Genomic DNA, 72,089 nt, shown 5'->3' on the forward strand with positions numbered 1-72,089 from the left:
AGAATATGAAGAAACCCATAACATTTACTATATATCAGTAAAGACAACCGTATCGTCGCTATGCCAGCAAAACCTCGTGTCCCACAACACTCTTCCTATCCATTATTTCCCTTAAGACTGGTCACGCCTCCCAGCCACATATGGATGTACAGTCCATCAGAACAATTTTTGTTGTGTTTATTGTCGTATACTGATGGGTAAAGGAAAGTGAACCTTACTGTAGGAGGATATGTTTGCATGACGTATTTACGCACTCCTACTTCATAATGCATTTAAGGTTCATTTTCGTTTACCTGTCAGCATAGGAAAACAAACACAACGAAATAATATAATGGCACCGACTAAAATGGCTATGCCATTTGAGTCACGTAGCGGTCATCTTGAATTCGGTAGATAGTGGGTTCCAAATTCACAGTCGGCAGCCCTGAACTCGTCCGACTCGTTGGCTGAATGGTCAGCATACTGGCCTTCGGTTCAGAGGGTCCCGAGTTCGATTCCCCGGCCGGGTCGGTGATTTTAACTTTCATTGGTTAATTCAAATGGCCCAGGGGCTGGGTGTTTGTGCTGTCCCCAACATCCCTGCAACTCACACACCACACATTACACTATCCTCCACCAAAACCACAATAACACGCAGTTACCTACACATGGCAGATGCCGCTCACCCTCGTCGGAGGGTCTGCCTTACAAGGGCTGCACTCGGCTAGAAATAGCCACACACACAAAAAAGTCCTGAACACAATACGTATTTCCTCCGTGGTTCCCCATGTTTACACCACACAACTGCTGGGGCTGTATCTTAATTAAGGCCAGGGTCACTTTCTTTCCATCCCACTCGCAGCCCTTTCATATCTCATCGTCACCAGAACACCTGCCTGAATCGGTGAGACGTAAACAAATACAGCAGCGTTGTGTCTCAAATAACCGATGAAATATCCATATATTATTAGAGATATAGAAATCGTTCCGCTCCTAGTGTTACAAATATTCTGACTGTTTAGCCTAGAAACTGGTTGTGAAACTTCATCCAAAACACAGGAAGCTTAGCAATGGTTCTCAAGTTGCAGTCTTGTGGCTGTTTCTGATTGTACTGTGATGACACTTTCTCCATCTTCCCTGTCTACCAGAAAGTATCCTTGGGTTAAAATTACAAATATTTAATTATGCAACAAATGATGTGAAACAGTTATCGAAGCAAAATTGTTTTATTTATACCATTTACGTGCATTCTTCGCAGGTACATTATGTTAGTCCATTATAATACTTTTTTGCTAGTTGCTTTACGTCGCACCGACACAGATACTTCTTACGGTGACGATGGGATAGGAAAGGCCTAGGACTTAGAAGGAAGCGGGCGTGGTCTTAATTAAGGTTACAGCCCCAGCATTCGCCTGGTGTGAGAATTGAAACCACGAAAAACCATCCTCGAGGCTGCCGACGGTAGGATTCGAATCCACCATCTACCCAAAGCAAGCCTACAAATACATGAACCAAACCGCAAGGCCAATTCGCCCAATTATTATTATTATTATTATTATTATTATTATTATTATTATTATTGTTGTTGTTGTTGTTGTTGTCATTCGTCTCCTTGTTTGAGTATTCACCTAAGTGGTCTTTCGTTCGATTCCCGGCGGAAACAGGATTTCTAGCCACGTCGTCTAGTTAATTTCTCTGGTTCGCAACAAGACATTTATGTTTGCATACAAAACCGAACATTTACCAATAGCACCCTATGTTCACAACCAACACAGAAACTCGAAATAATGAAATACATCTATCTACATAGGGTTAGCTTCCACAAGAGTATCCAGTCATAAAACTGGGCCAGGTTCATATGTGTGACACAGTTTTATTTGAGAATCATAAAAATATCGATTACCAACACTTCTTCTTCTTCTTGTGCTTTTTGTGGGACTTGGTGTGGATTTGGGACCCTTTTACCCACTACTGAGTGTTACTGTTCTCGTTGGTAGTAGGGTGTGTTGAAATTAAACGTAGAGAAATGTATTAACACAAACACCCAATCTTCGAGCCGGAGAATTAATCATACATAGTTAATTTCCTCAGCCTCGCCGGGAATCGAACCGAGAACCTTCTGAGCTGAAGGCCCCGACGCTGACCATTCAACCAAGGAGCTGGACAACAATAATAACACCATTCAAAGTAAAATACTCCTGCTGATAGTTTATTTTACTACAGTGTATCTTCTGCTCGCAAGCTGGTGTGAGGAGCAATTTAAAAGAACACTCGTGAGATTGTAAAAGGTCGTCAAACGCTGGAGAATGTGCGATGGTATTATAAATTACGGGGCAGTTCTCTGATATAATTGAGAAAGCTCCAATTGATAAACTCAGTCGACGTTTCCTCCAGCATGTTGATAGTATCCTCATTAGCTGAACAGTAATGCATACCTTATAAGGAGCTGCTGCACTTTCACTGGCTCACTTGCTCCAGACAATGGATCATGCATGCAAAGATAACGTCTCTCATTATCAAATTTCAGTATCTTCTCAACAACTCTGGTTGAACAAGTACCGACAGGTAAAAAAAAAAAAAATGAAATGGCGTATGGCTTTTAGTGCCGGGAGTGTCCGAGGACATGTTCGGCTCGCCAGGTGCAGGTCTTTTGAATTGACTCCCGTAGGCAACCTGCGCGTCGTGATGAGGATGAAATGATGATGAAGACAACACATACACCCAGCCCCCTTGCCAGCGAAATTAACCAATGATGGTTAAAATTCCCGACCCTGCCGGGAATCGAACCCGGGACCCCTGTGGCCAAAGGCCAGCACGCTATCCATTTAGCCATGGAGCCGGACTACCGACAGGTAAAGGAGTACTACAATGTATGCCTTTTTAGCTCTACCACGGACATCATCAGCGGGGCTCAGACGATAAAGATCTTGGATTTCCTTCATTTTTGTAGTTTTTTGGGCAAAATGTTCTTGTTGTTGCTGTTGTTTTTCTGCCCCTTAGACCCAATTCTTGACATGGGATCGGATAAATTTCCTTTATCTTATCCAAGTTATTTCTGGGCTCACCGGAGACCATAGACGGTGTGGTGTGGTCATTATGGTATGGTATATTATCACTTCTCCTCCTTCTTATTCTTATTCTTATCCTTATTCTTATTCTTATTCTTATCCTTATTCTTATTCTTATCCTTATTCTTATTCTTATTCTTATTCTTATCCTTATTCTTATCCTTATTCTTATTCTTATTCTTATTCTTATTCTTATTCTTATTCTTATTCTTCTTCTTCTTCTTCTTCTTCTTCTTCTTCTTATTATTATTATTATTATTATTATTATAAATAACAGCGTGTATGTGTGTAATATTTATCTTACAAATCGTGCACATAGAATTTAAGTAGTCACTGTGTATCGCCCTACTTGTTTTATGCAGTATTATAGGCCTACTACGTATCCTTTATGGTGTATTGTTTCCCATAACTGCTTTAATATTTTTCTTTTTTGATGCGCGTTTCTAACTTATTATGTATTTTTCTATCTTATTATCTTGTTTACGTATCTAATTCAATGATGATATTTCTTTAATACATTGAGATTGTGTGGTTAAGTGTAAGAGAGGTCCACAAGCCCTAACTTCACCAGTGCTAAATAAACAAACAAACAAATAAATGAATGAATAAAAATAAATAAATAAATAAATAAATAAATAAATAAATAAATAAATAAATAAATAAATAAATAAATAAATCAACCCAGGCTCATTTTGGTTTTCGCTGGGGGTTTAAAGCCGGATGCCCTTCCTGACGCACCGTGATTTATGAGATGATAATATCAACCCAGTATTGACTGGGAATCGAACCTCCATCCTTCCGCGTGGGTAGCCAGCAACTAAGCTAACGAGCTAATCACGCCCCCGTTTTTTGCCAACAGATACATATATTTATTTGCCCAATAATTCTGCCCAAAATTCAGTGTAACTGAAATATCTCTGTTGTGTATCCGTCGTTAATAGGTTAGACTTTGTAAGTACAGCATTAACGCCATTTAGTAGAGATGGGTAGCAGCAGAAGCGACAAAACACACCTCAGGTATCAATACCCAATGTTATTGTTGATATGTTTCAGGGACTTACGAAATATAGGTCAACCGAGTGAGTGACTGTGCGGTTTGTGTCACGAACTGTAACTGTCAGTTTGCAGATCGTGGGTTCGAACCCCAAGGTTGGCAGTCCTGAAGACAGTTTTTCGTGGTTTCTCGTTCACACATCAGGGAAATGCTGGTTCTGTACCAAAGTTGCTCCGTTCCCGATCCTAGCCCTTTTAACGGCAGTACCTTCATATATTTTCACTTATAAATACTACTACAGTCAGTTCGTGGATTGGCGCCTACAGTTTAGGCAACACAGTGTATACCAGTGTACGTACTGCAGTCGGTATGTTCCTGGACTGGCGGTGAGAGTGCTAGGATCATATAGTCTTTGGACCTGTCTTTTCGTGTCTTTTTTCCGTCGTGGTGATCCGGGGGATTTCAAATTGATCATCTCAAACGTTTCACTAGCGGATTTGCCTAACGTTTACCCGTTGCTCAAACTAAGACATTCTCAAGATCCTCCGCTGACATTCAACTTCACTTAGCGACACTAGACGACCAGTCCACGAACTTAATGACTCCACTACTTATAATACCATATAGAGTACAATAATAACCATCCAGTGAATTTAGATATTTATTGACAAGTTCTGAAAATATATTTATTAAATTTGACTAATTTCCCACATTATAAAATATATTTCTGAACTCACTACGGGTTATTCTTCAAAGTACCAGAAGTATTACATTCACATATGCTTAGTGTTTTTTCCTGTAATTTAATAGAAGTCAATTTATTTGTTCGGTTTTCGAAACTCAAGCCTGTTTTTATACAACCCTGCACGACCTGTCATATCTGCAACACTTCAATTGAACACGCGCTGCATTGCTTCCAGCTACGTGCTCCTTCTGTGACCTCAACCTCACCTTAATAATTACTAATATTTGATTAATATATCATTCACGGCCTCCAAATAAATTTGACAACGTGGATTTATTCAACTGCATAAACTGAAAGAATTGATGCATCCAGACATTTATTAAAAATATTTTAATTTTCTCAATAATAAAACATGGCAGAAATATTTGGGAAATCGAAAATTACTCGTTCATCAGGGCTGTATGCAAAAAAGCCTGAAAAACTGAAATAAAAGCCTCCATGGAAACTAACAAAATGATTGATTCAAACCTAATTCAGTTTAGGTAAAGCGTGGCGCGAAGATTTAATCACCTCAAACCGTAACCAGTTGAGACTGGTAGCAGATCCTGTCATCCGCCCACATGGTTTCAGTCTACCTAGGAGAACCAGGACTTCCCTCAACCGAATACGGTAGGTCAAAGTTCTGACTTCATATGTGGAAAAAAGCTGAGCACCCTATTGTTAGTGTAGGAATCAAGTGGTAATGGAATGTCCGTTATGTACTGTAAGTTTAAGGGGACCTTAGACGAGACACAAAGAACGACTGGCGAAACTATCAACTGGATGTGCAGCTCGAAAATATGTTGACTGCAGTTTTTGTGTCTGATGTTTATTTGAAACACTTTGTTTAAGCAAGGCTTTAATTTATCCATGTAATCTTTTCTCTGCCATAAGAAATAATAATAATAATAATAATAATAATAATAATAATAATAATAATAATAATAATAATAATAATAATATCCCAAACAAGACACAATACTCATATATCATTGTAATGTGAATATTGTATTTGAGAAAACAAACCCTTACCCAATTTTCTGTAAATATGGGCCTCGAAAGTCAAGAAAAGGGGCTGCCTGGCCGAGGCGGTAAAGGCGTGCTCGGTACGCCCGGAAGAACGAGGGTTCGAATCCCCGTCAGGAAGACGTAAAATTGAAGAAACGAGATTTCCACTTCCGTAGGTGCATATGGCCCTGAGGTTCAATCAGCCTACACCGAAAATGAGTACCAGGTTAATTCCTGGGCACAAAGGCGGCCGGGCGTAGAGCTAACGATTCTACTCCATAAAGTGCCGAGGTTACGGTTACGAATAGTGGAAGCCTTTACCTTCCACCTCTCCAAGGGCCTTCATAGCCTGTACGGAGATGACTTTGCTTTGGAAGTCAAGAAAAATAACATTATGCAATAAATGTAACTACCTTTACTGTGAGTGATGTTATGTTTATGAAAATGTTACTTATATAATCTTGATTTAGGAACTATTATTACGTCTATCTTAAAATTTCCGTACTTGAAGAAAGTAAGTTTATTTTCTGTTGCTATTTCACTTTAAGTGGAATTTCCCGTGTTTATTTTACTTTACTTCTCATACAAAAACCCATTGCAAATTTACTTTGTTTTGAAGATGTGTGCATTAGTTTATAAGTAAAAAGTTCAACAATAAAATTTCAACCCCATACACTCCAGCTCATATTTTATTTCGGCACTGCCTATCACTCGGTGTGTATTCTTCGTCAGAACTTGGAGGCCACGGCTACTCTGATGGATTTTTTCCACGAGGATGATCCTTGACAAGTAAGTAAGTAAGTTAGTAAGAAATAAAATGTTTATAGCCATAGTCCTCCACTTTGACAGGGCATATGATTTTGTACTGTGCAATTATCCTTAAGGAAGACTTAAGAAATTAGCCGTAATGCTATGTCAAGTAAGGTTACGATATTGTGAAATAGCAGCATGCAAATTCAGGACAGGAGGTCAAATTGGTTTGAAAAAGGTGTAATCCAACAAGGAATCTACCTGTCACCACTTATCTTCATTTTAATGGAGGAGGTATTGCAAACAGTAAAATAATAAGACCAAATAATAAATGATTTAATTTTTAACGACGATATGATGATACTGAAAATGAAAGAAGCAAATAACAAAGAACAAACTAGACCCATAAAAGTTGGCTATGGGATGAATAGAAATTCTGGTGCAGTCTAACTGAGAGTTGGACATTAAAGAATAAGTAGTGTCAATAACACCGAGCAAGTGGCCTCGTGGTTTAGGTCACGAAGCTATTACCTTGCATTCGGGAGATAATGGGTTCGAACTCCACTGTCAGCAGCAATGAAGATGGTTTTCCGTGGATTCCCATGTTCATACCAGGCAGATGCCGTAGCTTAATTAAGGCCGCGGTCGTTTCCTTCCCACTCCTAGCTCGTTCCTATCCTATCGTCACCATAAGACCTATCTGTTTCAGTGCGGCGTAAAGCAAATTGTATAATAATTATAATAAATAATAATAATAATAAAATTAATAATAATAATAATAATAATAATAATAATAATAATAAAAATAACTTAATTTTTTTAGGTAGGTTCTGTTTTTCGGACATCGGCCTACAACAAGAAAACTGTCCTAGGAAATAAGCAGCTGCAAACTTCAACCACTTTGTTCATGAGATACTTCGAGGTAGAAATTTTGCTCAGCGTTCCAAAATCACTCTCCATAAATCATATTCTGCATGGATCTTAACCCGTAGTTTGCAAACCGTAATAGTGTCTGGGTGAACGAAAATTCATCTCCCGCCAACTGAAATGAAGACCTCCGTTCTTGCCAAGAAAAAACGAAGGATGTAGACCATCGGCTTGTTTCGTAAAGGAGCCAGATCGAATGGCAATGATATCGTAATAAGAAAAGTATGAATTTAAAGGGGACTGCAAAAAATAGTTTTGAACGAACTGTCAGGGGCAGAAAACCAATAGGGAGGCCTCAAGATATTTTCGAGAGAAAAAGTTATAATAATACAGAAGATAACCAGTTATCAACTTGCTACACTGAATTCCCACGAGCAAATTACACGCTGATCATGTCATTAGGAATTTGGAGGTTCAAATTTCCTACAGGAATGTTGGTGTTCGAACGATTCTCATCCAGTCTAGCAAATGATTAGATGCCTTGGAATGAAATAATCCTTAATCTATTCTCAAACTTTAAATCAGTGATATCTCAGTTTTGCTTCACAGCTTTGTGGGAAGCAAGGTTTATCTCCTGAGTCAGTTTGCCAACACCCCCACCGAGTCTGCTTTGTTAAGCAGAACTTAGCGGTTTTAGAAACTTTAGCAACTTCCCGACTGCCTCAACATTGGTCAACCCCTCTACATGTCTATAAGTAGCTCGTGAAAAACTCGCTCTAATTGGCTGTCAGCTACCGTGTTCTCTGCCCCAACTTGTCAACGTGACAGAATGATGAAGTCCTACCTACTTCCTGGAGGATCTCATCATCAACAAGTTTATGGTTATTACTTCGTGACCGGTCCAGCGAGATGTGTGATACGTGACTGATGTTCCTTGGGTAACTTTCATTGCCCACACACTTCAGTTTCAACATCTCGTGATATTCACACTCGTAATTACAGCAATATTGTTCTCCACGTTCCATGCAGGTGAACGAAAATCAGGACGAGCTCATGTTCTGGATGACAGCCAGTTGCTTTCCCTTGATATACTACCTAATTCAAATTAATAATAATAATATTATATTAGCAGTAGTATATTTAGTTATTCACAAATTAAAAAAAGAAACCAAACCCCATGGCGCAACAGGCCCGAAGGGCCATGGCCTACAAAGCGACCGCTGCTCATCCAGAAGGCTTACAGATTACGAGGTGTCGTGTGGTCGGTACGACGAGTCTTCTCGGCCGTTATTCTTGGCTTTTTAGATCAGGGCCGTTATCTTACCGTCAGATAGCTTCTGAATAGTAATCAAGTAGCCTGAGTGGACCTCGAATCAGTGCTCAGATCCAGACAAATGTCCATGACCTGAAAGGGACTCGAACCGGTAGCCTCCAGAAAATAAAAAGGCACAAGCTTCCGCTTCGAACACTAGCGCTGTGCTACGTCCGGGGAGTCATCTGGTAACGAATGAACGTACCGTTTCCACTTCTATTATAACTTCTTAATTTCAAAGAGTCGTTGTTTAAGAAGTCTTTCTCGTGGAAAGTCGAAATTTTCTTCTGATGACGCAGAGCACAGTTCTCTGCGAAACGTAAAGAATTTCACCTTATTTTCTTGATACGGCATAAGCCCAAAAGCATATACAGTATCCTGTCTACAACTACATACCGTTGATAAAAAATGTACCCTTTCAGTACGAGACTAAAGGACCCGTGCTGCTGCGTAGTATTCGTTATAAATAGGTCAGAGACTCGTCGTGATATGCCTGTTGTAGTCTTATTATATTCCTTGCCCTTTCCAATGGTTTTATGGACGTTCAATAAGAAGCGCGTTATGAAATTCGGCATTTCGTAGTCAGAATCCATCCATTCTGACATCATCTTGCCGTCTGTTTGGTAAAAATCTATCCATATATTCACTCTATTATTCTGAAGTTCTTGATGAAAAGCTTGGTATTTTGTCATAGGAAACAATGGTATGTTTAATCGCAGTTCTTTTACATAGAACGGTTGTCTTGTGAGCTCATAGCTTAGTGTCTAAGGAGCAGTTTTTCCCAGAGAGAGAACCTTTTTTAAGATACGTAGCCTTCACTCTTTCTAGTGTAGCAAGGTTATCCTCTGATAGGTGTTCCCAGATAATGTCTAAGGCGTATGTCATAATAGGGTCCGTTTGTACGTAGACTTTTTCCTCTTAGCAGCATGTAAGTTATTCGGAACGCTCTCTAATCCATCGAATACATTTGGAAGCTGGGAAAGATCAGAGAATCAAGTAGTATTTAGCAGGGAATAGTATTTGATAGTATACTTCCGTAATCAAAGGAAGTGTATATCTGTGGCTTTACATGTAGTAATCAAACATAGCTGCATGCAGTTACATTAGTGAGGATGACAATCACATATATCAGAATATTAATGAAAGTGTTAGTCGCTTAGCAACCTGCTAAGTAAATTCCGGGGAGAATAACAGAAAAATGAGGCAAATCAGTCGAATAGAACGAATGGACGAATTTTCCGAAAGCTAAATACAAGGAAAAAACTATAATTTTTCATCTATTTCATTCATCTTTGCCGAATGAGACATAATAACGAACATATTTACGATTATTGCATTTTTCATAAACTTCCAAATATCTCCGTAAATATTATATTATCTGAAAAGTGTATATTTGCATGAATAAAATCAGTCCTATGCCCGTAGATCGCAATCGTGTTTTTCCTTCCGCAACGTTTCCACATTTACCTAACAAACGCCCGACTCCACCAAGCCCTTACTTACTTCTCTCTACGACTAGCTTGATATATATCCGGAGAAACAAATATTAACTAATAAGTGATATTACATACGGTTCGACAATGAGGAATAGATCAGAAATAACCGTCCCTAATGAAATTTGCTCTCATAGTAGAAAATAAGGAGACGTAAGCTAACCCAGCGCAATGTGATTAAAGATTCGGCGTCATAGAGAGAGGTAGGCGACTTGTTACTAAAAGCATGCAGGAGAGGATGCTAGACAATTCTTCTTCTTCTCCTTCATCTGTTTACCCTCCAGGGTTGATTTTGCCCTCGGACTGAGCGAGGGATCCCTCCTCTACCGCCACAAGGGCAGTGTCCTGGAGCTTCAGACTCTGGGTCGGGGGATATAATTGGGGACGATGACCAGTACCTCGCCCAGGCGGCCTCACCTGCTATGCTGAACAGGGGCCTTATGGGGGGGGGGGAGTATGGAAGGGCTAGACAAGGAAGAGGGACGAAACCGGCCATGGCCTTAAGTTAGGTTCCATCCCGGCATTTGCCTGGAGAAGTGGGAGACCACGAAAAACCACTTCCACGATTCCTGAAGAGGGAATCGAACACCCCTCTACTCAGTTGACCTCCCGAGGCTGTGTGGACCCCGTTGCAGGCCTCGCACCACTTTTCAAATTTCGTGCCAGAGCCGGGAAATGAACCCGGGCCTCCGGGGGTGGCAGCTAATCACACTAACCACTACACCACAGAGATGGACGCTAGACTCTTCTTTACCAATATAAATTGTCACCCTCTAAGGCCCATTTTGTCCACATGCTTCAAATTTTGCCTTCTCAGTTTTTATCTCAAAATAAGTACCCAAAGAACGATAGTATGTCTGTTCAATATTTGATTGTTTGTTACGTGAATGTTGTACAATTCGGGCTGGGAAATGTTGGCAGTAAGTAGATCAGCTTCTCCAAAAAGCGGTATGTTCCGAGCTGTCGGTGCTTAGATGAAGTGGAATGACGAAAGCAGGAATGATGAAACTGGACATCTTGAGGACAAATTCGTTTATAGGAAGAGTAAATAGGAATTACTGAGATGTTACATAAATTTCCAAGTTAAAAATAATTTGAGAAAAGACTAGGTAAATAACCGATAGTGAAATCTTCCACCCGGGCGACAATCCTAAACGCAGATGAGTGATGATGATCGTGGGAAAACATCGAAACAGAATTTCTCCAAACTCGGTATTCAAGTTCCGGGGTAGCCGGGATATGCAATAGGATTTATTATTATTATTATTATTATTATTATTATTATTATTATTAATATTATTAATCCGTTTACCCTCCAAGGGTTGGTTTTCCCATTGGACTCAGTAACGGATTCCACCACCACCGCTTCAAGGGCGGTGACCTAGAGCATGAGACTTTGGGTCGGGAGATACAACTGGGAAAGAGGACCCGTACCTCGCCCAGATAGCCTCACCTGCTATGCTGAACAAGAACCTTGTGGTGCGGGGGTGGGGTTGGGAAGATTGGAAGGGACAGGTGGGAACTGAACAACCCTCTACTCAGTTTACCTCACGAGGCTGATTGGACCCCGCTCCAGCACCGAAACACTTTTCAGATTTCATGGCAGGGCCGATAATCGAACTCGGGCCTTCGGGGGTGGCAGCTAATCACATTAACCACTACTCCACAGAGGCGTATTATTATTTTTACTATTATTATTATTATACAATAAGGTCGCAATATTATGGGGGCAAATGTAGGGAAATATCAAATATCTCCCTTTACCAAATTGTCAGGAATTTTGTTCAGCGGAGTATTTCAACGTGCCGGAAGCAAGTGCCCCGCAGTTCTCACGCTTAAAAATTGGTACGGCCACGTCAGAAGACGTGATTGATGAACACCGTCTAGTACAGAAAGCTTTTGCCATCGAGAACTGAAGGCGCAGAGGGCACCCTAGAAACGTACAGCACCGAGTTCGATAGCTGCAGACACTTAAGTGCGGCCAGTATTCGGGAGATAGTGGGTTCGAACCCCACTGTCGGCAGCGCTGAAGATGGTTTTCCGTGGTTTCCCATTTTCACACCAGGCAAATGCTGGGACTGTATCTTAATTAAGGCCACGGCCGCTTCCTTCCCATTCTTGCCCTTTCCTGTCCCATCGTCGCCTTAAGACCTATCTGTGTCTGTGCGACGTAAAGCAACTTGCAAGAAAAAAAAAGTGAAATGGCGTTATAACTAGTGGAAGAATGTCGGACATTCTCTCTCCGAGGCAGTCGAGCCGGCCCTAAGTGAGCTCAAGAGTGCCCGTTTTACGGGAGCAAATGTTGTCTAGTAAATAATATCAGCAAATATAAGTACAAAGTTCTTTACAAAAGCAACGTAGTTTAAAAGGAAATTATAATTAACTATGCAAACTCTTTCAGAGCCATCACAATAAATTTCAACAGTATGTAATCTTCGGTACATTCTGTCCGCCTCCGTAACGTAACGGCTAGTGTTATTAGTTGCTGTCCTCGGGGGCCCGGGTTCGATTCTAGGTACTGCCATAAATTTAAGAATGGAAGGAGTGTTAGTATGCGGTTGAAATGGTACATGCAGCTCACCTCCTTAAGGTGTGCTTGAAAAGAGGTGCACCACCTCGGGATGAGGACACGAGTTTACTATTTTTTACATTATTTCATTTAAATAATTAATTATGCACCTAATCAGTCTATAAACCTCCGTGCCAGCATATATATATATAGGTTCGAGCCCCACTGTAGGTAACCTTGAAGATGGTTTTCCGTGGTTTCCCATTTTCACACCATACAAATGCTGGGGCTCTAACTAAGTTAAGGCTACGGTCGCTTCCTTCCCACTCCTATCCCTTTCCTATCCCGTCGTCCCCATAAGAGCTACCTGTGTCGGTGAGACGTAAAGCATTTTCTAAAAAATTTAGAACAAGAAAAAAGGGGAAGCAGAAAAATAAGTTGTGATTTGTCTCTTCTGCTGCAATTTATCTTCACTAGATCGCACAACTGCTGCATTTAAAAACTAACCCGTCAACGAGGGTGCAGGCCTTGTTTCGGATACAAGTGCTGGTGGAAATATCATTGTGTATCTGGCTGGAGGATGGATGACAGCACTCGGAAGACTGGGCGGCTCCCAGACATTACGCTTTGTTAACTTAATAATGACTCATTTAAATTCGAAATGCGCATCTCCTCCAGACTAATTATGTTCCATGTAGCCCCATTCATCTTAATCCTACACAGTAGTAAGTGATACCAGCCTTGTTGTTCTCATAACTTGCGTAATGTGCGGAGCTGCTCTACACGAGAGATAGTTCGCCCGCCACGTTGTGAATTGCTAATCAGAGATGATTCAAGCGAGAAATTCTTTTAACCGGGCACAGGCTAATGAAAGTAGTATAAATCCAAGGTACAGTGGCTTTATCCTGGGTGGTGATGATATTCTTTGGCATCTTGCCCTCCTTTGTTGTGTCCAGAAAATTATAATTTTGTCAATACACTTCAAATTTTTACCTCACAGTTCATTTCATTTTTTATTCTTCTTCAAGTGCCATATCCGGTCCCCCAGACGTTGGCAATCACCCTGGAGAAAGCACGCGTTTCTTTAGCTAAAGTGAAGAGTTGTTGATGCAAGTCCAGTCTTTGATCCTTTGGAGCCATGACACAGGTGGTCTATGAACTCATTGTTTGCTTTCTATCTTTCCTTGTAATGTGAGATGTAGAAGCCCGTACATTCTACCTTGTAGAACATGGCCTAAATACGCTGTTTTCCTGGCTTTGATGTATGCTCAAGCTCAGATCTAGCTCACCTTAACAGTTCGTTATTGGCTACAATATCTGTCTAGGGTGTTCTGAGCATTCTCCTACGTAAGCACATTTCAAATCTGTTCATGGAGGAAGCTTTGAGAGTCCAGTTGCCTGCTGTGTTTATAAAATATCGAAAGTAGGCTCAGTTTAATTTTTATCTCTTCGAGTTTGTTTGGACAGGTCTCTGCAGATTTTCTCAAAAATCAGGATTTGCGTCCAGGAATATAAGAGCCATGTATTGGTCTTTATATTATTTGATTACTATGCAGTGGGGCACCAATATTAAAGGAGGAAGTCAGAAAATATCAAATTTCTCCTTTAAATATATTCGTTAATCTATTAGCCCGGAGTCTCATTAGATCCGCAAATATCGCCAGCAAAGGTTATGCAGTTACAGGGAAAGCGAAAAAAAAACACAATTGCGGCGCCAAAATGAAGCGTACTAGGCAATACGAAGGGTAAGGTAGTTTGCTGTTGCTTTCCACACTGGACCAGCACCACTGTGGCACCATCCATAACACAGCAGCTTCCACATTGTCAGGGGCATGGGTGAGACCGAGATTTCACTGAGCAGGTGGCTGTGCGGTTTGGATCACGTAGCCATCAGCCAAGATAGTGGATTCGAACCCCACTGTCGGCAGCCCTGAAGATGGTTTCACGTGGTTTCCCATTTTCACATGAGACAAGTGCCGGCCTTGTACCTTAATTAAGACCACGGTCTCTTACTTCCTACTCCTAGCTCGTTCCTATCCCGTCGTCGCCATAACACCTTCCTGCGTCGGTGCGACGTTAAGTAGATTGTAGAAAAATGAAAAAAAAATGGGTCTGAGAATTTGTTGGAAACTGCATTTTGCTCTGGCCTGTACCAACAGAGAGGCGGAAAAGTGGTGCTTTCACCAAGAAATGACAAAAGGCGGAATTAATGCCAGCTCTTTTGAAAAGCAGTGAAAAGAAAAGCAAAGCAAAGTCATCTCCGTAGAGGCCATGAAGGCCCTTGGAGTGGTGGAAGGTAAAGGCTTCCACTATTCGTAACCTCGGCACTTGATGGGGTAGAGAGGTTACCTCTAGGCCCGGCCGCCTTTGCCCCCAGGAATTAACCCAGTACTCATGTTTGGTGTAGGCTGAGTGAACCTCAGGGCTATGTGCACCTCCTGAAGTGGAAATCTCGTTTCTTAAATTTTACAACTTCCTGAGGGGATTCGAACCCACGCCCTTCCGGGCGAACCGAGCACGCTTTTACCGCCTCGGCCAGGCAGCCCCTTTTGAAAAGCAGTACGTAACAAAATTTATCCAAAGTATAATTTTTCCATTGCATCTTGCATCTTTACCGCACGAGGAATAATTACAGAGATATTCACAATTGTTCCATTTTCACAAACTTCCAAATATCTCCATAAATATTAGATAATGTGAAAACTGTACACTTGCGTGCAGGAAATCTGTCCTATGCGCGTAGATCGCAATCGTGTTTTCCCTTCCGTAACATTTACACATTTACCTAACAAACGCTCGACTCCACCCAGCCCTAGTCTCCTATATGTTGACGCTGTCTCTCAGGCCAGAAGATTTGTATCGGAGAAGGAGATGTGCGGAAAAGGTGAGGGGGTTGGCGGCCGTGGTCTATACTAGGAACTGTCCCAGCATTCGCCTTAGTGCACCAGAATGAAAACCCACGAAAACGCATTCTCAGGACAGCTGATGGTGGAGACCAGCCCCTCTCCCGAATACAGAGGCATAGAGCCACGGTTGAGCCGTGGCCACCCCTCCTCTGCTCGGTTGGCCGGACGGAGTGCAGAACTGTCGAACCACGGACCAGCCGTGCCCAGTTGTGGGCCGAGACCCACTCTGCCTTCGCCTACCTTCTCTCTATCTCTAGCTTGAAGTACATCCACAGAAACAAATATTAACTAATAAGTGATGTTACATACGGTGTGCAAATGTTCAGTTCAGCCAGGTGTCCGGATACTTTCGATCACATAGTGTACGTTTGGTGACTTCCCCGTCGCGTTTCTATGGTAACGTAAAGAGCTATGCAATTTAATACAATCTTACAACGTGTAGACTACCTAACCTAGAATTCCGTATGAAATGTAGATTTCTTTTTTTTTGCTATTTGCTTTACGTCGCACCGACGCAGATAGGTCTTATTGCGACGATGGCATAGGAAAGGCCTAGGAAGTGGAAGGAAGCGGCCGTAGCCTTAATTAAGGTACAGCCCCGGCATTTGCCTGGTGTGAAAATGGGAAACCACGGAAAACCATCTTCAGGGCTGCCGACAGTGGGGCTCGAACCCACTATCTCCCGATTACTGGATACTGGCCGCACTTAAGCGACTGCAGCTATCGAGCTCGGTTGAAATGTAGAGTTCCGTAGCGAAGCACAGGTACATCAGCTAGTAGCCTATATTATTATGTTCTTCATTTGAAATTTAATTTTCAATCGTGTTTTTTCATTCTTATATTATTCTTATTAATTTTCTTTTGATATAGTTTAAATCTGATTTGTCAAGAAGGAACATAACTGGGCTTAGGCCTGTTTATCTACACATTGATTATTAAATGTAATCAATTCCCAAAACAGGATATTAAATTGGCTGGAGGAAAAAAGAGAAGACTTGAATGAATTGAACATCAGGGAAGACATCGTGAACAATCATGAAAAGTCCCCAGTACCTCTGTAAATAAACACAAATTTATAGTGAAAACTAGCAGCAGGACTGGTACAAAGTGGTCAGAAGAACGGAAGAGGCAACACAGTGAGTTCATGCAGAATTTTGGGAGATTAGGAAGGCGAAAATCTTTAAGCCAATGAATAAGTTTCCACGCGCTTTTTGATTTGGCATGATAGAAAAAGAAAAAGAATAAGAAAAATGATAAGAATAGGGATACAAATTTATGACATGCTAGCTAAGAAAACTTGGTTCCAAGTTTCTTTTTAGAACACTGAGCTTATGACCAACATTAAAGAGGTCCCTAAGCTGATGAATTTAGGGGACAATAAATAAGGAGAGTTAAGAGTTTTATGTATAGTTTGGGCAAAAACTGCAACAGAATGGGTCGGAAAAGAATGCCATTAAAGAGCGGACGAGAAAAATGAAAATGGCATTTCGACTAACGAGAAACATTTACAACAAAATGTTTCTATCGAATGGGGCTAAACTAAGTCATCTAGACACTGTTGTTAAACCTGAGGGCCTGTGTGAAGCAGAAATATTGGATATGATTGGGAAAGGTGAGGCTGAAGATACCCTTAATAGAGGATCAGGAAAACTGTAGGCCTAAATGTAAAAAGAAAATGGGGAGAGGAAACTCGAATCTATTCAAGAATTGTATCAAAGAACAGAACGAATGGTTCAATTGATAAGGAGAAGAATGGTGCAGTCCTATGGATACTCGTTGAGAATGGATGATAACCTGATGGTCATAATTTTTTACTTCTTCAGGAAGGGGAAGGTAGAGTTAAAATGGTTTCCAGAAATGGCGTTGGACTTGACTGAGATGGCGGTTGAGGAAGTCAATATAAAGGACAGAAATTGATTCAGATAACTGGTCAAAATTTTCCGCGGTTTCCAGGAGACTGGGGAGACACTAGTGAGAATACGAAAATCCTATACAGAACAAGGAAGTAGGTGAAAGGATGAAAAGCTGGCAGATAATGGAGAAGACAATAATAAAAATAATGCAGAAATTGTCAAACGTGGTCCGTAGATGGCCAAAACGAAAGTAAAATAAATAAATAAATAAATAAATAAATAAATAAATAAATAAATAAATAAATAAATAAATAAATAAATAAATAAATATGAGCATGCTGTTAACTATTGTGTTACATATGGCAGGGGTGAATGGCTCGGATGGTAGAGAGCTGGTTTTCTCAACCCAAGCTATCGGCTTTTATCCCAAATTAGTCCGGTGATCATTAGATAGAAACATATCATTTTGGTATATTTACCGGCACGTGAACGAATCCCGCACAACAAAATTCCTGTACCTCAGTGTCTCCAAAAGCCGCGAGAGATGTTAGAGTGACGTATAATTGCTAATATATGTGTAACATATTTATGCCAAAGTAAGGCGTTAGGGACAGCCTCAAGAGATTTTCGTAATTACAGTAATCTAGGTCGTACGAATCTATAATTAGTGGCAATTAACAAAGAGAACAAACATATTGAGAAAGATATGTTAATGTCTCACAGCTTGTTTAGCACGATCTTAATGTGTGTTATACACACTTACTTCTATGCATGGGAGCATGATAATTCGCTGATAAGTTCTTGCTTATGCAAGTAGGGCACTGCAGGTCTCACTTTCAGCACATTCCTGCAAGGCGCAACACATGAGGAAAATTGCAACTGATGGAGATTTTTATAATAGATAACGAGTTAATGACAATGTATTTCGAGCTAGGAATTTCTTTGATCTCCAGGCTGTGTTACTTAGTATGCAAACAAACAAACAAACAAACAAACATACACACAAACTAGGAACGGGAAACGATTACTGGAGAGCATGAACTCGTTGTTTGTAGCTGTGAATATAAATATTTGAAATCGTCTTTGATAATGGAGTCAGATGAGGTCAAGAAAGGAAGAAAACAGGGTTTTACTGACCAGACCTCCAGTTATACTTTGATTCCGAACAACAGGGACGTGTCATTACATTTCAAAAATCCTACATGTCTTGCTTGGATTTGAACCATGGTTGTCTATTTCGCTTCACTATCATTCTCCAGCACTTTCAGGTTTCGTCTCTAGGAGAAAACCTCAATTATTCCTCAATAAACAGACGAAAACATGAAACGATATGTTTCAAAATACAAGTTACGTTAATGACATTATATCGGACCATGATTGAATCAGGATACGTTATATATAATATTAGTCCCAGGTTATTTCCTTCTTTGCTGAAAGAGAGAAAAATCATATATTGTTAGCTTACATACCACTTTGGCTAAACTCTCTCTTTATGCAGTGTCCACATACAATTAAGTACTGTGGGCTCGCGGCTGCGAACTGTGTCGCACATGAGGACTTGTTTTATGGCCGGATGCCCTTCCTAACACTAACCTTATGCGGAGGCACGTAACCACTATTGCGTGTTTCTGTGGTGGATGGTAGTGAGGTGTGTTGTCTGAATATGAAGAGGAAAGGTTTGGTACAAACACAAACATCCATTTTCGGGCAAGAAGAATTATCAGTCGAGATTAAACTCCCCAACCCGTTCGATAATCGAACCAGCAACCCTCTCAACCGAAGGCCTCACCACTAACCATTCAGCCAAGGAGTTGGAGAAATACTGGTCTTAAAGCTCTAAGGCTATGCTAACAAATATGATATTAACATCACTAAAGATTTTAACTTCGAACATACACTGACTGACAGAGCAAATGCAACACCAAGGAGGAGTGGTTCGAAAGGGATGAAAGTTGGGGAAAAAACAGAGACGGCACGGACGAATAATTGATGTTTATTTCAAACCGATATGCAGGTTACACAATGCGCACGGCATCGACTCAGTAGGATGTAGGACCACCGCGAGCGGCGATGCACGCAGAAACACGTCGAGGTACAGAGTCAATAAGAGTGCGGATGGTGTCCTGAGGGATGGTTCTCCATTCTCTGTCAACCATTTGCCACAGTTGGTCGTCCGTACGAGGCTGGGGCAGAGTTTGCAAACGGCGTCCAATGAGATCCCACACGTGTTCGATTGGTAAGAGATCCGGAGAGTACGCTGGCCACGGAAGCATCTGTACACCTCGTAGAGCCTGTTGGGAGATGCGAGCAGTTTGTGGGTGGGCATTATCCTGCTGGAACGGAGCATTGGGCAGCCCCTGAAGGTACGGGAGTGCCACCGGCCGCAGCACATGCTGCACGTAGCGGTGGGCATTTAACGTGCCTTGAATACGCACTAGAGGTGACGTGGAATAATACGCAATAGCGCCCCAAACCATGATGCCGCGTTGTCTAGCGGTAGGGCGCTCCACAGTTACTGCCGGATTTGACCTTCCTCCACGCCCACGCCACACTCGTCTGCGGTGACTATCACTGACAGAACAGAAGCGTGACTCATCGGAGAACACGACGTTCCGCCATTCCCTCATCCAAGTCGCTCTAGCCCGTCACCATGCCAGGCGTGCACGTCTATGCTGTGGAGTCAATGGTAGTCTTCTGAGCGTACGCCGGGAGTGCAGGCCTCCTTCAACCAATCGACGGGAAATTGTTCTGGTCGATATTGAAACAGCCAGGGTGTCTTGCACATGCTGAAGAATGGCGGTTGACGTGGCGTGCGGGGCTGCCACCGCTTGGCGGCGGATGCGCCGATCCTCGCGTGCTGACGTCACTCGGGCTGCGCCTGGACCCCTCGCACGTGCCACATGTCCCTGCGCCAACCATCTTCGCCACAGGCGCTGCACCGTGGACACATCCCTATGGGTATCGGCTGCGATTTGACGAAGCGACCAACCTGCCCTTCTCAGCCCGATCACCATACCCCTCGTAAAGTCGTCTGTCTGCTGGAAATGCCTCCGTTGGCGGCGGCCTGGCATTCTTAGCTATACACGTGTCCTGCGGCACACGACAACACGTTCTACAATGACTGTCGGCTGAGAAATCACGGTACGAAGTGGGCCATTCGCCAACGCCGTGTCCCATTTATCGTTCGCTACGTGCGCAGCACAGCGGCGCATTTCACATCATGAGCATACCTCAGTGACGTCAGTCTACCCTGCAATTGGCATAAAGTTCTGACCACTCCTTCTTGGTGTTGCATTTGCTCTGTCAGTCAGTGTATTACAGTTATGTTTGTACAGATACCAACCCGAGCTAAATGTCGTTGCGCCTAAGAAAATCGCTATGTTATCATATTTCAGCTTCGAACTCTGACCACAAAGGTTTTGTCATCTAAGATTCAGTCTATCAACGAATTTTCGTTCGAAGTGATACATGTGCTGCGGGCCAGTATTGCTCCCCTCAACACTGTCGCATACTGTAGCGGTATTTCGAGACGCAACGGCGATATACAACATTGGCCGAGCTTGATGCTAAAGATTTAAAGACTTTGAAACACCATGCCAATTAAAACAAATATTTTAAGAAGTATTCGACTTTCTGATTGAGAAATACAAGTTTATACTTTCAGCCTTTGCGTACTCATCCGGGAAGAAAGACGTTTAGGAACGTTTACATTTGGCACAGATTGCGGTACTTATGGAACGGTGGTAATTAAAGACGTTAAAAATGCGTAATGCAGTGCAAACGAAGAGTTGTTCAATTTTAAGGTACGGTAGGTAGGCCCCGTTGTCAAGGGGTAGCGTGTCTTTCCGGGAGGATAGTGTTCGATTCTCGACTAGGTCAGGGATTTTTATTTGGATATAAGGGCTGGTTCAGGTTCACTCGTTCTACATGAGAACAATTCAGGTGCTATTTCACTGAGATATGGTGGCGTAGGTCTAGAAAGCCAAGATGATTCGTCGTGCTGACCACGCGAAACCTCGTAATCTGCAGGCCTTCGGGTTTAGCAACGGTCACTTGGTAGTCCAAGGTCTGTCTGGGCTGTAGCTTCATGGAGTTTGGTTTTCTTTCGCCATAGGTAGGGTCCCATATTCACAGACGCCCAGGCCATCTAAACGGCGCCAACTTGAAAGATCTGCACCAGGCCTCCTTGGAGGCAACACACCATTATTATTATTATTATTATTATTATTATTATTATTATTATTATTATTATTATTATTATTATTATTATTATTAATGACTGTAAATAACAGGCTGCCTTTTCATTTTACTTTAATGCAAGTTGTTTAATGTCGCACTAAGATATCGAGGGATGGGGAAAGGTTAGGACTGACAAGGCAGCAACAGAGCCCTTAATTTAGAGTTTCAACATTTCCCTGCTGTGAAAATGGAAAACTACGGTAAATCACTTTCAGGGTGAACGACAGTGGGATTCAAACCCATCACCTCCCGAATGCAAGCTCACAGCTATCTCCCCGGAACCGCGTAGCCAACTCTCTCCATATCTGGATTTTAACACGTAACGGTAGCTTTTCCCTCTTTTGCAGTTGGTGTGGTGTGTACATGAAATGTTGAGTTTCAGAATATGCATGAGTGACACAACTTTTCAGTTCTCATTTAACGCATGACCAGATCAGAATCAGACAGGTATACACACACACACACGCACACACGCACAGAGAGAGAGTCGGCATAGCTGCTTTTCGCATGGTTGGCCTGCTTTCCATTCCAAGTTTAAGACTGATTGGAAGTTATAATCTCTTGTGGAAGATAACCGAAATGAGAAGTGGAATGAAATCATGCCTTCACCTACCGTAAAGTTGAATTTCTAGGTTGCCCACTGCAACCCCAGGAGATTGCCGGAATGGTACCTCACGTAGAAATCATGGCCGCTTCTATTCCAATTGTAGTCCTGCAGTAAAAGGTCCATAACACCACAGGTATACAGAGAGAGCGCACACGCATTGCGTCTGTCGATCACGATGTAGAAGGGACAAAAGAATCAAGATAACACTCGGCAGCTATTACAGCCATCGAGGGTAATAATAGGTTACAACAAAGTACCTTTAAGTAGCGACGCAAGACCTGTGATGGTGCCCCAGATATAAACACAGAAGGCTATGTTACCCAAGTGAACAGGGGAGATGGCTCCACCCACGCGGTGAAGGGCCAGCCAGCCCTCTGTCCACACAGCTCGGCGGTACATTTGTCAATCTAATTACATATCTGGCTTCTAATAATTCTTAGCCCAGCATGAAACAGCTCGCTAGTCTTTCATTAGCCACACCTCAGATAGCATCGGACACTTTCAATTAGAGAACGGGGTGGGGAGCTAACCATGGCTTGAGGCGTGCACTTCGCCCCAGGAATGTGAGGTATGGAGCTCCTGAATTAATATTACAAGAAAGAGGAAATTAATACAAACAAATCGACAACACCATGGAATTTAACAAGGGAAGTTTATCCTCGTAGTTCGAATAGTGTTCTATTTTAATTTTCGAGAAGTCGGCAGCTCAGAAGAAGAGAAGCAGAAGTATAAGTAAGGTTCATTTAAAATATAATAAATTTGTAGACTGATAATCGTGAGTTCTGAGGTGTAAGTACCATATTCGGATTTTCTCTTCTTCAATATTAAACTTCTTCGTCTTCTTATTCTTCTTCCTTTCTCCCATATCTGTGGGGTCGCTTATGAGAATTGTGTCGCACCTGTAAATTTTGCCCCATTTTACGGCCTGGATGCCCTTTCTGATGCCAACCCTATATGGAGGGATGTAATCACTATTGCGTGTTTCTGTGGTGGTTGGTAGTGTAGTGTGTTGTCCGAATATGAAGAGGAAAGTGTTCGGACAAACACAAACACCCAGCATCAGAGCTAGAAGAATTAATCATACGCGATTAAAATCCCCAACCCGGCCGGGAATCGAACTCGGGACCCTCTGAACCGAAGGCCTCAACGTTGGTCATTCAGCCAGTGAGTCGAACGTTAATCATTCTTAATGCTTTATGAACATATCAAAGCAGCCTGTAGATTATTTATTCCAGAGAAATCAAACTAAGATTGTGAGTTACCGTATTCAAAAACCGAAGTCACGATCATCGATACGCACGAGCATTTCTTCGCACGATTGTAATATTTAAAAAAAAATAAACATTTCATTTCTACATCCGTACCCCGGAGGTAAAGGGCATTTTATCACAACTACCCAATTTTACATGAGATCTAAAAGAATGGTTTTCAGTGTTTATTTCACATGCTCGTTCTTTGAATTAAACTCTTGGTCAAATTCTTTTACGTAAGAATAAAATTATGTCTTTCGACTTTTAGCACACACTCCTCAAATTTTGACTAATTCTTCCATTTATTTTGAGAGTATACTGGACTTGATGCATTATACCTCAAACTGGCCAGCTGACTTATTGCTGTACATAGGAGATTTTTCACCCCGAGAAAGAGCGCAGAGAATACAAGAAACATGCCTATGTCAATACAGATGTTTGAGAACATCTTGGACACTCTTTGATATATTAAAAAAATTCGTACCACCAGTTTTCGTTTAGATATAAATGGGATAACGTGTTATAACAGATGGCCCCGGGATAGATTCCCTGTCGGGTCGGGGATTTAACATTATCTGGTTAATTCCTGTAGCTCGGCGGGTGGGCGTTTCTGCTCATCTTAATACAACGCACCGCCACAGAAACATGTAATAGTGAATATTTCCTTCCACGTGGGACTGACGTCAGAAAAGGAAACCAACCATAACACTAGGCGAAATCCATACACAGTGTCGACCTTAGGTAATTGGAAGAAGGCTACGGAAAAGATGAAATTTGTTTAAATTAAATTACATTAGGTTCGGTAATATTAAGTTGTATTTTAGACATAAATGTCTTACTTATTGCTTGTGGTTATCTGGAATTAGTGATACAAAATATGTGAGGCGATGTTACGTAGCAACCGTTGATGGATTGCCATAACTGAGAGATATGCAAGACATACTTTTGATCACTTGATTTTCCCAAAGGAAAATTTGACAACATTTTTAATTTGTAATTTTAGGGTGTCTTGAAACGAATTCTGATCTAATTAGGGTAAGAATCGAGAGCATGCAATAAATTAAATCACTGATCATCCTGTTCACACACACACACACACACACACACACACACACACACACACACACACACACACACACACACACACACACACACACACACACCCCTCCCCGTCATCAACTTCACTGTCAAAAGGGAGTCATAGGGAATATTAATTTCTTTTACAAAAACTATATAATTACTCTTGGTTAACATAATGGAAGTTCATAGATTTGGCGCAACTTAGGCGACTTGCACATCAGTCATACAGTTTTTCTGGTTATCCTATAAACTCTGGGGACAAAAACGTGTCTAACCAAAGCCGATGAAGAACTGTGGGTCTATCAAAGCTTCTTCTATCTGCCCAGAATGCCACGTGGTAATGCACTTCTACGATACCATGACCAGGTAAGTTTATATCTAGGTAAACATCGTATGCTATAAACATTAAGCTTGGCCATGGTCATTCTATCAGTTTCACTGTGAAATGAATAATAAATAATAAATAATGACAAAAATGGAGACGGAGAACTAAGGGATGAAGCTGTCAATTTTCTCCTTGAATTATAGAATCTCACAAAAGAAAAAGAACTGGAAAAATAATGTTCAGAGAATGAAGGATGAATAGATTGTTCTAAAATAATATTTTTTTCTAGAAGAGAAGGCATCGACAGGCCAAAATAATGTGGTCTGGAATCTGAGGTCGGAACGGCTTAATAGGCTGTCCATTAAGAGAAAGTAAGCAAGACTGGAAGATTAGGTTAAGTACAGCGGCCCACAAACTTGATATATCTGAACAAAGACCCACTACTCTCAGCATCTGATACCACTTGTATTGTTACTAGTGATCGGTGTACGTGGTCGGTAACCGTGCCACCTCGCCATATGGACAACTTAGCCATGACACAGATTCTGCTCTTGATACCGCTTTGCTCTTTACAATTTTGAAAACAGATATTCTATACTAATGTTATTGATCTGTCCATTAAAGATTGTGTAATGCTGACACATATAATATGTTTGTGTGGTATTGTGGTAAGGATAATAATATACGGAGAGAATGGCTGAAGTAAATGGAATTAGCAAAGTGTACTCTATTAAGACCAACTAACTGCGTAATTGTAGAGAACGCACATTCTGTGAGTTGCCCTAGTTGAAACAGCGTCACGCGAAGTGTCTGTCTACAGCTGTATGTTTCTCAGGATGGTGCCACTTATTGGCATGTCTCAGATGTTCACTAGATATTGCATATTATTGCAAAACGGAGACATCCCCAGGGGCAAAATTTCGTGAGGGACATTCGGAATTACAGCAATATTATCTCACATTACACAAAATGATCACGCTGCGAATTTCCTCTGTGAATTCAAAATAATATTTAAACTATTACAAGTATTAGATAGACCGGTCAGAGTGGCTCAGATGGTAAACACGCTGGCTTTCCGAGTTCAAGTTGTCAGGTTCGATCCTGGCTCGGTCCGGTGGTGTTTGAAGGTGCTCAAATACGTCAGCCTCGTATTGGTACTGTAGATTTACCGGCACGTAAAATAAATCATGTGGGGAAAAATTCCGGCACATTGGCGTCTCAGAAAACCATTAAAATCTTGTTAGTTGTACGTAAATCCTATAACATTATTATTATTATTATTATTATTATTATTATTATTATTATTATTATTATTATTATTATTATTATTATTATTATTATTATTATTATAGTAACAATTTGAAAATCCAAAGTATGTTTTATTTTCAAGTTTCATTACATACGTTTAGGGAACAAACTGGCGGAGTGTTCTATCCATTCGACCGTAAGTCCTAGTGTGTTGGGTCCGAATCCATGAGACTTTCTCTGAAGATAAGTGAGGATAAGACACGACCATGAATTCAAATCAGGCTAAGTACTGTTAATTTCTCTTCTGATGTTGAACGGAAAATAATTGCGATATTTTTTTAAATCCGGTAGGGAGTACTGGTTCCTTCACCCTCTAGTTGAATGAAACGAAACATCGAAATGGCACGCAGGTAAACTAAATAGCATCAAACCGAAATGCCTCCTCCTCCTCCTCACAAGAAGTGAAATAATGTTTAAGTGGCTGTTAACGTAGTCTATCACCCAGTGATTTAGAATCTAGGTCGTGTTATCTTTTGGTGATTATAAAGTAGCTGCAAAAGGAGAGAAGCTACATAACAGGCATGTCAAGGGTAGAGACGTTTATGTTGCAGGATATTTCATATTACGTATAAACATATAGTCATCAAGAAATAATTACAGGTTCTAATTATAAACCTACTATAACGATTTCAAGCTAATTAAGGCTTGTAATAAAAATGATTTACGCCACCTAAACCGTTTTGTATTAAAATGTAACCTTGGCAGGTAAAATGTCGACTTCCTGTAAATAAACTTGCACATCCTGCCCCGCACTTAAGACGAAATGCCAATCGTGCCAGCATACACATGAGCATTTCCTTCACGTGAGGAGATGCAGTGCTATGAGAATTAATATCGCGAGATACTCATAACTAACTAAATAAGAAGATAATCTTTTCTGTAACATGAATACAACACACCAGATTCTCTCTTTGCTTTATCTGGTTCAATTTCCGGCACCATCATGAAAAGTTAGTCTATCTAACAAGATAGAAACGGAATAATAATAATAATAATAATAATAATAATAATATAATAATGCGCGCGGCTGTGAGCTTGCATCCGGGAGATAGTAGGTTAGAATCCCACTATCGGCAGCCCTGAAAATGGTTTTCCGTGGTTTCCCATTTTCACACCAGGCAAATGCTGGGGCTGTACCTTAATTAAAGCCACGGCCGCTTCCTTCCAACTCCTAAGCCTTTCCTATCCCATCGTCGACATAAGACCTATCTGTGTCGGTGCGACGTAAAGCCCCTAGCAAAATAATAATAATAATAATAATAATAATAATAATAATAATAATAATAATAATAATTTTACTTTTCCAACACCAATGGGGTCAAGGGTGATAACTGTGTAACACTTCTTGATTTGGCCCTGTTTTATGGCGGTTTACCTTCCTAACGCAATCCATATGTGGAGGGGTGTGATCGCTATTGCGTGTTTTTGTGATGGTTGGTAGAGTGATGTGTTTTCTGGACGTGAATAGGAGAGTGTTGGGAAAAAACAATGTGTTTTCTGGACGTGAATAGGAGAGTGTTGGGAAAAAACAAACACACAGTCTCCGACAATATGACAGGATTTGAAGAATCGAACCCGGCACCCTCTGAACCGATGGCCTCTGCGATGTATTTCTTCCAAGGAGTTTGGCAATAATAATATAATAATAATACAATGATTTTGAATTATTCATTTTAAAAGTTATTTATATACTTCCGCATTGCATTATATAGGTGAAGTTTTGTAAAGAAAACAAGAAATTCGAAACTGTGTTACGTGCCATGGGACATTAGATGGAATGCTGTCGACCCACACGTAGATATTGAACCCATGACCTTTCCTCCCAAGGGTTCAATACACCATACTTCATTTAACGAAACCACATCAGTCCATAACTATCTTTTTCAGGAGATTGATATGATAGTTTATTATTATTATTATTATTATTATTATTATTATTATTATTATTATTATTATTATTATTATTATTATTATTATTATTATTATTATTCTTGGACATTCAAAATATCCTCAGACATAAGTTGCGTGTGTAACTGTAGGTAAAAGTATCGAGTTGTGGAAGAAGCATTTGATAATTTGGTCCCAGAATTGGAATTAACGTAAAGAGATTTGAAAATGGATAACTGCCTCCACATAACCTGAGTGAACGTGAAAACCCTGACATTTCTATAGACTACTGACTGTAAGTGGTGAGCATGTATCTCGACTCTGTTATCGGTTTAACTTCTATCTTACAAGATAGAAACGGAATAATAATAATAATAATAATAATAATAATAATAATAATAATAATAATAATAATAATAATGCGCGCGGCTGTGAGCTTGCATCCGGGAGATAGTAGGTTCGAATCCCACTATCGCCAGCCCTGAAAATGGTTTTCCGTGGTTTCCCATTTTCACACCAGGCAAATGCTGGGGCTGTACCTTAATTAAAGCCACGGCCGCTTCCTTCCAACTCCTAAGCCTTTCCTATCCCATCGTCGCCATAAGACCTATCTGTGTCGGTGCGACGTAAAGCCCCTAGCAAATAATAATAATAATAATAATAATAATAATAATAATAATAATAATAATAATAATAATAATAATAATAATAATTTTACTTTTCCCACACCAATGGGGTCAAGGGTGATAACTGTGTAACACTTCTTGATTTGGCCCTGTTTTTGTTGAATATGAATTAATATTTCTGCAGACTAATTATTAGTCTCTCTACGGAATATTATTGAAGCATTAATTTACAAACCTTTGAACTATATTGTTTCTGAAGAATCACATTTGCTGTATTAAGGACATAACTTCAAATCATTTATTACCTTTTTTCTTCACTTTAGCAAGTAGGAGAATAATAGCAACATTTGGTAATATTACTCCTATTTATTTCACCGTATGAGAAGAAGAATGAGTGTTTAAATGTAGCTGCGTCATTCTCTTCAACAGTTTATTGCAAGTGATCATATCGTCGTTAGGCTTCGTAATAATGCCATGTGATAATGTTGAGGGAAACAATACTGACCCGCAGCACATGTTTCACTTAGAACGAAAATTCCTTGATACAGTTCATGCAATACTGAACTTTAGATGGCAGAACCTTTCTGGTCAGTGTTCTAAGGTAATTTTATTAATACATTTTCTAGGCGTAATGGCGATATGTTCTAACATCAACACGCTGCAGTTTCGTTGTGAACGTTGTTATTGATGGAATCAACCACTCCTCAGATAGTCTTTGCTTCTTTAAATCCATTCACTCACAAGATTCCAAAAATACTTTGGTCAATTTTGTTTTACAAGAAGGACATCACAAAGAATATCATCTGAACGTGATTTTGGACTATGAATATATTTTTCTTCGGCTAATGATGGTTTTTAAAGAAAATCAGATTATCACAGTAATTATATTTAATTAAGAAACATACACACACTTTTGTTGATGTTACTATTAACCCTTTACATCTATAAAAGCTTGTTCATCCAGAAATGATACACTCACCCTTCAATCAGAACAATTTAAGGATTTAAGTTATCTCAAAATGAGCGAAATTCCCTATTATTTATACACAAATTAGAAGACAGCTTTAATGTGTAATTTGAATGATCTTGCGGGATAAAGAAAATGATTCAGGGATTTGAAAAGAGATTATTTTTAATAAATGTTAGTTGAGAAATTCTATTATCACCGAAAGGAAAGGGAAAATTTCCATTGTGGATTAAAGACAACAATAACTGCCGTCCGGAACCGAACATACAACATTACTTCCGAAGCAATCTCTTGGAAAGTGTGTCAGCTACAGCAGTTATGAGAATATGTAATTTTATTCGCATCTGCTCTGGAGTACATTATGCAATCTAAACCTTATACTTTAAGACATAACAGTAAGTTAGTACCCGGGTTAAGCAATTCTATTATGGTTCCAACAGAAGGAACAAATAATGAACAAGTTACTGAGTGATTTACAAGACCTCCATTAGCAAATTGCTGCCCTATGACGTGGATCCTCAGTTGCTACACAACCCATTCATCATCACCAATCAATCTATCAGGAAACCGGCCCTGGAGCAAGACCCACATCAATATGCGCTTCATTTGCATCCACGTGCGCCTCTCGACGTTCTTGTTATGATCATATCGATTATTTCTTGGGACAATGGGCTTCGGTGAAATATACGGTTGTACATCCATCAAAGTAGTCAGAGAAGTGTGTCTATATTATTGCTTCCAGTCCATTTTCTACGATGTCTCGATGCATGGACGTTCAAGTGAAGATGTGCTACGCAGTCGTTGCTGGAATGACACACTATACGAGAAAATTATTTCAAAATATAAAGTAAATTAATTGACAACAATCGGTGTGCAAAGATGAAATTATATGTAGGTTTAAGGGTTGGAAAAGTGAGTCCTGATATTGTAGAATGAATAAGTTCAGATGTTGATAAATGGAATTCCATCGAATGTACAGTAGACTTCTTATACCTCCAAATTAAGAAAATCTATCAGAAATGTGATTACACAGGGTGGTAGGAAACAACGTGAACTGGATATATGATCATTAGAGGGTTGGTCATACTGAAAAATGATTTGAAATAAATAAATCGAAACCTCGCACCGTTGTTATTTAATGAACTACTGAAGTTAGCCAATCAGATCGTTTCGCGGGCGAATTCAAATGGGCTTTGCGAAGCGGTGTAGCTAAATCTTCACGTGGATTAAGACCGGCATGACAGCAACGGTCGATAGATTAAACTTCGCCAGAGGAGGGGATTCAATACAGACCTCCGAGCTGACCATGGCAAGTAGGCAACAGTGACACTAGCTGCAAGCAACGGTGTGTTTGTTAGGAAAGGAATGGTTAGGAAGTACATTGTCAGTTACCCGGTTTTCACAATCGTTACCCATATAATGTGCGTTATCTGTCAACACTAGCTTCTTGTGTGCATCAGGGTAAGATGGCTACACGAATGCACTTGAAATGACCTCAGTCTGTTCTTTTACTGTGTCTAGAGGTGAACGAACTCCACACAGTTCTTAGGTAGAATAGTTATAGGGCACGTATTCTATAACAAAAATATTGGAAGAATTTGGTCACTCGAGCAACTAACCTTACATCCCGTGTTCTAGTGCTTATCAGTGGATTATTCAATGAACAAGTTCTAGATAGAGGGTGGTCGGAAACAACGTGAACCGGATACATGAGCGTTAGAGGGTTGGTCATACTGATAAATAATTTGAAAGAAACAAATCGATATCTCGCACCATTGTTATTTAATGAAGTGCTGAAGTTAGCCAATCAGATCGTTTCGCGGGCGAATTCAAATGAGCTATGCGAAACATTGTTGATAAATCTGCACGTGGCTTAAGGCCGACTTATCACAACAATTGTCCTTGTGTTCATATTCCTATTCCTATGTGTACAGGAAAATGAACTTTACGTGCATTATACTGTAGGAAGGAATCATGCATACATTTCTGCAGCAGGCCTATGCTACAAGGTGCGTAAGATTCTGGTGGACTGCATATCCGTACGTGGCTGAGAGGCGTGACCAGTCTTAAGGAAAATAATGGTTAGGAAATGCATTGTCATTTACTCGGTTTTCCACAATCGTTACAGAAGCGTTCATATTTACTTTACGTATTATATGCCTTTAGATTCCTAACTATTAGCAGCGCTCGTATTCCTTGGGATCATGTTAAGTCAGTTCTTTCACTCCGCTATTATTCAATTAACAATGTTTGTTTCATGTATGATTCAAAACAATTACCACACTAAATACTCCGAAATATGTGATACAGAACTGGATAAGCCCTTTCTACTTCAGGAAGTTACCTCGGTTTCCACAGATCAGTCGGCAGTTAGACAGCTGATAAGGAGAATAGTAGTTTAGCGGGATGCAGCGTTCGTAACAGAAGAGATAAGTAAGCACAGGAACAGTCATACCTAGAAAATGTATTATGAAATCGTCTCATTTCCTGCTAATCGAATGTAATATTTGTTACTCGATGTGCCTGGTGGACGCAGAAATTGTGTTCCGCACAATTAGTTTGTAAAGTATCATTAATGCACTGAGTATATTGAACTGAATATCAGGAGCGTTTTCCTGGATGGAACTAGACAATTGTATTTCTCACAATCTAAAATAAGACTTCATTATTTTTCGGCTATTTTTTCTACCATAACATCGCGTCCAAGCTTCCAGTTTACTGGAAAATATCGTGGAAATTAACAGCGCTGTGGTGGAATAGACAGCGATTTTCTAAATACACAGTATTTTAAAATGGAAATTCAACATTTTCTTTTGCTCCTCCTGAATGTCTGCTTGTAAGAGGTAGCGTAGTGTATTGCACCCATAAGCGAATAGGGCACAGTATGGGGATTTTTGTAGACCTACACTTTTAACTTAAGTTTGAAACATTAGGATACGCCCTGACCTTTATTCTATCGGCTGATCTGCGGTAGAGTGTCCTACGCATAAACCCAAGTTCACGGGTTCGATTCCGATTTATGTAATTGATTTTTGATGGTCGACTAAAAATCACGCCACTCCATGTTATTGTTGGCAAGTTAAAGATCTCTAATGGTGCACTCTGTGTAACCCAGAAAAAAATTAATGAACCCATCCATGCCATCCGTCCAGTGGAATTACGTTTCGGAATGTTGAAATTGGTAAGCAGGCAACCTAGATGGCACCACATCGGAAGATGATCTGCATGACGGTAGCTGAGGCCATACGATTATTATTATTATGATTATTATGATTATTATTATTATTATTATTATTATTATTATTATTATTATTATTATTATTATTATTATTATTATTATTATTATTATTATTCTCTACGGAAAGTATCTTCTCAATCCTGTTATTAGGTACTAAAAGACCAAAAGACAAGCCACATGACACATCAGTACATGGAGGCTGCCTTGCGGAGGCAGTAAAGGTGTGCTTAGTTCACCCGGAAGGATGCCCGTCAGGAAGTTTAATAACATAGGAAAGAGATTCTCACTTCTGGAGAGGCAGGTGACCCTGATGTTCACTCAGTCTGCACCAAACATCAGTGCCGATTTAATTCCTGGAGGTAAAGAGGGTGTATTCTGCCAGAAGGCAGGTCCGAACCTCCGCAGAGGTGCCTGAGCCGGAGTTTACGTACGGTAGGGTGGCCAGTTTCTTTCCGCTCCTCTATTCCCTTACCCCCCACCAACAGCACCACGCCCAATGTTGCTTAACTTCAGAGATCTCACGGGATCCGGTGTTTCAAAATGGCTACGGCCGTTGGCAATTACTGGAGGTAAACGCATCCAAATAGAGAAAAGACCCCTCTATCCCTCTTATTACCTCCAAGAACTTGGACGCCTTAACGGAGTTGGCTTTCCTCTTTATGATGCTTACTTCCTCCTATGGATAGGTCTATTGGCCTGCCAAGACAGTTACAGTTACTGCCAAGCCGAATGGTTTACTGATAACATCTTCAGCAGTATTGTTCGGTTTCCTCACTGTCTCCCTTACCATGCAGCTCCACAGTTCTTGTCACGATGCTGCGTGATATCCCATTTTCAGCCCTGAGTCCAGGGTCAAACTCCTTAGGGTAAGAACGTAGTGAGGAGAAAACGAGGAGGTAATATGACAACGAGATACTGAGGATGAAGCGGTAGTGAGACTCTACCCTGGTGGAGGCGTCGATACGCCAGGAACAAACACTCCATCCTTACATCACAGGTCTGGCCGATAAATGTCCAGTAAACTTGATGTGTTCATATATTTAACTCTTATGATGTGTTTTAATTGATCTGTTATAAGTTACATAAATTTTACATAACCGGACTTGTTAACCTGATATCTAAAGCATCAGACGTTGAAAGTTAAATCGCCAGTTTGGCGGAGCCTGCCAAAACAAGTTATGTCCTAGTAGAGTTTCTCTCTGTAATTAATGAAAGGACGCTGCCTTCGCCTGAGGTACAATGTACAGTGGGATGGGCTGCCCAGTCGAATGATTTATGATTGGGCATAGCCAACTAATGGCTAGTCCGTGTGGTAGTAAGGAACTAGAATGCAGGTTTAAAAAGAACGAACACCTATTTAATTATCCAGGTCTTGGAATGTAATAGGAATTTTATTTAATTCAGAGTGGATAAGGATATTGGGTTCGATTCCCGAACAGGTCAGAGATTTTCACCTGAACCTGAAGTTTGTTTCGAGGTCCACTCAGCGTAAGTGATTACAATTGAGGTGCTCTCTGATGGTGAGATGCTGACCGCGGTCTAGAAAACCAAGAATAACGGCCAGGAGGAATCGTCATGCTGACCATGCGTCACCCCGTAACCTGCAGGCCTTCGGACTGAACGGTGGCGGCTTGGAAGGTCAAAGCCGGTCAGATCTGTAGCACCTTAGGGTTTGTTTGGTATTTAGGTTATAATATAACAGTACAAAGGATCGAGATCTGTGTTGATTGATTGATTGATTGATTGATTGATTGATTGATTGATTGATTGATTGATTGATTGATTGATTGATTGATTGATTGATTGATTGATTGATTGATTGATTGATTGATTGATTGATTGATTGATTGATTGATTGATTGATTGATTGATCGATCGATCTTGACGTGACGTGCACGTACGAAAATTGGCGTTACGAAAAATCAGCCAATATAAATACCAAAAACACTTTCTGGCAAACTGTAAGCGATACGTTCGATATTTCGATAATGCTAGGCACCTCAAGGCTTCTAGTAAAAGATACAACACTAAATTCAGCGGGATGATGCAACCTCTTCCTGTGGGGGAGGCGGGGGTCTCGTGCTTTGAGTGCTCGATTACGCGTACTCAGTACACTTCGGTGTGCCAGAGCGAGCAACCGATTAAAAATATTCAGATCTCGTTTTCCTTATAACTATATCGATAGGCTAACAAATATCAGTGACGTAGCGAATAGAAGTACAGATTGTAAATACTGAAAATGTTCAATAATGTTTGCTTAGAAATATGCAATTTATGTCTAAACATCAGTTCCGATTCCTCATTACCATTAAAGGACTCTCTCGGAGACCGAGATGATGACAACACAGCGGCCTCCCTACGTCTCTCAGGGACGAAGTTATGTGGGGTCAAAAAACGCATGCACTTCTAAGTGGGGTGGTAGAATAACACCCACGGTATCCCCTGCCTGTCGTAAGAGGCTAATAAAAAGGGCCCCAGAGGCTCTTAACTTGGGGAGAGTCTTGGTGACCACGGGGTCCTTAGTTGAATCCTGCCACTGCTTCCACTTACTTGTACTACACTCCTTCCGTTCGTCTATCCTATCCGACCTCATTTGATCAACTTTTGTTCTTTTCCGATCCCGACGGTATTAAGTTTTCGAGGCCTAGGCTATCTTTCATTTTCACACCCTTCCTGGCCCTTGTCTTTCTTTTTTCGATACCTTCATTTTTCGAAGTATCGGACCTCCTCAATTTTCCTTCTGACAAGTAAGGATAAAGGATGCTTGTCCAGTTGTATTTCCTCTTAGCCTAAAACAATACTCAGCACTACCATCCAAAATATGAGAACTTCTTACTTTATGACGACTTCTGAATGTGAACTCCGACTACCTCATGGGGAAAACTGTAAGTACCTACGTGTTAATATACAGAATAATCTCCATTGGGGTAATCATATTAACGAGGGTGTTAAAAAAGGTTATGAGAGTATTTAAGGGTTTTAGTTAGGATGTAAAGGATAGAGCGCATAATTCTCTGGTAAAGCCGCATTTAGAGTATGGCTCCAGTATATGGGACCCTCACCAGGTCTACGTGTCCAAAATTACCCAGAAAAATCATGCTGCTTTTCTTTGGATCTTTTCCACCTCTTGAACCAAGTAATCATGGTGATGGTCACATACACTGGGCACATACTCTAATTGAGGTCTTACCAGAGACTGATATGCCCTTTCCTTTACATCCTTACTACAACCCCTAAATTCCCTCATAACATGTGAAGAGATCTGTATGCTTTGTTTACAATCCCATTTATGTGATTACTCCAATGAATAAATTACCTTATTTTAATATCTAGGCATTTTTAGCAGTTCCCATGATGTGCGCATATTTCTTAATATTCCTATCCTTTATCTCAATTTATTGAGGGTAGCATGCGTGTATATTTTGCCCAGTTTGATGACTGGATGTCCTTCCTGATGGGAAAAAATTTCGTTCATGATGATGATGATGATGACGATGATGATGATGATCTCGCTTTCAAATTTTCAACTGTCAGATTCATTTTTATATAAACTTTTTCGCATCACTGTAGACTCATTGTTCCTTTCGTATTTCGCGGATCGTTACTTACTGGTCCACCTACACTCGTAGTCGCGATCAATACTGTGTTCCAATTCTTCGACGCCAGAGTTTCCAGACTAGGGAACTGACAAGAACATGCTGATTGGTGACTTCATTACATCACTCAGAGTTACATTTCGACTAGAACTCTTCATTATCAAGTACGTGTCTTCCCTTCGTTGGTGGTGGTAGAATACAACCCGAGTATCCCCTGGCAGTAAAGGATGTCTAAAAGTGGGGACCCCAAGGAGCTCTTGGTTTGGGAGCATGGGTTGGTGATCACGGGGTCTCTAACTGAGCCTGGTACTGTTTCCTCTTGCAGTACTTGTGTTAGTCTCCTCATTATCACATTTACTATCCGGCCTTCCATGGTCAAATCCCGATGGTTTTCCGGGCCATGGGAGTATTTCATTTTCACACCCCTCGTGGTCCTTCGTTTTCTTTAGCCGATACCTTCATTATTCCTAGTTTTTCTTGTCCGTCATTTTCCCTCTGATTAGCGTTAAGTTAGGACGGTTAGCCAGTTGTACTTCTTCATGGTACAATAATCACCACCACCACCACCATGAAGTACGTGTCTGAATCTTTCATAAGTTCTGTAGCATTTGTGAAATTTGTAGCATACAGGCTATCATACACCCCTTGACATACTGCAGAGTATGTTCCAATATTTTCAATTCAGTGAGTTTTGCGATGAATAATGTGTATCAGAATTGATTGCACAAACTGAAACGGTAGGACGTACACGACAGGAGAAACAAAAACACCTCGGTGAACAAGGGGTTGTAGTAGAACCATCCGCGAAATAATTGTGGACGTATGTTGGCGTTCCAGCACTGACGTGATTCTTTGTGCACAAAGGCATGTCGTGTGTTCTAAGTCTTTGAACACCTGGTGCCGTCATCTTTGTTGGTGCGAAATAACAAAAACTCATCTTACACTTCATTAACAATAGGTTTTATTAAACATAGGCTCTGGTCTATAGTTTTGTAAGAAAGATGTTGTTACATGGTACAATGTGTTTATACTTCGAGCACCTCCTGTAACCGACACGAGTGTACTGTACTATGTAACATCATCCTTGTTCAAAGCTCATGACTAGACATAGTGCTCGATAACAGATATGGTAAAGGAAGTGTAAGGTTCGTTCCAGTTATTCGATGAGTGGGTTGATGGCGTTGGGCACACGTAAAGCACACATTTTGTCCAGGTGTACAAGCAATCACGTGAGTGGTAGAGCAGCATTTTCGCTTCTGCTTTGGTGTATGTTCCAACGTCTCCGCATGCTCCATTGCTTCTGATATACCCTTCACTAAGTAGACGGTAATTAATCTCGAATGTCTCCTGCCAGATGCACCTGTCACATTCCTAATGAACTAGGTATATTTCAGGTTTCATATTAGTATATGCCTAATAATCACCACTAGAAAATTTGTTGGTAAAGAAAATAAACTTTAGAAATTGTGCTCCAGAATCTTCTAAATAATGGAAAAAACATCCTGACATCAATCCTGGAATCCAATCACCCATTGTTAAAGTGAGGTTATTCATGGTACTTACAGCTATGGAGGACGCCAACTACTGGGAGAGTCTAAATATTCATATCTTACAGTACGTTATTCCCAAGGTCACTTCACGTACACCTGTAGTAATTTAAAGGATTTACCAGTAGGGTCAAGGAGTGAACATGGGTAGAAACTTTTATAGCATAGTAGAACCTTTTACACAATACCTCCTTCAGTGTAACCCCGTTGACCACTGGTACACTTCTGCCAGTGTCCGTACCACTTTTCGAAAGAGTCCTGCAGTCCGTCTTTGGCCAGTTACAACAGGGTTCTCATCGTATCCATCTTTTCCTCTTCGACCAACGTGGACCTCTGCCAGTTGAGAATGGTTTTAACATTCATAAACGGGTGGTAATCCGCTTGAACAAGGCGTGGAAATTACAGAGATTGAAGAAGGAGAGGCAGTATGTCATGGAGCGACCGTTACGTTAGCACGTCGTCGTGATGGAAAATCCAATTCTGCCGTAGCTACAAAGGAAGCCTTTTGTATCGCTCTACGGCACGAGGGCGCCGAATAATAGCAACAAAACGTCTCCTTGAAAAGTGAAATCGAAATGAACCAGTCCTGGAATCGTACAACGCTTCGAGCATAACATTTCCCTTGCGCCTGGCTATAAGGCTACACTCCACGCAGGAATAATAAAGAAGTTGCCTACTTCACAAGGCAGAGCCACCTAAAGTTCTGTTACTTTTTTGACTCTGCTTGTATAATACAACTAGCAAGATACCCGTGCTTCGCTACGGTATTTTACTGAAATTTATAATTGAATGCTTATTGTTTTAGATATATAATCCGCCGAAATTCGCGATCTGACTCGTTTTCAGCGAGAATCCACCAAAATTCCCGATCTGACTCGTTTTCTATTAGAATACGGCACGTTTCCTCCCATTTTTCAATCTTTCTTCCCAGCAATCGATTTCGTACTACCCGGACTACGCTCAGATATTCCTCCCGGTAAGCTGGGTCCGTAAATCTTTGCCATCTTTTCCTATAATCATTTTTAATATCGATAAAATCCTTCAGGAGATCCGGCGTGGTGTCATATTGGGTGCCTTGGCGGCACTGAACCCGCGGCCGGACTGCATTCTTAGTCATTACCCGTCCAGGAGCCGTTTCCAGCGCGGTCCGCACATTTGACGACGGTCCGGAACATTATTATTATTATTATTATTACTATTATGTGTTGCTGGAATGGCTGATGACAGGGAAAAGCGGAGTATCCGGAGAAAAACCTGTCCCGCCTCCGTTTTTTCCAGCACGAATGTCACATGGAGTGACCGGGATTTGAACCACAGAACCCAGCTGTGAGAGGCCGGCGCGCTGCCGCCTGAGCAACGGAGGATACTTATAAGTACATTAAGAACAGTAAAATCAATTGGTCCACCTCCTTCTACACCCCACCGCCGTTAAGTTTATTTACCGCCACCCCCGCCCCCCCCAAAAAAAATTAAAAGAAGGCTTGTTTCTTTATGTTTAAAGGAGATTCCAAACACCAATGTTCACGTCTATTGCCTTCAGTTTTGAGATATAAGTATCCCCATAAAAATAATTTACTTTTTTCACTTCATTTCACACTACTCTTCCCCCCCCCGCCCCCTAAGTGAATTTTCCCGCAAAAAATACTTGTTTCTTTAATAGTAAAAGATCTTCTAAATACCAATTATCACGACTCTAACTTCTTCAATTTTTGATTTATGTGTCCCCATGAAAGGAATTCAACTCCTTTCCACTCCCACCCTCCAAGATGGTTTCCCCACCAAAACGCGTTTTTCTTTGTTTTTAAAGGAGATCTAAATACGAATTTTCACGTCTGTAACAACTTTAGTTTTTATTAGATGCATGCATTCTCATACAATTAAGTCAATTAAATTTTTAATTCTCCCCCCCCCCCCACCTTTCATTGGATTTTCCGAGAATACGTCTTTCTTTACTTTTAAAGCAGATTGCAAATATCAAATTTCACGTCTGTAACATCTTCATTTTTGAGATATCAGTAGCCTAATTAAAAGAATTCAACACCATTTTCAGTTACTTTTACCCACCCCCCATCACCCAAGTGGTATTTCCGAAAACTAAAAGTACACGATTCGTTATGTTTAATAGAGATAAAAAAATACCATTTTTCACTTCTGTAACATGTTAAGTTTTTTTTTAGATATACTGTAAAAATTCTCATTTTTAAATTTCACCCCTTTTGAGTTCCCCTTAAGTGGAGTTTCCAAAAACAAATCACCTATGTTTCTTTGCATTTACAGGAGATTCCAAACACCCACTTTTTACGTCTGTAACATTTTACGTTTCCAAGATATTCTGTACATATAGCCTTTCAAAAAATTCACCCCAATTTGTCACGCCTGTTTAACCGCCATTAATTGGATTTTCCAAAAACTAAAAAACGTGTTTCTTTATTTTTAAAGGAGGTCCCATATACAAATTTTCAGTTCTGTAATATCTTCAGGTTCTGAAATATAAGTATCCTCATTAAAGGCATTCAACCCATTTTTCACCCTCTTACACCCCTCCTATTGGGATTTACAGGAAACAAAATAATACGTGTTCCTTTATTTTTAGAGGAGATTCTAACTACCAATTTTTACATCTGTAAATTTTAAAGTTTTAAGATGTAGACACACTCATTTTAAAAAATTCACACACCCCTTTTCACCCCCCAATATTTGAATTTTACAAAAACGAAAAAATACGTGTTTCTTTACTTTTAAAGTAGATCCCAAATACCAATTTTCAGGTCTGTAATATCTTCAGGTTCTGAAATATAAGTAGCCTCATTAAAGGCATTCAACCCATTATTCACCCTTTTACACCCTTCCTATTGGGATTTTCCGAAAACAAAAGAATATGTGTTTCTTTATTTTTAAAGGAGATTCTAAATACCAATTTCTATATCCATACACTTTAAAAGTTTTGAGATATAGATACACTCATTTTAAAAAATCACCCCCTTTTCACCCCCCCCATTAATTGGATTTTCCAAAAACAAAAAATACGTGTTTCTTTATTTTTAAAAGAGATCCCAAACACCAATTTTCAGGTCTGTAATATCTTTAGGTTCTGAGATATAAGTAGCCTCATTAAAGGCATTCAACACCTTTTTCACCCCTTTTCACGATTCCTATTGCGATTTTCCGAAAACAAAAAATGCGTGTTTCTTTATTTTTAATGAAGATTCTAAATACCAATTATTACATCTGCAAACTTTAAAAGTTTGGAGATATAGATTCACTCATTTTTAAAATTCACCCCCTTTTCACCCTCCCATTAATTGGATTTTCCAAAAACAAAAAAAATACGTGTTTCTTTATTTTTAAAAGAGATCAAAAGTACCAATTTTCAGGTCTGTAATATCTTCAGTTTCTGAGATATAAGCACCGGTATCCTGATTAGGCATTCAACCCCTTTTTCACCCCTTTTTCACCCCTCCTATTGGGATTGTCTAAAAACAAAAAAATACGTGTTTCGTTATTTTTGAAGAAGATTCTACATACTAATTCTCATATCTCTAAACTTTTAAAGTTTTGAGATATAAACACACTCATTTTAAAACTTCACCCCCCTTTTCACCCCCTTAGCGACGGAATATCCAAAAATTCTCTCTTAGCGAGCACCTACATCTTAATATGAATATATTCCCAAAATTTCATTTCTTTATATCCAGTAGTTTTGGCTCGGCGATGATGAATCAGTCAGTCAGTCAGTCAGGACAAGCTACTTTATATATATAGATGTCTATTTCATGCCCCAAAACATATGCTTGTCCTCCCACCGTCGGCAGCCCTGAAGAGAGTTTTCCGTGTTCTCCGATTCTCACAGCAGGTAAATGCGGGGGCTGTGCCTTAATTAAGACCACAGTCACTACCTTAGAAATCCTAGCCCTTTCTCATTCTTATATCGCCGAAAACCTTCGATGTGTTTGTGCGACGTTAAACAAGTAGCAAAACTATGTGTTTCAGTCTTTAGCATCGTTTATGTTTCAGCTCATATGTTCCAAATTTTATTTTATTTTATAAGCTATGTCCAGTGACTAGAAATTACTTTCACATTCTTACTGTTAACAACTCGACATTGAAGTCTGTTCGTTCAACTTTAGATTGACCTACCTGACCAACAGGTATTCAAGTTAAAAATATCTAAATCCCTATGTAAGAAAACGATATATTGGCCTGCAGAGCACTCTTAGGAATCTTTGCCTGTCAAGACAACTGTTATCCGGCCAGATAACCGCAGATATTGGACTGCTGGAGCATGGCGACTTCCTTAGGCGTATTATCTGGTTTTCTGCGTGTCATGTTAGACAGTTAATCGGTAGGATCCGAGGGCCGACCACAGTGAGGCAATACTTCTGCTATTCCAGGATACTGGGTTTAATTCAGGATGAGTGTGTTTAAGTGTAATAACTCCTTGTCATTGGTTTCCGACACGTTAAACTCTTGAGACACAAAACTCCTACAACCTGGCATCTGTTAATATCCATAGTAACTGAAGGCACGTTAAACGAATAACAGTATGAATTGACCTCAAGGGAGTAACCGAAGCCCGTTCAAACTTAGAGATCATTGAAATACTTGGACAAGCAAGGAAATGAACCATACGTCGCTGGTGACTAGCAAGTATCTGCTACCTTATTACTGAGCGTGTTGCCAACGGGGTACGAGCCGCGTGGCTGTAAGTTTAAAATCGGAAGATGGTTGGTTCGAACCCTACTATCTGCAACCACGAGGATATATGTATTTCGATTGTTAACCCATGTTCAGACCAGGAAAAATCCGTGTTTCTTTATTCCCAATTCCATTATTTTTATATTTGTTACTTTTTCACTGAAGGAATACGCTTTGGGGGGACTAATGTGTTGGTTTGCTGTAACATGTCTGGACGTCAGAGGTAAACCGTTGTAAAATCAAAAACGACAATTTTGAGGATTGTATGTGTGTGATTTGTTTTGGATATGTCTATTGTATGCTTCACAAAATATCGCAGGAATGAAGATAAACTATGTGATAGTATCGTATGTGCAAGGAAAACCTAGTGATAAACAGTGATCATACAGTAGTTCAATCGGACCGAGCCGATGACCTTAGTTGTTATGCCTCTTTAAACAACAAGCTTCAACATGACTCTTATGCCATCTGCCGCACTCCTTATCGTATTGGCTGTTACGATAGCTTTCCAGGGTCAGAACTGGCGATCCGATTTGCTTTAAAGGTAGTAAAATACGCGCCCGGGCAGCTTCTTTCTGCTCTCCTGTAACGTTACAAAAATGTCACTTAAGATAGTTTATTTCCGATGTATCCAGCCCCGTAGCTAAATAGTTGGTGTGCTGGTCAAGAGATCCCGGGTTCGATTCCAGGCCGGTTCGGGGATTTTTACCTTACTTTTTAATTCCGAAAGCACGGGGTCTGGATGTGTGTGTGCGGTCTTCATCATTAGAATTTATCACAGGTAAGGGCCCATTCTCACAGACGCGCAGGTCGCCTAAACGGCGTCAACTTGAAAGACCTGCACCAGGTCTCTTCGGAAGCCACGTGATATTATTGTTATTGTTATTATTCTTCTTCTTATTATTATTATTAACTCTGATGTGTAGATATTCGGTCCGGAAAGGCACTCGTTCCTCTCAAAAAACAGATAAATCTATTTTGGTATATGTGTGTTTTTCCAAATTACAACTTCCAGTACAGTGAAGAGGAAATGGGGCGCTGATGACATCTGTTGGCTTCATCGCTATGCCCAGCGCGTGGCATTACGAAAGGGATCCGGCCTTAAACCGCGACCAAATCCAAAACTGAGCTAGATGCTCTGCTGGCAGTGTACAGACATAAGAAGAGAATAAGAAATATAATAAAATGCAATACACTATTTTTATGACTCAACGTTGTCATAAATCTTGTCTAGCCGTGTTGTTTCGAATCCGAGAAATTGTTGGCGAATTAGTTGATCAGTGGTATAAACCTCCATATCCAAAGATTGAGGGTTCAAACCTAGCAGAGGCAGCCTGCTGTTTGAAGAGTGAAAAGGAGTCCAATACGACGCTCCATGTTGTACGACGTCGTCATGTGAAAAATCTCTAGTGGCATATTCATTACTCATCCGACAGAATTATTTAGAACTTAGTCACAATTCGCCCAACGGAGGTCAGGTTTACTGTGTCTTCTGGTAGAGCAAAAAGAAACAGCGACATTGGCAGTCTAAATGGTGACAAATTAAAATGACTGCACACGGTAACTGAGATTATACGATTATTATTATTATTATTATTATTATTATTATTATTATTATTATTATTATTATTATTATTTTGAAGTTAAAAGTATGTCAATATACAGGGTGGGAAAAATAAAATTGGTCCCAAAAGTATTGAAAAAACTGGCGCGGAATTGACCCTCGTTAATGAACAGGAGAACTGCCCATCATAGGAAATGCTGGGAACCGTGATTTTGATGCATCATTGGGCTGCTGTCACATGCGCGAGTCCCGCATGCTCTGTCCCGAGTACGTCGCTGTGTCATTACGTGTGAGTGAGTGAGTGAGAGGAGCAGAAGTGTTTAGTGACCAGTTGAATGCAAAACAAAGTAGAGATCATGATAACACAGCGCGTGGTCATTGTCGAGTGTTATGCGAAGTACGATTGTTGAAAACCTGTGCGGAACTGTTTGCGCAAGAGTTGAAGACTGGGTGTGTTTTGATGAAACCTCCAGCAAAGTCTGAAATGCAAAATTCAGTGGTAAAATGGCGTGAAACGGGATCTGTAGCGAATAAAAACCGTAACTATCCGACAAGATTTCGAACACCTGAAAACATTGCTTGAGTGAAGGAAATCCTGGAACGAAGTCCGATGAAATCTGAACGCTATTTATCTGTGCGAGTGAGAATTGAGGGATCTTCATGTCGAGACATGATCCAAAAAGGACCTGTATCTGTATCCTTACAAATTTACTGTTGTGCGTACGTTAAAGCTCCGGACGTATCATCGTGTGCTGAGTTCTGCCGGTGGTTTCTGAGTGAAGTGGAGCCAGGACTTTTGTATCCTCAGTTTTTCATTTTATCAGATGGGGCAATTTCCCGCATCTTCTGAGATGTTCATTAACAAGGGTCAATCCCCCATCAGTCCTCTTGTAAATACCTTGCGGGCCAGTTTTTAACTTGCCCTCCCGGTATTAGTGTGGTTTAGATCATCATCATCATCATCATCATCTGTTTACCCTCCAGGTTCGGTTTTTCCCTCGGACTCAGCGAGGGATCCCACCTCTACCGCCTCAAGGGCAGTGTCCTGGAGCTTCAGACACTTGGTCGGGGATACAACTGGGGAGAATGACCAGGACCTCGCCCAGGCGGCCTCACCTGCTATGCAGAACAGGGGCCTTGTGGAGGGATGGGAAGATTGGAAGGGATAGGCAAGGAAGAGGGAAGGAAGCGGCCGTGGCCTTAAGTTAGGTACCATCCCGGCATTCGCCTGGAGGAGAAGTGGGAAACCACGGAAAACCACTTCCAGGATGGCTGAGGTGGGAATCGAACCCACCTCTACTCAGTTGACCTCCCGAGGCTGAGTGGACCCCGTTCCAGCCCTCGTACCACTTTTCAAATTTCGTGGCAGAGCCGGGAATCGAACCCGGGCTTCCGGGGGTGGCAGCTAATCACGCTAGTGGTTTAGATACCAAGTAAAATTTTCGATCCCTGTTTTGTCATTATTACAAGTTGATCAGTCATTAAGACCTCTAAGCTTGCGCTTATCTCTACCCGAGATCAAATTCATTATTACTGAAATAATAATAATAATAATAATAATAATAATAATAATAATAATAATAATAATCGTATGGCCTCAGCTACCGTGTGCAGACATTTCGATTTGACGTCATCTGGCTGTCTGGTCGTCAATTTCGACGTTCCGTTTTACTCTAGGCCCACTAGATGGCAGACAGAGTAAACCGGATCTCTCTTGGGCGTCTATGGCTGAGATTTAATTAATTTTGTCAGGCAAATACCAAATGTATCACCTGAGTACTTTTACATGCTGACATCGTACGACATGGAGTGTCGAGTGGACTTTTTTCCGCCCTTGAAAAATCCGAATACCTCTGCCGGGTTTGAACCCGCTATCTTGGGATCCGAAAGCCGACACTCTACCACGGATCCACAGAGGCAGCTATTATTACTGAAAAGAAATATTAATTGTATTAGTACAGACAAAAGAAGTCGAGGTGAATTAATACAGGTCACTTGTTTAAATGGGCGCGGTACTATTTACTAAGTAATTAACTCATTATGTAAAGGTTAATTACAGTATTTATTTTATGTCGCGCCTGATATGATCTAAGATAGTGGTTCTGCGAGGTGACAACTGTGTCTTTGCTTTCTTGCATAACGAATAGTGCTACCTTGTCTCTGTCTCTCAGAGTAGTCGCACCTCACGTCTCCATGACAACCATTTGCGTCATACACTGCACTACTTAAATGAATGAGCATTCTCCAGTTGACTCACGTGTCTGCCGCAGCAGGTTCTACTGTAGTTTCCATCCTAGTAAACTCTCAAGGCTCCTCTTACTTCTCCCATGCACAACCTGAAGTTCCCGGGCCCCTTCTCAATCATGGTACTTCTGTGCAACCTGTTAACATTGATCTTGTTCAATCATCTTCATGGCTAGACATGCGTTAGATTGGAGTTAACAATTTTCAAACAGTTTGTTCGCAGTATTGGAAAAACAATCTCACTCTTCCTATGAATGAGCTGCACATTGCTGTCAACTTAACCTTCCACAACCATAGAATTACACCTCTCTGCATCCATTGAAAATCCACAGCCTGTTCCCAGTCATTCGACTGTGTCAGGAAGGGAATGAATTAAGCTCACATCTAGCGGCGAGGATAGGTACTGTACCGGTTGCCGAAGACTGTCGTACTCCTCTGGGACAATGAAATGACAGATGAAATTAAATGTTATTGGGGACTGTTGCTGGAATGAAAGATGGCAGAGAAAAACCGGAGTACCCGGAGGAAAACCTACCCTGCCTCCGCTTTCTCCGGTGCAAATCTCACATGGAGGGATCGGAATTTGAACCACGGAACCCAGCGGTGAGGGGTTGGAACACTTGCACGGAGTGACACTTGCACGGAGTGACATTTGCACGGAGCCTTTCACTCTACTTGATGAGTCTGAAGTAGGATGGTGACATTTGCACGGAGTGACACTTGCACGGAGCTTTCACTCTGCCTGATGAGTCAGAAGTAGGATGGTCATACTGACATAAATTTTGGATACCTAATATAATTTGATAGGTACTTTGACGAAGATGCACATAAATACTGGCCTCTCCTGGAAATCCAATACCACACGCGCAAATGCTTCAACATGTAAGAAAATGACTCAAAAAGTATAAAATAGTCTTTGGCTCGCCAGGTCTTTTTGATTTGACCCCCGTAGGCGACCTGCGGGTCATACACCCAGCCCCCGTGCCAGCGGAATGAACCCAGAACCCATTATGGTTAAACTTCCCGACCCTGCCGGGAATCGAACCCGGGATCCCTGTGACCAGAGGCCAGCACGCTAACCATTTAGCCATGGAGCCGGACAATAAATTCCACAAAATGACCGCATAATGACTTACAACTTTATAAAATGACCTATATGATACTAAATGGGGAAAAAATGACAAAAATGACCTAATAAATTAGCATTTTGCTATTTGTTTGACATCGCACTAACACATCGAAGGTTTTCGGCGACGGAAGGGTGGGAGATTGGGAAGGTAGCGGCCGTGGCTTTCATTAAGGTAGAATCCCAGCATTTGCCCGGTGTGAAAATGGGATACCACGGAAAACCATCTTCAGGGCTGCCGACAGTGGGGTTCGAACCCACTATCTCCCGAATGCAAGCTCACAGCTCCGCAACCCTAACCGCACGGCCATTTACTCGGTAATTAGCATTTCTACAATGTGGGAACTATGATAAGAATTTCGATGCAAGTTAATTTTTGTCAATTAAAAGATTACATGTCATCAAAAAATCCTAGCTCTGGAAATCACGGTAGTGAATTTAGATGCAATTTATAAATAACTGTTAATTTTATAAATGCCGGTCCCATGATGTAGGAGTAGCGTGCCTGCCTCTTACCCGGAAGCCCCGGGTTCGATTCGCGGCCAGGTCAGGAATTTTTACCCGAATCTGAGGGCTGGTTCGAGGTGATTAGATTAGAGTTGAGGAGCTAGATGATGGAGAGATAGCGGCGCTGGTGTAGAGAGCCAATAATAACTACCGTGAAGATTCGTCGTGCTGACCACACGTCACCTCGTAATCTGCAGGCCTTCAAGCTGAGCAGCGCTCACTTGTTAGACCAAGGCCAAGATATATTTTTTTTCACTTTATGCAAGTTCGTCAGGTTTTTTATTTTTTAAGTGCTTATTCAAGATATTTGCATGGCTATGCAGTGATATTGCACTGTCACGTTTTCTCTTTATTAATTATGATTCAGAATATTTCTATATTTACAATATTTACATGATTTACAAATCCTGTGATATTCCAGGGAAGTTTCACTGCAGTTTCTGAGCGTAAGCAACACAAACTAGAAATGATCTTAGTTTGCCATCAACTTACTTTTAAGACCTTTGAAATATACTCGTCGATCTTCACTGCTGATTTCTTTCTTCACTTCCCATCGATATTCAAAATCCTGTCAAAATGGTGACCGTAGTACTCTGCGTCATCTCGAAGAGTCTTGATCAGCGAATATACATTCGGGTGCGCTCTCGAAATTATACTGTTTATTATTTGGTTCCAGCCTTCAGAAACGTTATTGGTCCGATGCCGCCTTCCACAAATTCCTTGGCATGTGCTCGTTATCCAGCCATTGATCGACGACATAGTCGTAAAACACCTGTGGATTCTGATTTTCAGGCGAGGTCTCCTGAATACATAGCCAACCATCTTCAATCATTTCTATAGAAATGTGCGCAAGTGCTGAACACATTCGAATATGAAGTCTAATTTCTTCATTTTTCCTGTACGCAGAAACAAGGCCACAATCTAGTACTTTACTCCATAGACATCGATTAAAATGATCGTTGCAACCGAAAATATCAGCTTGAGGAAACAGCGTTTTACAGGGTGTCACAAGGTTCCATCCTGGTACGTTGTTTTTAACAGCTTCGAAGAAACGAGCATAATGTTTCCCGTTTCTTGTTTGGTAGCAGCGCGTAGACAGCTGGTATCGTGTTGATTTCTTCCTAAGAACTTCCAAGATCGGCGTGGATGTTAAATAACTGCCCAAACTGCTTGCTTGAATTTTGAAGGTCTCGTCGGCAAAGAAGGAAGAACAACTGATAAACCAGATTTTCCTTTCTCGCTAGTAAACACTAATATCCTCTCTTTAAGCCCCCTGTTGTCGCCTTCAAGTAGGAATTTTCTACCGTCGTTCATTCCTATGTGTCTTGCCTGTATTATTACACCTCCAGAATCGATCGGGTCTTTTGTAGGTCCCATTCTTTTCCATCGGATGCGATGTAATGATTGTTTGGCACTTCTATGTGATGGCAGCGATGTCACAAGGTCATAGCTTCTATTGAAGAGCTGGCCTACTTCTCCGGTGTGTTTCCCTTACACGTTCATTTTTTTTTTTTTGCATTTACTATACTTTTTTCACTTCATTCGCCGCGTCGTCCGGAATGCAAACATGACTTGTCTCGCCTAAAACTGTATTATCTTTCGTTGTTATTCTTCCTTTACATTCACTTTTCTTGAAATATGCGCACCGCCAATAAGTCATTTGATCTTTATTGGTATAGTCCACAATATACTGATGTCCGTCGTAAATCACTAAAGGCGGTCTCAGTGAACTCCATAGTTCAACACGGAACACTAGTTGTCACACAGGTATCAACTGCAGCAATGAATTCCACTTACCGGGTGGGCCTTCCGCTCTCCGGTTTCTGGTTTTCCAACCCTCCTTGGGCCTCCGTGCAAGTGTCACTGTTTGAAATAGCCATGCTTAGTAATTTCCCGGAATTTTTGGCTTTCCGTGCAAGTGTCAACACATTCCATCTCCGTGCAAGTGTCACTCCGTGCAAGTGTCACAACTTCCAGCGGTGAGAGGCCGGAGCACTGCTGTCTGAGTCACGGAGGCTCTGTCCATTATTTTGTTCATTTTTCTGTATGTATGTGAAAGAAGGTATCAACGAAGTCAACTCACACGCCCAAAGTCTTTCATCAACGGTACCACAGACGAATTCCTGGCCAGATTACTTACGAAGCAGTCCTGTGCCTAAGTGGCCCTGCGTAGCTAGCACAAAAATCGTTGTCGAAAAAAGACTGCAATTTGCAGACCTTGTTATGTAGACAGATTCCGAACACTACATTGATATGGATACCTTACGCTCGACACTGAGGAAGAGGGAGGAAACGCAACACTTGGCGTCCATTTGCGATGAATCTTTCGTTGGATTCTGACTGAAAACCTGGCAGCAGACATGATTCGCTCAAGAAATCTCGTTGCCAGATATACTAATAAGTATAAGTAAGGTTATTCATCTACGTACTCTAGGGGTAAGCATTGTAGTTCTATATTCAAGCTGGCCTGAACTCGCTTACCTGTTTTGCCATTGATTTGATAGACTGAAACGGACAATTTTGGAAATAAGTCGGGGAAATCAGCACTCTACACAATTAATACTAAGTACGTTAATTAGATATATTCAGTAGAAGTCGATCGTGACGTCAGAGTGGTGGAAGATACTAGTTTCCCTATGTTTAAACAAAATAGTATCGGACGATTATGAGCAAGTCAGCAGTTATTTTTGGAAGTACACTCTAAATTGAGCTCATGGTTTCTTATTCTTCTTCTTCTTATTATCATTCTACTAATGAACCCGCACTATTGGGGTTGCTGGCGTGAACTGCATCGCCCACGTGGTCTTGGCCCGGTTTTACGGCCGAATGCCCTTCCTGATGCGACGGTATATGAAGGGATATACTCTATTGAAAACTGCGTTTCTTGTGGTGTGTTGTGTGAAGATGAATAGAAAGGTGTTGGGCCACAGATACCCAATTATCGAGCTGGAGGGATAAACCGTATGCTGTTAAAATCCCCGGTCCAACTTGGAATTGAACCTGGGAGCCTCCGAACCGAAGGCCGGTATGGTGACCATTATTATTTGAAACAATAAGTCTTTTTAAACATTCTTATTGTTCTAATCAGGGCAGGAGATATCAATCATTCAATTCAAAAACGAAATAAAGAATCATAAACCTACTAACCGTTCATGTTAATCTCTCTGCTCAATCTTAATGCAGAATTGTTAATGCTAATGACGTCATTTCACTTGCACTACTTTCTATCCAGGCTGTATTTGGGTACGTGTTCAGGTGTGAGTCACAGGAGGGCTATTAAGCTGTTACTACAAGTACAGGTGGGCTAGCCAATACTGACCCCTGACCACATACTGTGCGGCGCCACCTAAGTGATGTAACAGGTTAGTTCTGAGGCGAACAGGATATCTCTTGTGGAATGTTGCAGCCAAGTATAATTTCCTTTTATTTATTGTCTTCTACTAAATGTTGCTTTATGCCCACAAAAAAATTAGAATAATGATCTGATGGTCAGCTCCAGATAGAGGTCGGTGCTCCCTGCAAATTCATTAAATATTTTATTTGAACGCGTTTAGTTGAAATTGGCCATAATGTAATTAAATTCATTCATTTCTTTAAATGGCATCAATATTCTTTACGTCACTAGTACCTGAAGTTTATAAGCCATGCTAAGAGGCTCAGAGGTTGAGTTGTAGGCCTTCTGACCCCAACTTGGCAGGTTCGATCTTGGTTCAGTCCGGTGGTATTTGAAGATGCTCTAATACGTCAACCTCGTGACGGTAGATTTACTGGCACGTAAAAGAACCCCTGCGGGACTAAATTTCGGCACCTCGGTGTCTCCGAAAACCTTAAAAGTAGCTAGTAGTGGAACGTAAAGCAGATTATATTATTATTATTATTATTATTATTATTATTATTAATGTTATTTGTTTTACGTCCCACTAACTACTATTTTAAGGTCTTAGGAGACGCCGAGGTGCCGGAATTTAGTCCCGCAGGAGTTCTTTTACGTGCCAGTAAATCTACCGACACGGGACTGTCGTATTTGAACACTTTCAAATACCACCGGACTGAGCCAGGATCGAACCTGCCAAGTTGGGGTTAGAAGGCCAGCGCCTTAACCGTCTGAGCCACTCAGCTCGGCATTGTTATTATTATTATTATTATTATTATTGTTATTATTATTATTATTATTATTATTATTATTATTATTATTAATATAAGTGTATGGGCAAGACTGATGTGCTCATCATAGGCTCCAAAATTAGGAGCGAAATGTATCAACTAAGAGACTCAATATACACTGACTAAGCAAATGTTATGGGATAGCCAAGCACTGATGCGCAGGTGTGTTGTCTGCGCACCACACGCCCCCTGTGCCAGCGGCAGTTGTATAGGAGATCTTATGAGCAGTGGCTGTGCATGTGACAGGTGTAACATGGAACGTCGTCGTGAGCTGACACCGTTCGAACGGGGTATGGTGGTCGGTGCCCGACGAATCGGAAGTGCGATTTCGGAAGTGGTGCAGGAATTCGGCTTCACACGATCAACCGTGTCCAGGGTGTATTGTGAATGGTTGAATGCGGGTGTCACCGTCCACAACAGACGAATGACCGGCCGTCCAGCCACCCTCGATGACCGTGACCGGCAACATCTGAGACGGAATGTCAATAGTGACAGACGGGCAACCGTGCAACAAATCACGGCTCAATTCAACACAGGCCGTGCTAGACACGTCTCCTAGTGGACAATCCATAGGAACATGGGTTCTATGGGGTATGGGAGCCGGCGCCGCATACGGGTGCCCCTGTTAATCCAACGCCATTGGGCACAACGACGCGCATTTGTCGCCAGTTACCAGGGATGGACACTGGAACAATGGCGTAACGTGATATGGTCGGACGAATCACGATTTCAACTGCACCATGCCGATGGGAGGCACCGTGCATGGCGTAGACCACATGAAGCGATGGATCCCGCCTGCCTCGAAGGTGTGGTCCAGGGCGCTGGTGTGTCTGTTATGGTCTGGGGTGAATTTTCCTGGTATGGAATGGGCCCCTAGTTGTTCTGGAAGAGACTTTGAATGGTACGCGGTACGTTGAGCTGCTCGGAGACCATCTCCACCCATTTTTGGCCTTCCAGCACCCAGACGGCTCTGCGGTGTTTCAAGATGATAACGCGCCTCCACATCCCTTCCACGTTGCCCGGAAATGGCTCCAGAAACATGCAGCGGAGGCCCAACGACTGCCATGGCCAACCAGGAGCCCCGATATGAACCCTATCGAACATATCTGGGATGTCCTGGAACGCAGGCTCCGTGCCATGGATCCTGCACCCACGAACAGACTAGCATTGGCGGACGCTCTGCAAACGATTTGCTGTCAGCTGCGTCCAGAGGACTACCAGGGAATTGTCGACTCACTTCCACGGCGTCTCGCTGCAGTTCGCAGGGCCGGAGGAGGCCCCACACGCTATTAGGTGACTATCCCATGACATTCGCTAAGTCAGTGTAAGTCTGCTATTGCTTCTCAATGCTGATCAAGTGGAAAAACAAAACAGGTCTGAACTTTGGATAATGAACATATAAGCAAAAGAAAGATAAGTGTCTGAATGGGGTGAAAATGAAGTTCCTTCAAGGCTTCGCAAACCTAGTATAGTCGGAGTTAGAAGAGAACAAGAGTTGACCAAGGAAGGTCAGATAGAGAAAATGAAAGGAGAAGGCTGGAAGAAGTAAGAAGTAGCAATTGCAGCCTCGGCTGGAGTCCACATAATTGCCAATCAGCGATCCAATTAAGCCATCCAGTCGCCCCTTTCGACAGATACCGTGGGATTTTCATTCACTTGTACAATTTATATAATATCTTTTATCTTTGCTATACACTGCCCCTTAGCCGGCCGTGCGGTCAAGGGGCAGCATGGCAGCCTCTCTGTCGGAAGCACCGGATTCGATTTTCGGCCAGGTCGGGGAATTTTTCTTGGGCCTGAGTGTCCGTGGCCCATTCCTCCTGGGAAGCAATGTGACGGTGAGGTAGTGACCCCGGTCTATAAAACCAAGAATAATGGTCGAGAGGATTCGTTTTACTGACCATGCGTCACCTCGTGAACTGCACGCCTTCGGGCTAAACAGCAGTCGCTTGGTAGGCCAAGGCCCTTCATGGATGTAGTACCATGGGTTTTTCTTTTTATACGATGCCCCTTGGTGAACCATGTTTTATATGAAACTTCTTTCAGATTCGACCGGTATCGCTGCAAAAAATCGACGTAACGCTTTACACGTAACACGAACAGTTATTTATTATACCCCGAAAAGTTATTCATCTATACATTAAAAAAATTGATGAAAACTAAAGTCAGTCAGTACGGCCATTCTATCCGGTCGATTTCCTTCATTTTTTTTTAACTGAAAGGTATTCATGCACAGATTTGTCATCAGGCACACTATACATCACTTAACTTTCGCCTTCCTCAAATTTTTTGATTTTTTCAATTTTTTGTCTCTTTGGCTCTAATTGACGTACGGAGTTCGTATTGACCTAAGAACACTCAGTGGATCAAGATCTTTAATTTCGGCTCTTAACTATTCAAATTGGTTGATTCTGAGGAAAGTTGTGAGTGCACATTAAATTTGACGTCCCATTTCTTCAACATTTTTTTTTTCTCATTGAAGCAATTCAATCTTTCGTTCTAATTGAGGTACGCAGTTCGTTTTGGACTAAAACACTCAGTGGATCAAGCGCTTTCTTTTGAGGTAATAACTACATAAATTGGTAGATTCTGAGAAATGTTATGAGTACATTTGTCTACATGACGAAGACTTTCGAAGGACTTTTTAACAGTTCGGCGCGTAGTGTTGTTCCAAGGAAGGTTTAATTCAATGTCTTTGTGTGATGTATTTTCAAGTGTTTTGTTGACATAATATTACATTTCATTACCGCAGCAGATCATGTTCTTTATTTCAGTAAGTCGGAACTTTGCAAATACATCCGTGAGGAGGGTAACGAACAACACCATACTTTGCACATTGCGGGCGGAGCCAGCGGGAGACTTCTAGTACAAATAAAATACACTGCTTTACAAAATTTGATGCAAATATCTTTCGTAAATTATGAATTATCATCAGGGCTATATAACTCCTAGGCTGAATGGTCACCGTACTGGTCTTTGGCTCAGAGGGACCCGGGTTCGATTCCGGAACGAGTCGGAGATTTTTAACCTCATCTCGTAAATTCCTCTAGCTCGGGAACTGGGTATTTGTGTTCGTCTTAACAAATAACTTCAGTTACACATAACATACCACATTAACAACCGACGCAGAAACACGCAATAGTGAATGGCGGAAAGCTAAATCGATACAAAATTGTCGACCGCAGGCAATTAGGGAAAGGTCAGTAACAAGCATAAAAACGTGATATGTACTCAATGGCTGAGGGGTCAGCGTCTTTGCCTTCAGCCCTCGAGCCTCTGGTTGATTCCCGGTTGCGTCGAGGAATTTTTAATCTTAAAAGGTTAATTACCTTGGCTCGGAGACTAGATTTTTGTGCTGTCTCCAACATCGCTGCAATTCGAAGCCCCCACACAACACTACCCTCCATAACATGTAATTTTCAATACGCGGACCATTTGATCCACCCTCTTCGGTGAGTTTGCCTTACAAGTGACGGACGAGGCTATCAATAGTCACACAAAATAATTTATTACTAAGAGACGAGAAATAAGCCACAAATATATCAGAGTGGGAAGCAAAAGGTGACACACATGAATAATTTCAAACATGTATTAGCCTCCGTGGCTCAGCCGGCAGTGCGCCGGCCTCTCACCGCTGGGTTCCGTGGTTCAAATCCCGGTCACTCCATGTGAGATTTGTGCTGCTATATTTGTTTTACGTCGCACCGACACAGATAGGTCTTGTGGCGACGATGGGACGGGAAAGGCCGAGGAATGGGAAGGAAGCGGCCGTGGCCTTAATTAACGGACAGCCCCAGCATTTACCTGGTGTGAAAGTGGGAAACCACGGAAAAACATCTTCAGGATTGCCGACAGTGGGATTCGAACCCACTATCTCCTGAATGCGAGCTCACAGCTGCGCACTCCTAACTGCACGGCCAACTCGCCCGGTAGATTTGTGCTGGACAAAGCGGAGGCCGCGCAGGTTTATCTCCGGGTACTCCGGTTTTCACTGTCATCTTTCTTTCCAGCAACACTCTCCAATATCATTTCATTTCATTAATCATTCATTAATCATTGCCCCAGAGGAGTGCGACAGGCCTCGACAGCCGGCACAATTGCCATCGTGGACGCTAGAAGGGGGCTTCATTAATTTCATTCCTGACCCGGTCGAATGACTGGAAACATGCTGTGGATTTTAATTCATTTTGAAGTAATGAAGGTTGTTATTATTATTATTAGTGTACCGGGTGGTACACCTCCACGCCGCTAGTTCAAATATTGCGCCAATTTAAACTCCTCTACAGGAGAAGTTTGGAACCTTGAAAACTGAAATAATTCTACTATTTCTTAAAAGATGTCACTACGGTAAATGGTGTAATTTAGAAATTTTCTGAACTGTGTCTATTCCGACGCGTTTTTGTTTACTATCTAGCAAGAAGTGTGGACGTCCTCTTCTAGATGTCACTGCCTAAGAACTATAATTATGCACCCTAGTGCGAAGTGAAGGAACTGTTTTTTGAAGAAATTTGGTATTCATAAGTTTGTTCTTTGTTAAATTTCTTTCATTCATTTTTTGGGTTGGCAGTATAACCCTTCTCTTTCCGCCAGTTTTGAATTTAACCAATCAGTAATTTCTGTAATTAATTTTCCTCCAATCATGGCTTTCTTCCTCAGGTTTCCATGTGTAATTCCTAGTCTACCAATAAAGTTGAAGGCGTGTGTCTATTCATTCTTGAAAGGTCTCGAATTTTCCACGAGGGTATAAAAACTGCTGATTTTCTTGTCTCCGGGCCACTTCAGTAACATCTCTCTTAGTGTGTGAATATGTAGCAGGGGGCGGGAAGCGCCTCTTTCTTCAAGCGGCAGTTCATCTACAAGGTAATGGCCTGTTAACATCTTTATTTCTTGCTAGCTCAGCAGTTTAACTCTCGGGGAGGGTTCGAAACCTTTAGTATGTAACCTACCTTCTTAAAATGTAAATTCTTTTCTGTCTAACTATAAATTATAAATCTGTAAAGCGGGGATAGAGAGTGCTTCACCCTCTCGAACTCCCCTTCATTTTTGAAAAAGGAGGTGACTACGCTGTCATAACCGTTCTGCTCTTCTTTATGTAGTAAAGTTTTCTCATACGTGTCACCTCCCTAGCTTGGGATTAGCCCCTGTATGATCGGCCTAGCGCCACATAGGTTTTAGACAAAACTTGGTGTAGGAGTGCAAGTTATCGCCTCCATTCATTTTGTATTTTGGGCCGTTTACTTAACCCATTTGTTTTGTTTTCCTTCCTGCGAAGGCCCCGTAGATTGGGTACTAGTTACCCCTGTTTCCTTGTGTGCCTTAAGGGCAGATAGTAACGAAGTTTGTTGTAGCCTTTGATAGGCTTGTAAAATTGAGAGCGGATCTGCTCTTTTTCTCTTAACATTGTAATTAGGAGCAAGTGCTCCTCGTACTTAGGGGTTTTCTGCCCTTCAGCTATGGTGGTTGTGAGCTGAGAGCTCAGGAATTAAACTTGGGGCTCGAAGCCCAAATCTTGTAACGACTGTAATCTGTAACTTCTTAAATTGTTGATCTGCTACTTGGTACCTGTTACACTTTTGTTGTTTGCCATTTGTTCATTTTGAAAAGAAAATATAACCTTTGTCAAAGTTTTAAATTAACTTTAATTCTGTAGTTGAGACCTATTCCCGCCCGCACCTTCTTTCACCTCTAACTACCACGGTAACAATTATTATTATTATTATTATTATTATTATTATTATTATTATTATTATTATTATTATTATTATTATTATTATTATTATTATTTCATCAGGTTTTAGAGGAAATATCATTCCATAAAGAAAAAAATAAATTGAAAATTGGAAATCGAATTTTTGTCCCATAAGTTCCCCCTCAAATATCTGAAATGCATAGACGTATTCGAGCTCAATCTGTGAATGGATTCATCACAGTCGGATTGTCTAAGAGAGCAGTACTCTGCCTAGCCAAGCCCAGTTGCAAGCACGGAGTGTCATTATCACTGCGGGACTTGCACGTAATAGGCTAACACATTATGCATACAGCTAACAGCCTGGGCGTCAAACAGAAAACAGACACCATAAAACATTACAACACGCAATGTAGAGAAGATTGTCTCTAAATGAATAATAATGAGCTGCAAACTGCAAGAAATGCAGTAGAAACTGCCCGAAGATGGCGAAACAATCCAACAGAATCCAGAGATATCTACGATTTTGAAGCTTCTTGCTACCATTACCAGAAGAGTGGCCAAGAATAGGCATTAAGGTTTACACCTTATCCAGTTGATTGGTGGAACTACTAACAACACGGGATGCTACTGTTATACAGTCTAACTTGGTAGCAGTCCGGCTACATGCTTAACTGGTTGGCATGCGGGCTTTTTATCTAAGACGTCCCGAGTTCGATTCCCAGCAAGGTCGGGGATTTTAAAATTCATTAGTTAATTTTTCTACCTTGGTTACTGTGTGTTTGTGTGCAATCTGATGCAGTCAATGAGTCATGGATCTTCAATTCCTAAGATAATAGCATTTTTACCGGACTATAAATGTGTCAACTTCGTCCAGTCGGCTTTCAGCACATTAGAGAATACGTCTAAGACGAAGTTCCGATACCTTCTGAGTATACTCAGGACATAATGTAACGTTTATTTTCGAACATGATCTGCGGCAACTGCAGTAGTAAATAAATGAAATAATATCTAAATATAGAGCAGAGATACAGGAGAACAGTGCACACTGAAGTATCAGGAATGAACAATATAGAAAAGTGGTCTATCATGTTACGAGAAATATAACAACGGAAAAGTAGTCGCACAGATAAATCAACGTATTTCCACCCTGAGCGATATTTCAACTACTGCTTGCTATTAAATAATAATAATAATAATAATAATAATAATAATAATAATAATAATAATAATAATAATAATAATAATTTATAACGCCCAATTCCTTGGCTAACTGGTGATCTTTGGATCAGAGGGCCCCGGGTTTGATTCTCGTCCAGGTCGAGGAGCTTAATTGGGTACGACTTATTCTGCAGATTCTGGGACTGAGTGTCTGTGATCGTCTTAGTACATTTCACTCCATTTGTATACAACACACCACACTAATAACCACCACAGAAACACGCACTAGTGTTTAATTCCCCTCCGCAAAGTTGGCATCAGCAAGGACATCCGACCGTAAAAGTAGGCTTGAACCGGACATGGTGCAGACCCCAAGAATTGGGAAGAAGGCCAAGAAGTATAATAACAATCTTGGAATTTCTTGTTGTGAATAATTATTATTTTGCGTAATTGTATTGTATTGGTAGGACCAAAAAGAGGAGGTGAAAGATGGGAAAGAAGATCATGGAATGAACTGTACCGAAACATGAGGACGATCTCCGAAGAAATAAGACAAAAAAGAGCGAGACTTGCTGGACATGTGATCAGGATAGACATGGAGAGAATGGCTAGAAGAGTATGGGAGACAACGGGTAGGACGAGAAGAAAGACGGGAACAAATTAGGTTGTCGAATTTCGGAAGGACTGGACTGAGATGGAGATTAAGTTGGAAGGAACAGAGAACTGGAGAAATAAATATACACCAACCAATATGCCAGAGCTCAATGACAGAGAAAGGCACAGGAATAGGATAGAGAAGAACTAGTGGGGGTGACAAGAGAAGAGGATACTGAAAACATCAACTGAAGAACGGGAAAGAAGGAGAGTGTGGAGAGGTTCTGGGAGAAGAAGAAGAAAACCCAAACCACGAAAAAGCTGCCCGTGGTCGTACAGAGCCCGTAACATAATAATAATAATAATAATAATAATAATAATAATAATAATAATGATAAGAGGAAGAAGAAGAAGAATGGTTGTATTTCTGCATGTTGACACCTTGGACACATGTTAGGCTTAACTATAATGTAAGTGAAATTATTTCATTTTATTTGTACCAACTATAATAACATCATGTGTCGAAAGGGAAGTATTATCCGCACACTTTATCTTGGTGCATTTACACCCTAGTGGTGAATCGGTCGACCTCGGCGATCTTCGAGATTCGTACTGGCAACCTTTGAAACACAAACTATGAATCGCTTAAGCATCGTTGTGCGACATCTGGCGTACACTTTACGTACTAGTACTGTTGTTGTTTACACAACAAAGCCAAAGTATAGAATTCATGCTAGGAACAAGATTCGCATAGATAAATGTTTTATAATGTTATATAATGTGTATGTGACATAGTTGTTGGCTTAAGATGATAACAGTTTAGAAATTTCATATCGATCGATCATATTCTCGATTCAATTCAGATTTCATTTTCATTCAGTTGGCAGCACCAGGCAGCACTATCGATACCGGGACAGCTCCCTCCTTACTCCTCAACCCCGTACACAAATGCACCAAGATAAAGTGTGCGGATAATATGTGGTCCTGTGGGTGCCTTTCTTGCTGACAGAAGTATACTAATATAACACAGGAAATGCCATTCGTTCCTACAAGTCTGGTGCATGTACCGCCACGCCATGGCCCATGGGCATCGTTTAAGCGGCTGTCATGCAAGAAAAGAAGAGCCTGTCCCAGACGTTTTAGAATGGGGATTCAACTGTAACAGAAAACATTGGTAGAGTACTTCAGAACTGCTGAGTGATTAACGTAGAGTGAGCAACGCAACCTGAGAAACAAAATCATCATGAAATCCAGAGAGGAATTTGTTGTATGTCCGGCGCTTCCTTCTCGCTCCCCCAGCCAGCTGCACGCGCGCCTGTGTATCATTCTGCTAGCTTCGACGCGCAGCCCCCAGTGCGCGTGCCTGACCATCGAGTGTACTATAAATAGGAGCTCCCTGTCTGCTCAATTGCCCACTTGCCCCGGTGTCCAGCTCCAGAATACACCCTACGTCGAGCACGGAGGCTACTCCTCTTGAAAATGTGCTTCGACCAGGTGGACTGAATTTCTGGCAGTACGAGGTTTCACCTCTGGTCACCGCTCCCTTTCCTGTTTCCACTGCCTATGTTCCGTAATTCTTTTACAAGCCATTTTCATTCCCTAATCTATGCAAGCTCCCTTAGTTTCGCTAGGTGGAATTTCTTCAATCAATTGAACTTGCTTTTTAGGAATTCAGGCACTTCAACAAACAAGGACTCTCAAAGACATTTATGTTAGTGTGCCCGATAGTTCTCGACTATCAACGTGTCAATTCACAAAGACTATCTTTTCAAGATAGAAGTGTATATAAAGACTGTAAACCTGTACATATTGTATAAAGACAAACTTTTCTCAAGATTCAATATTCCTTTTTGCTTCAAAATAAATTTCAGTTATTTGTGTAAATATCATAAAGTGAAGCAATAAAAGTTGTGTTCTGTAAATTTCAACCTTGGTTACAACAGAATTAGGTGACCTGGCTTTCCTGAAACGACATGACAAATGTTTATTGGACTTAAAATTGGATCGTGGAATGTTTTAACTTTATAGCAGACTGTTGTCCTAAGAAGCCGGGTGAGATGGGCGGGGAACAGGGTTAAAGTAAACAACGGAAAAGTGGAATGTGTGAGTCAGGACATCACGATCCTATTGTAGGATTGAATTGAACAGGAAAGACTGGAAGAAACTAGTGAGGAGGGGCAATACCCACTGAGGGCTGCGTGATGATAACACAAATCATCTCTCGCTATATATCCTGCGGACATTCTGACGATATCGGTACTTCACCCTTTATAACAACAATTGCCGTAACATCCTAGTCAAATCAGGACGTACCGAATATTGCACTGGTCCACTGCATAACCGCAGTTGATACACTTGATGAACCTTACTTGCTGGGATTAGTGATGTAACCTGTTGACTAGCTAGCACGACTCATACGTGCCATGTTTGTAAATTGCTATTCCTATGGAGGTCAGTGTTGACGCCTGAGTTTCGTTTTAACAGCTTCAAAGGGCATAATACAAGTAAGTGTTTCATCTGGCTATTATCATCTTCATTTTGGCCAACATCACAAAGGTGGGTATGACTAAATCGCACATTGCGCGCTAATTGGTACAATTACATTGTAGCGGGTGAAAGGAAATCAGACATGCGTTTGGAATTAGAATCCGTCGATTATAGCGTACATGTTTAACATTTATGAAACACGTGTAATCAAGTTCTGTAAATGTAGCTGGTAATTGAAGATCCGAAGTGCAACTAGTAATTTGGAAATTAATCAGTGTCATTGCTTTATAGCAGTAGTGTACAATTGGAATGAATCAAAGGGCCACGCATGTTCTTACTATTAAATTATACGATTATAAAACAGTCCGGCTCCAAGGCAGAGGGGTCAGCGTGTTAGCCTTTGGTCCTCGGGGCTTGGGTTCCATTCTCGGCCGGGCCAAGGGATTTAAATTAATTTCCTTGGCTACGGAATTGGGTGTTCTTGATGTCTTTAACACTCCTGCAACTCATACATCAGACCTATATCACTGTCTGCACACAGTTTCTCATACATGATAGCTGACCATTCTCATCTCAGGGTTTGTCTTACTAATTCTACACTGGCTAGTAGTAGTCACACGAAGTTATTAGTAAATCTACCACTATCAGTTGAAATCCTTCCTCAATCACTTCCACATATTATGATCTGTTGTCGGCTTCAACCACTTGCTCTATAAAGTGAGTTGGCTAGGAGGTTTACATCACGTAGCTGTAAGCTTGCATTCGGTGGATAGTGGGAAGAATTTCACTGTTGGCACCACTGACGATGGTATTCTGTAGTTTCTTATTTTCATACCAGGCTAATGTTGGGAATCTACCTTAGTTAAGACCACGGGCGTTCTTTCCCAGTCCTATCCCATCGTCGATATAAGACGTATCTATGATGGTGTGACGTAAAACAAAATAACAAAAAACTCGCTCTCCGCAAATATCTTGAGCTCATCGGCCCACCTCGTGTGAAATCAGCCTCAGAATCCTTTGCAGTCCTTCTCTTTTCTTATTGGTATCTTAAAATGCCGCATGAACTCATACAGGTTTTCGCCGACGATGGGATAGGGAAGAAAATGACCTTATTTACAGTAAAGCACAAACATCTGCCTGGTATCGAAATGGGAAACCAAGACAATCTATCTTCAGGGCTTCTGATGGTGGTGGTCTAACCATCTCCCGAATGCAATACATGCTAGGACTTCATGTATCTTTTTTTTTTTGCTAGTTGCTTTACGTCGCACCGACACATATAGGTCTTATGGCGACGAACTTCATGTATCCATCTTCTGTTTGCTCAAATTGAATTTAATGATGAACGGCTTACGACTCTGTTGATATACTGTACATTGTAGTATTTTCCAGCCTGGAAAAGTCCGCTTCTTGTACGTAGAACATTTTCGTACAATTTACGAATGCATACTATCTGAAGCATGGTACGGCGGGTGGTATAAGCAGAGGGGCAAACGGAGCTACTACGTATCTCACAAACATCGCACTCTACTTCAAACTTCTTCCTCGAACAAATCATTCGCTAAATTTAAAATCAACAAATTTTACGAACTGCGGACATGCATCCCTACCTTCCATAAGTTTATGTGTATTTACCTCCCAAACATCCAGTATTTCTTCAGATAATGTGCTCCTTCTTTTCGTCAGGGGTTATATTCTGCGACTTACAAGTTTTCAGCCGATCATTTTTATGTTTCAGGATGTGTTCGTGTAACACTAGTGATTGCATGTAGGTTTCTTTAATTAGTAATCGATAAGGATCGATCATAACAAACTCATAAAAAAATCTCAGTTTTGATTTCGTCTCCTCGGACTGTGATTAGTTTTCAATATTCTTTCTTAATTTCCTTTACCAACTGTTCTCTACAAACACGAAAAGGAAGTGAAGGCAAACTGAGCCGTGGCTCACTCCTTTCTGGGTTGATTTTTCTTTCATTACCATCGATTTTTATCACTGCAGACTGATATTTTTACCTATTGTAAATAATGACGCTTTCTCGATATTTGATCCTGTTTACCTTCAGAATCGATGGAGGCAATGAGAGTTTTTATTTATGAGAAAAATCCGATACGATGATTAACTGCTCATGGTCAATTCTTGGTTGACTCTAGACGGAATCACCACAGAAACACTTAATACAGATTAATTAGGAGGTGATTAAAAACACGTTTCTCACCCTGATGTTTCTATTTTGATATTGAAGCACATGCGGCGATGATACCAAGTAACACCATAGTTTTATTTATTTTAAAAATATTAACATTTTTAACGCCTTTATTTCGCCTGTCATACAAACGTTACAAACCCAAGGAATACATCACATTGTACATGTTTCCACGTACTGTACAATACCAGTTGCGTGGCTGAGATCAACAAAAAGAAGCATGTCAAGACGTCTTTAGCCAGCGAACGCTGTTGGATATGGCAAGGCAGTAGACCACGGGGAAGAAGAGCAAGTAGTTGGTTAGATAAGGCGAAGAAGATCACTGGTCTACCTCTTCAGATCATGTTAAGGAAAACTGGAAACCGCTCTGATGGAGGTATTGTATCTCGTCACGGCTGCATCGTAGAAATGATAAAGTTATGAGGTCTCGACGCACAGCAATGACCAAAAAGACTAATGATGATGATGTAAAATTTGAAACTGTCTGAACTTTTCTGGTAGCATCAGAAATGACTTTACTTATGAAACCAATTTGGTATCGATATTTCCGTTATTAATAATCCCACGGAATAACGTAACTCAGTAGTTTGAGCCTCTTAATAGGCCTACCATGTAAAAATATCAAAACAAAATATCGATATCTGCAAAGGATTAGAAGGTATTTCGGTGATATGTATAACGTGAATGATCCTGTATATGAAGCAGGTTCCAATAATTCGAAGCGTCGGGCATCTGGTAAATCATAAGCATAAAATAGCAGTGTCTGAAATGTAACGTACTATCACACTCCTCCATAATCGGAATTATTTCAGTCGAGAAACGAGTCACTGGCACTCAAAGGTGCATTATTCTATTACTAGTCGTAGTAAATAAGACAAATGACTTTAAAGAGCAGATGAAAAAATTATAGTTCGTCAGTATACGGAATCAAACCCAAGCTTATAGTTTTAGGTGACAGTTAATATCATAATCACTACCACGCAATATACATTCTAACGTGAATCCGAACCGAAAGATGTGACTTACATTTTTATCCCAAGAATATTAGTCGGTTAGTATATGGAAAATGCACAGGTGTTTCAAAATATTCGTGCAAACTATCTATACGCCGTGTACCCGATTTTTTGAATCCTACGTCATAAATATAGTTTTCACTATAAGAAGTGAACGATTAAGAAAGCATAATTTAAATCTCCACGTTGGTAGAAGACGTTATGTACCTTTAAAATATAATTCTGCGTCTTGTTTTTCGTAATGTGAAGAATTTGAAAGTGTTGCAGGATGAATTACCGTGGCCAAAGCCCTTCACCCGCTTAATGGACTGTTCGTGTAGCGATGGAATGATTAATGCATACTAAGGTAACTTTCTCTGGATAGCGATCCGCACGTATTAAAGAGGTAAGATAATAACTATTTTAGGTATAATACTGTGCGTGTGTTGTTGAAATGTCAGATACATTTGTGAACGAGATAAAAACCGGGTTTGAAATACTAACCTGTCTAGTCCACTGACAGGCATGCGTGAAGTAATTTACTCTCAAACGCAAAACATATAATTGACATGCACAATTGAGGAGTGTCTGCCTAAAATGTGAAAATGTGCTATTGCACTTCAAATTTCTTACTCTTATCTCATAAACATCCGTTACAGTGGTTGAATACTATCGAATGCCATGAGTAAGATGTAATTCTTTAAAGGTAGTATCATACCCGATTATGTATGGGTATGTTCCATGTGCCTTTTATTATCGAAATTAGATTATCGCTGGTTTAAACCAGTTCGAAGCACTCTGTCACAGATCAACAGGATCTGGAATTAGAAAGTGTCAAGGTAAGGTAATAAATAATAAATATAATAATAATTTTCCTGTTCTTGCAGTTAGCTTTAATTTATTTCGCGTCACATATCTCGTGTTAAACAAGCTAAGACTGAATATTGTTCTTCTTCCACAGTGAGACAATAACTCATTATGCTGCAGCTGATTTCCATTACCTCCACAGAGCGCACCACGCCCGCCTGCGTGGAGATGGTATCTGCAGGGGTTGTTATATATTACTTGTGTTAAAGTATTAACTAAATAACGTTTACATATAATCGAGAGTACATAACCAATACTGTTAACAGCTTGGGTTGCTATTAATTTAATACATGATCACGTTCTCTCCTCTCCTGTTTGTAAGATAACAATGAACATCCCAGAAAAGCTGTTTAACTTGGTCATGCGGTAGTTATAATGCGATTAAGCCAGCACTTGACCACCCACAAGTTGAAGAGTAATTTTAAATTACGGTAAAAGTTATAAGGGCAGCCCCGTGATGCGGCGGTAGCGTGCCTACCTCTGACCCGCAGGCCTCAGGTTAGGTTTTCGGTCAGTCCATGGAGTTTAAATCTCGGCTTACGGCTGGAACAGGATTCAGTGAGCCTCGTAAGACCAACTAAGGAGCTAACTATTGTGAGACAGGGAACTCGGTTACCAAAGTCAAGCATTTCACTGGGGGTGACGTCTCGCTAACCATGCGGCAACCCACCTTGTGCGGATGTACGTCCGTTTGTACATTGTAATCCATACATCCGAAATATTGAGCCTGGGGAGACAGGAGACCTTATACTGGAATGGCTAAGAGTTAAGACGGCAACTTGTCCATCCACGCTGTTAAGCGGCTATGCATACCATCCAGGAGTTCCAAATGGCGATACGAATGGACTTTTATCCCCACCAGATAATACATGCATGCCATCTGCTTGGACAGCAGCCGCCCTGACAAGCCAAGGTTCAAAATGATCTGTAAGTGCCACAGGTTCATTTTCTATATAAATAATGAGATACTCAAGAGAAAGAGAAGCCACGCTTTGAACGTTGATCAATCCAGTTTCAACCCATCACGGTCAAATATCATCGAAATATTATCGAAATTAGGTTATCGCACATGATAGGCGATTTAACATTTCATTCTGAGCGGGGTTACGATGAGGAATCATTTTATTTATTGCCTTTGAAGTATTAGTCTTTATCTCCTCCTTCTGAGCCTTCTTTCATAGTAGCCTCTCCCCCAGAATCGAATTAGCTTATGACCACCTTTAGGTATTCAACCGTTGAACCCATTAAAAATCCTCCTACCAAATACCACTATTCATGTTGTTCAGAATATTTCCCTCGCACTGCGCGCTCGTGAAATTACCGATAAGATGAAACACGCTCGTTTTACCTTCGGCAATCATCCTCCTTGCGAAAATTAAAATTTAGACCGATCACATCTACTGTGTGGAGGTGAGAAGAATGCAAGAATTGAATGTGGGCTGCAAGCACGAACATTCTGTTCTGCCCAGATAGATCGGCTTTTATCTGCTACACGAAAACATTGACTCACACTTTGCAGTTTGCTGGATTACAATTGACAAGAGCGAAGAGCTGTTAGTAGAAGATAATATAAAGTCGCCTGGGTAGTAGCGGAGTTGCTATGGTAACCATTGCGTCACTGGCTCTGCTGGTGAAAACCCCTTTGCCCCGTGCCTCACCGGGCAGGTGTATTCTACTGATCTCCCAACAATACCTAATATGTACGTGTTGGGAGTAATCTTACATTTTTTTTACTAGGAATGGAAAGGTTGTAGTCGTAGGCTTAATTAAGGCACAGCCTTGTGTGAAATGGAAGACCGCGAAAATCCATTTCCAGAGCTGCGGACAGTGAAGCATGACTCCCGAATGCAAGTTTATGATCAAATTTTGTTGTTGAGGCTTCAGTCCGAAGTCTGGCTGGATCTCCAACAGCTCCATCACCAGCTGTCATTGACAGTCTAATCGTCACTGAGGTGGTGTACTCGGAAAATGAATCGTGAGGTAGTTTCCCGTTGCATTCCTCACAGAGTCAGAATGTGCTCCTTTTTAAGTTGCATTACGTCGCATCGACACAGATAGGTCTTACGGCGACGATGGACAGAAAAAGGCTACGTGTAGAAAGGAAGCGGCCGTGGCCTTAATTAAGGTACAGCTTCAGCATTTGCCTGGTGTGAAAGTGAGGAAACCACGGAAAATCATCTTCAGAACTGGTGACAGCGGGATTCGAACCCACTATCTCCAGAATACTGGATACTGACCGCAATTAAGCGACTGCAGCTATCGAGCTCGGTAGAATGTGCTTTTACATATCAGTCTGTTACTAGTATCACTCATATTCCATTCACTTGTAAACAGTCAAAGCCGAGGATGATACTGAGAGAAACAGAAAACAAGCTTATAGTTTTACATTATCGTACTTGTTGGTATAGTGATTATAGTCTCCAATTTTACGCGAAATATAACCACAAAGACAGGACTACTCAGTTCGAAAATTACGCGTGTATTGGTCGGGAATCGAAACGTAGTCGCTTTGATCTAAAGCCAGTGACAATTCCACTCGGCCATCCCGTCCTTTACGTCCGCTTTGGAGATATGATACTCTGCCTCAACACCAATTTAATATATTCAGTTCTAAAACACTGTATACCAAACGCTGATATAATCTAATGCATGGGGCATCAAACCCTGGACCACTTAATAAATCAACTCGCAAAGGAAGTAAACACCACAGTTATCCATTCCAACAACAGTTGCATCGTCTGTTGGTAGAGAGCTTTGCGGGCAATTCTGCAACCTGAGAAGCATGCGGCAAGTTTTTGACTCGTATGTTGTCAAGTCTAGTCATTCTTTAAATATCGACATTCAACTTTCCTAATTTCAGAATTCTTAATTTCATGTGCTTAGCAACTAACATTTACCCAGGTTTACGATACCAAACAGTGACGGGCTAATGAGCAGCGATTTCCCCAATATAGTTTGCGGGAAGGTCAAGAACCACTTGCGGTTTGTGAGCCAGTCAGTACATGCCCATATATGATCTAATATCAAATATCGCATAATCTAAGGATGAAGCTGAACGAACTCTTGGAATCTTAAGAAAGAGAAAAATGTACTACTACTAAATAATAATAATAATAATAATAATAATAATAATAATAATAATAATAATAATATATATATATATATTAACTTATTATTATTATTATTATTATTATTATTATTATTATTATTATTATTATTATTATTATTATTATTATTATTATTATTTGTGGGTTCTTATGGCATGTTGTACTGCGATGTGTGTCATGGAGGTGTGTGGGCAATGACAGGTAGGGACACACAGGGGCTTGTTGTGACAGTCAATGGCGGGTGATTTACTCTGGTATTATGTGACCCATTGTGTCTTTGCCGCATAACTTATGGGTCACATTCCTGAGCCTTGCTCGTTATTAATGTTGCCAAACGACACCTTGAGCACCTACAGCAGTCAGAATGTTGACACAGACTGTTGGGCTTGTCTGGCGCTCCAGCAGATGAACCTAGCAATTATACAATATGATTGATTTATAAGTTCATCGTTTTCTGGAAAACTGATTTGATGTTTGATGTTTTTGCAGGGTATTGGATGGGGAATATCAAATTTAAAAGCACACATTGATAATGATGATGATGATAGTAATAATAATACCAGAAAGAAGACGTCAAAACCACTGGAAGAAAAAACGTAAGGAAAATATCTAGGTGCAAAAATTCACGGGCTAACAGTTAATTCTAAGAAAAAACTGGAAATCAAACAATACACAGATATTCACAGCAACATCAGAAAACGCAGATTAAAACTTTTACGGATACATTAAAAAGTGAACCGTGATAGACTCCCGAAAAGAACAGTCGAATTTTATGTAGAAAGGAGTATAGGCAGAGCAGAGACTGTGAAGTGGATTCGTATGATAAAAAAATACCTGACTTTTCGAGTGATTACAGGAGAAGATATTAAAAACAGGGAGATATTTAGATCCAAATAAAAAATGGGAAGTTGGTAAAGAACACAAAACTGGCACAACTTCGACCAAAGAGAGAAAATAAACTCTCAGAGAAACAATGAAAGTAATACATTTATTTATTTATTTATTTATTCATTCATTCATTCAATCGTAGTATTCTCGGGGGTGTGTTTCAACAGGATAATGCTCGTCCACATACCGCCGCTGTCACCCAACGTGCTCTACAGAATGTCGACCAGCTTGCCTTGGCCTGGGAGATTAACCGACCTTTCGTCCATTGAGCAAATACGGGACATTATGGGACGGCGTCCACTAATAATACCAGCATTAACCGTTCCTGATTTCACTGACCAAGTGCAAAAGGCGTGAAACTCCATCCCACAAAATGAAGAAGTAATTTACGTGAAATTTCCTCAAACTGCTTACCTAACATTGATTAATAATAATAATAATAATAATAATAATAATAATAATAATAATAATAATAATAATAATAATAATAATTTTAAGTCACAATAACTACTTTTACGGTGTCTGGATCCCAAACATTTACTTAAGATGGTAACTTACAGTACGATGCTCATAAAAGTAAAACAAACTCATTTCCATTTTGCAGCCAAGTCCACATTAAAAGCGGAATACATTGTGTTTGAATGTCTATAACCTTTCAGGTAATCACGGAGCCAAAAGGCTCCATGCGTTGATAGACGTTCCTATCAATTGGTTGAATTAGAACCTTGTAATGCTCTGTAAAGTGTTGACGGGACATCTCCTAAGCAAGCAGCTTGTCTACGAGTAGAAGGCTGATGTGGCTTGCAGTACGTGTTAGACATACCGAAGTAATTCCTGCCTCAAGGCTTTGAACAGATTTGCTAATGAATTTCATCATCGGTTAATTAATGAGAGGCGTTGTCATATAGAAGGTAAGTAGTGAATGAAAATAACTAGCTGTATGATTTCCTCTAATGACTTTGATTCGCGTAGGATTGTCGATGCACCTGTAATTTGAAGCGAGAATCAGTGGTATTTAAAGATTTACTAAACACGCAGCGTGTAAATGAGATAGTTTCGTCTTTATTTGCATCTTTAAAAACAAACACCTTGAACTCGTTTTCTGATTAAATTACCTCTCCAAACGTTATCATCAATATGTCTGTTATGTCTTCAGCCAGAATGCTGGGTGGATTCTCAAGAAGTACCAGCAAAAGTTATGCGGTTGCAAGGAAAAATGCGGTAAATCAAATTCAGAGCAATAATGAGGCGTAAAAGGCATGACGTGGAGTAAGGTACTTGTTCATTGCTTTCCTCATTGAGTCTGAAACTGCTATTGCAGCACGACCATCCATATAATTAGCACCTTTCATAACACTGTGATGTACTATCTGTAGTCCGAATGCCATTTCGAAGTCCTATCCACACCTCTGCAGTTTTCATCATATCACAGCCTTAAATGAAACTGAGACTTTGGTAGAAGCTACATTTTACGCTGGAGCACGCGAAAAAGGGGATGAGAAAATACTTCATTAATCAAGAAATAGCAACATGCTAATCATCAATATGTTCCATGTAAATTACGCAGTCATCTTTCATTACAAAGCCTTGGATTGATTGAGAGTAGGGCTATTTACTTTCACAAATTTGGTCATAAACAACCAAGAGAGCTCAATAGTAATCGGTATTCG

The sequence above is a fragment of the Anabrus simplex genome, chromosome 7 (genome assembly GCF_040414725.1).
Source record: "Anabrus simplex isolate iqAnaSimp1 chromosome 7, ASM4041472v1, whole genome shotgun sequence".
Classification (NCBI taxonomy): domain Eukaryota; kingdom Metazoa; phylum Arthropoda; class Insecta; order Orthoptera; family Tettigoniidae; genus Anabrus; species Anabrus simplex.